The following is a 72089-nucleotide window of genomic DNA, read 5'->3' as shown; positions in this document are numbered from 1 at the left end:
ATTACCAGATTGTGTCTCAGCATCAGAAATAGAGATACCATTTGGGATTACATGAGACTCTATAACATGTTCACTAGCAGCATGCAAAGTCCTATCATCATTATTTTTGTTTTTATTAGAAGGACTAGGTACATCAATATTAACTCTGTGAGAATCTTCCTCAACTCTCTTAGGATGGCACTGAGGATACAAAGGTTCCTCAGTCATTCTACCACCTCTAGTCACAACTCTAACATCATGATCATTGGTTTTACTAGTCATCTCATTGAGCAAATCATTTTGTGCCTTAAGTACCTGTTCTACTTGAGTAGTTACCATGGAAGCATGTTTACTAATAAGCCTAAGGTCATTAATAGTTCTACTCATATATTCACCCAAGCGTTCAAGCATGTAAGCATTATGCTTCAATTGTCTACTAACATAAGCATTGAAATTTTCTTGTTTAACAACAAAGTTATCAAATTCATCCAAGCATTGGCCAGCAGACTTATTATAAGGAATGTCACCTTGATCAAATCTACGAAGAGAACTTACCTCTACTACCTGTGTCGGGTTATCAAGACCATGTATTTCTTCAATAGGTGGTAGATTCTTAACATCTTCAGCTTTAATGCCTTTTTCTTTCATAGATTTCTTTGCGTCTTGCATATCTTCAGGACTGAGGAACAGAATACCTCTTTTCTTCGGAGTTAGTTTTGGAGGTGGTTCAGGAATAGTCTAATCATTATCATTGCTCAATATATTATTCAATAGTAGTTCAGCTTGTTCAACAGTTCGTTCCCTGAAAACAAAACCAGCACAACTATTTAGGTGGTCCCTAGAATCATCACTTAGTCCATTATAAAAGATATCAAGCATTTCATTTTTCTTGAGAGGGTGATCAGGTAAAGCATTAAGTGATTGGAGAAGCCTCCCCCAAGCTTGTGGGAGACTCTCTTCTTCAATTTGCACAAAGTTAAATATTTCCTGCAAGGCAACTTGTTTCTTATGGGAAGCAAAATATTTTTCAGAGAAGTAATAGATCATATCCTGGGGACTACGCACACAACGAGGAGCAATAGAATTAAACCATATCTTAGCATCACCCTTTAATGAGAACGGAAAAAGCTTAAGAATATAATAGTAACGAATCTTTTCCTCATGAGTAAATAGGGTGGATATATCATTCAATTTAGTAAGGCGTGCCACAATAGTTTCAGATTCATAACCATGAAAAGGATCATATTCTACCAAAGTAATTAACTCATGATCGACAGAGAATTCATAATCCTTATCAGTAATACATATAGGTGAAGTAGCAAACTTGGGATCATATTGCATTCTAGCATTCAAAGATTTTTCCTTCCACTTGCATAGCAATTTCTTAAGATCACCTCTATCCTTACAAGCAAGAAAGTCCCTAGCTACTTCTCCTTCCATAACATAACCATCAGGTGTATTAGATAATTCATATCTAGGAGAGCTAGGTCTAGTAGGTGAATCATAGTGTTCAGTTTCATCAGATTCAGCAATATTATCAGTTTCAACATTCACTCTAGCAAATTGTTCGTCAAGAAATTCACCAAGTGGCACAGTAGTATCAAGCAAAGTATCATAAGCATCATGCATAGCAGAAGTAGCATCATCAATTACTTGAGACATATCAGATTCAGTAGTAGGTGGTGGTGTCACAAATTTACTCATAACAGACGGTGAATCAAGTGCAGAGCTAGATGGCAGTTCCTTACCTGCCCTCGTAATTGAGGGGTAGATCTTGGTTTTAGCGTATTTCAGATTCTTCATAGTGATCAACATATTCAAACTTTAGCCAAAAGTGAGTCCGGCACGGATTCAATCCCCTGGCCGATTCGGCTTGTACTATGTAGTCTAGGTACTATATATATGTACTAGCTCCCCTGTAATATTCAGATCAACAATACAATCAAAGGCTCGATACGAGGCTCTGGCAATCAAGTCGCCGTCTTCCAGTTCACGTGTGTTGCCTAAAGAAAATCCATCCAGGTGCTAGCTTGTGTGCTTGGCTTTGCTACGCTTCGTGTCTCCAGCCTAGTCTCTCGTTGGTCGCTTGTCGTTCCGCCGAAAAGTAATCACCGGATCGCTGCATCGTACGAGACGAGTGCCAACAATTGGTATCTAGAGCTTTGTTTATTGGCGTGATCTTTGAAAAGCAATTGAAGGATCATGTCGAACCCGGGCAAGGAGATCGTTGTGGAGGGAGCTAAAGCACTGATGCCGATGGTTGGGGGGTCGCAATTCCCCCGGCTGGATCGAGAGGACTATGCACTATGGGCGATGAACATGGAGGTCGCGATGGAGGGAGCGGAGTTCTGGGAAGCTGTCGATCCCGGCGGCGCCGAGTACGCGAAGGGCGCGACAAAGTATCGGACGGATCGTCACGCGTTAACGGCGATATACTCCGCCATGCCGAAGGATGTGCTGCAACACCTCGTCGGAAAGAAAACGGCGAAGGAGGCATGGGAGACCATCAAGATCCTGCACCAGGGTCATGACCGTGTCAAGGAAGCACACATTCAGTCCCCGATGAGAAGCTACAAGGGCCTGAAGATGGAGGAAAGCGAGACAGTTAATCAGTTTGCCACCCGTCTCAAGACCCTCGTCAACGGCATACACGGCTATGGTTCAACCCTAGAAGAAGTTACAATCGTCCGACGATTTTTGCGCGCCGCGCCGGCACGCTACATCCAAATCGTCACGTCGATCGAGCAATGTCTTGACCTGAACACTCGCACGGTCGAGAATCTCGTCGGAAGGTTCAAGGCCCACGACGAGAGAATTCGTCTCAGCTTCGGCGATTCGAAGGAGAGTGAGCATCTCATGCTTACAATGGCGCAATGGATGGCCCTGTCGAAAGGAAAGCAAGGTGGATCCACAAGCGGCAGTAAAGCAAAGGAGAAGCAAAGCCCGGTGAAAAAGGACCTCGCTGGACAGGAAGAAAAGGCTAGAAAACCAAGGAGAAAATTTGACATAAAAAAATTAAGGTGTCACAATTGTGGAATCCTCGGTCACTTCAAGTCTGATTGCAAGAGTCCACCAAAGGAAAGAGATCTCATGGCCAAGGGAGGCGATGATAGCGATATGATGCTCATGGTTGAAGTATGCGAACTTATGGACGAGGATGGTCCAGCTCCGAAGGCACCGGCTACCGAGGTTGTCACGCTCGACGAAGAGATGGTTTACCTTCATGACAAGAAGAGGGTGAACACGGCGAGGCACGTGTGGTACCTCGACACGGGAGCAAGCAACCACATGACCGGTGACAAGGACCAGTTTTCTGAGCTAAATCTCTCGGTTGGAGGCACGGTTCGATTCGGTGACGGGCGGGTCGTTGACATCACAGGGCGAGGTACTGTCCTGTTTGAGCTGAAGAATGGAGGTCACAAGGTACTCACAGATGTGTACTATATTCCCAAGCTAAAGAGCAACATCATAAGTCTTGGCCAGCTCGAGGAGCGTGGTTGCAAGATTGTGCTCGAAGATGGCTATCTATGGGGGTATGACCGTCAGAGGATGCTCATCATGAAGGCGCAGAGGTCGCCAAACAGACTCTACTGTTGGGTAACGTAGCATAAATTCAAAAAAATTCCTACGCATATTCAGATCTTCCTATGGAGAGACCAGCAACGAGAGAGGGGTGAGAGCATCTTCATACCTTTGAAGATCGCTAAGCGGAAGCGTTGCTAGAACGCAGTTGATGGAGTCGTACTCGCGGCGATTCAGATCACTGTGTGATTCCGATATAGTGTCGAACCACGACACCTCCACGTTCAACACACGTGCAGCCCGGTGACGTCTCCCGCACCTTGATCCAACAAGGAGGAGGCAGAGATTGGGGAAGATCTCCAGCAGCACGACGGCGTGGTGTCGATGGAGAGACGAGGTCTCCCGGCAGGGCTTCGCTAAGAACCGGCACAGAGGAGGAGAAAGAAGAGCAGGGCTGCGCCGAGGGAGAGGGAAAACTGTGTGTCAAACAGCCCCGAAACCCCCACTATATATAGGAGGAGGGGAGGGGGGTGCCACCCCTAGGGTTCCCACCCTAGGTGGTGCGGCAGCCCCCCCCAGATGGGAGGTGCGGCGGCCAAGGCAGGGGGAGGGGGTGGCGCACCCCAAGGTGGGCCTTAGGCCCACCAGCGCCTAGGGTTCCCCCCCCCCTCTCCACCTCCTGCGCCTTGGGCTGAGTGTGGGGGGCGCACCAGCCCACCTAGGGGCTGGTTCCCTCCCGCACTTGGCCCATCTAGCCTCCCGGGGTCATGGCCCTCTTCCGGTGGACCCCCGGGGCCACTTCCGGTGGACCCCCAGGGCCACTTCCGGTGGTCCCGGTACGTTACGGGTGACGCCCGAAACACTTCCGGTGTCCAAAACCATCTGTCATATATATCAATCTTTACCTCCGGACCATTTCGGAGCTCCTCGTGATGTCCGAGATCTCATCCAGGACTCCGAACAACTTTCGGTAACCTCGTATAACAATTCCCTATAACCCTAGCGTCATCGAACCTTAAGTGTGTATACCCTACGGGTTCGGGAGACAGGCAGACATGACCGAGACACCTCTCTGGCCAATAACCATTAGCGGGGTCTGGATACCCATGGTGGCTCCCACTTGCTCCACGATGATCTCATCGGATGAACCACGATGTCAAGGATTCAATCAATCCCGTATACAATTCCCTTTGTCTGTCGGTATAGAACTTGCCCGAGATTCGATCGTCGGTATACCTATACCTTGTTCAATCTCGTTACCGGTAAGTCTCTTTACTCGTTCCGTAGCACGTCATCGTGTGACTAACTCCTTAGTCACATTGAGCTCATGATGATGTTCTACCGAGTGGGCCCAGAGATACCTCTCCGTCACGCGGAGTGACAAATCCCGATCTCGATTCGTAACAACCCAACAGACACTTTCAGAGGTACCCGTAGTGCACCTTTATAGTCACCCAGTTACGTTGTGATGTTTGATACACCCAAAGCACTCCTACGGTATCTGGGAGTTGCACAATCTCACGGTCGAAGGAAAAGACACTTGACATTAGAAAAGCTTTAGCATACGAACAACCCGATCTAGTGCTACGCTTAGGATTGGGTCTTGTCCATCACATCATTCTCCCAATGATGTGATCCCATTATCAATGACATCCAATGCCCATGATCAGGAAACCATGATCATCTATTGATCAACGAGCTAGCCAACTAGAGGCTTGCTAGGGACACATTGTGATCTATTTATTCACACATGTATTACTGTTTCCTATTAATACAATTATAGCATGAACAATAGACGATTATCATGAACAAGGAAATATGATAATAACCATTTTATTATTGCCTCTAGGGCATATTTCCAACAGTCTCCCACTTGCACTAGAGTCAATAATCTAGTTACATTGTGATGTATCGAACACCCATAGCATTGTGATGTTGATCATGTTTTGCTCGTGGAAGAGGTTTAGTCAACGGGTCTGCAACATTCAGATCCGTGTGTACTTTACAAATCTCTATTACTCCACTCTGGACATGGTCCTGGATGGAGTTGTAGCGGCGTTTGATGTGCTTCATCTTCCGGTGAAACCTGGGCTCCTTGGCTATGGCAATGGCCCCAATGTTATCACAGAAGAGTGTCATTGGACCCGGCGCGCTTGGAACCACTCCAAGGTCGGTGATGAGCTCCTTCATCCAAATTCCTTCATGAGCTGCTTCTGAAGCAGCGATGTACTCCGCTTCACATGTAGATGCTGCCACGACTTCTTGCTTGCTGCTGCACCAGCTCACTGCCCCACCATTCGAAACATATACGTATCCGGTCTGTGACTTAGAGTCATCCGGATCTGTGTCGAAGCTAGCGTCGACGTAACCCTTTACGGCGAGCTCTTCGTCACCTCCATAAACGAGAAACATTTCCTTAGTCCTTTTCAGGTACTTAAGGATATTCTTGACCGTTGTCCAGTGTTCCATGCCGGGATCACTTTGGTACCTCCCTACCAAACTTATGGCAAGGTTTATATCAGGTCTGGTACACATCATGGCATACATAAGAGAGCCTACGGCTGAAGCGTAGGGGACAGAACTCATCTTCTCTCTATCTGTAGTCGTGTCGGCGACTGAGTCTTACTCAATCTCATACCTTGCAAAACTGGCAAGAACCCTTTCTTTGAGTTTTCCATGTTGAACTTCTTCAATATCTTGTCAAGGTATGTACTTTGCGAAAGGCCTATGAGGCGTCTCGATCTATCTCTATAGATCTTGATGCCTAATATGTATGCAGCTTCTCCAAGGTCCTTCATTGAAAAACTCTTGTTCAAATAGGCCTTTATGCTTTCCAACATCTCTATATTATTCTCCATCAATAATATGTCATCCACATACAGTATGAGGAAAGCTACAGAGCTCCCACTCACTTTCTTGTACAGACAGGCTTCTCCATAAACCTGTATGAACCCAAACGCTTTAATCACCTCATTAAAGCGAATGTTCCAACTCCGAGATGCTTGCACCAGCCCATAGATGGAGCGCTGGAGCTTGCACACTTTGTTAGCACCCTTAGGGTCGACAAAACCTTCTGGTTGCATCATATACAACTCTTCCTTAAGGTTCCCGTTAAGGAACGTTGTTTTGACGTCCATTTGCCAAATTTCATAATCATAAAAGGCGGCAATTGCTAACATGATTCGGACTGATTTCAGCTTCACTACGGGAGAGAAAGTCTCTTCGTAGTCAATTCCTTGAATTTGTCAAAAACCCTTTGCGACAAGTCGAGGTTTATAAACGGTTACATTACCGTTTGCATCAGTCTTCTTCTTGAAGATCCATTTATTTTCTATGGCTCGCCGATCATCGGGCAAGTCCACCAAAGTCCATACTTTGTTCTCATACATGGATCCTATCTCGGATTTCATAGCTTCAAGCCATTTGTTGGAATCCGGGCCTGCCATCGCTTCTTCATAGCTCGAAGGTTCACCGTTGTCTAAAAACATGATTTCCATTATAGGGTTGCCGTACCACTCTGGTGTGGAGCGTACCCTTGTGGACCTTCGCGGCTCAGTAGTAACTTGATCCGAAGCTTCATGATCATTATCATTAACTTCCTCTTCAGTTGGTGCAGGCGCCACAGGAACAATTTCCCGCGCTGCGCTACTATCCTGTTCGAGAGGGGGTGTGATTACCTCATCAAGTTCTACCTTCCTCCCACTTACTTCTTTCGAGAGAAACTCTTTCTCTAGAAAGGATCCGTTTTTGGCAACAAAGGTTTTACCTTCGGATCTAAGATAGAAGGTATACCCAATAGTTTCCTTAGGGTATCCTATGAATACGCATTTCTCCGCTTTGGGTTCGAGCTTTTCTGGTTGAAGTTTCTTCACATAAGCATCGCAACCCCAAACTTTAAGAAACGACAACTTAGGTTTCTTCCCAAACCACAGTTCATACGGTGTCGTCTCAACGGATTTAGACGGTGCCCTATTTAAAGTGAATGCTGCAGTTTCTAATGCGTATCCCCAAATGATAGCGGTAAGTCGGTAAGAGACATCATAGATCGTACCATATCTAATAAAGTGCGATTATGACGTTCAGACACTCTGTTGCCTTGCGGTGTGCCAGGCGGCGTTACTTGTGAAACGATTCCACACTTCCTTAGGTGTGTGCCAAACTCGTGACTCAAATATTCTCCTCTACGATCAGATCGTAGACACTTAATTTTTCTGTCACGTTGATTCTCGACCTCACTCTGAAATTCCTTGAACTTTCCAAATGTCTTAGATTTGTGCTTCATCAAGTAGATATACCCATACCTACTCAAATCATCGGTGAGAGTGAGAACATAACGATAGCCACCGCGAGCTTCAACGTTCATTGGACCACACACATCAGTATGTATTATTTCCAATAAGTCGGTTGCTCTTCCATTATTCCTGAGAATGGAGTCTTAGTCATCTTGCCCATGAGGCACGGTTCGCATGTGTCAAATGATTCAAAGTCAAGAGACTCTAATAGTCCATCAGTATGGAGCTTCTTCATGCGCTTAACGCCGATATGACCAAGGCGGAAGTGCCACAAGTATGTGGGACTATCATTATCAACTTTACAGCTTTTGGTACTCACACTATGAATATGCGTAACATCACGATCGAGATTCATCAAGAATAAACCATTCACCAGCGGAGCATGACCATAAAACATATCACTCATATAAATAGAACAACCATTATTCTCTGACTTAAATGAGTAGCCGTCTCGCATTAAGCAAGACCCTAATACAATACTGATGCTCAAAGCTGGTACTAAATAACAATTATTAAGGTTTAAAACTAATCCCGACGGTAGATGTAGAGGTAGCGTGCCGACGGCGATCACATCGACCTTGGAGCCATTCCCGACGCGCATCGTCACCTCGTCCTTGGCCAGTCTCCGCTTATTCCGCAGTTCCTGCTTTGAGTTGCAAATGTGAGCAACAACACTGGTATCAAATACCCAGGAGCTACTACGAGCGCTGGTAAGGTACACATCAATAACATGTATATCACATATACCTTTAACGTTGCCGGCCTTCTTGTCCGCTAAGTATTTGGGGCAGTTCCGCTTCCAGTGACCCTTTCCCTTGCAATAAAAGCACTCAGTCTCAGGCTTGGGTCCATTCTTTTTCTTCTTCCCGGCATCTGGCTTACCGGGCGCGGCAACGGATTTGTTGTCTTTCTTGAAGTTCTTCTTACCCTTGCCCTTCTTGAAACTAGTGGTCTTGTTTACCATCAACACTTGATGCTCTTTCTTGATTTCTACTTCTGCAGACTTGAGCATCGAGTACAACTCGGGAATGGTCTTCTCCATCCCTTGCATGTTGTAGTTCAGCACAAAACCTTTGTAGCTTGGTGGGAGAGACCGGAGAATTCTGTCAATTATAGCATCATCCGGAAGTTCGACTCCAAGTGAAGTCAGACGACCATGTAACCCAGACATTTTGAGTATGTGCTCACTGACAGAACTGTTCTCCTCCATCTTACAGCTAAAGAACTTGTCGGAGACATCATATCTCTCGACACGGACATGAGCTTGAAAAACTAGCTTCAGCTCTTGGAACATCTCATATGCACCGTGTTGCTCAAAACGCCTTTGGAGCCCCGTTTCTAAACTGTATAACATGCCACACCTAACCAGAGAGTAGTCATCACTCCGCGTTTGCCAGACGTTCAGAATGTCCTGGGCTGCTGCGGGAGCGGGAGGGTCACCTAGCGGCACATCAAGGACATAAGCCTTTTTAGCTGCTTCAAGGATGAGCTTCAAGTTGCGAACCCAGTCCGCATAGCTGCTACCATCATCTTTCAGCTTGTTTTTCTCTAGGAATGCGTTGAAATTGAGGTTGACGTTGGCCATATACAATATTTATAAAGACAACTTTTTATACTAAGTTCATGACAATTAAGTTCATTTAATCAAATTAAGTATGAACTCCCACTTAAATCGACATCCCTCTAGTCACATAAGTGATACATGATACATGTTGACTAACCCGTGTCCGATCATCACGTGAGACGGACTAGTCCCCATGGTGAGCAACTTCATGCTGATCGTATTCAACCATACGACTCATGTTCGACCTTTCGGTCTCTTGTATTCGAGGTCATGTCTGTACATGCTAAGATCGTCGAGTCAACCTAGGTGTTTTGCGTGTGTAAATCTGGCTTACACCCGTTGTATGCGAACGTTAGAATCTATCACACCCGATCATCACGTGGTGCTTCGATACAACGATCATTCGCAACGGTGCACACTTAGGGGAATACGTTCTCGAAATTTTAAGAGGGATCATCTTATTATGCTACCGTCGTTCTAAGCAATAAGATGAAAAATATGATAAACATCACAATGCAATCATATAGTGACATGATATGGCCATCATCATCTTTGCTCTTTCGATCTCCATCTTCAGGCATCGCATGATCATCATCGTCACCGGCGTGACACCATGATCTCCATCATCGTGTCTCCGTGAAGTCGTCACGCCAACTACTACTATCACTACTACTATAGCTAACCGTTAGCAATGAAGTAAAAGTAGTAAGCACATGGTGTTGCATCTCATACAATAAATTAAGACAACTCCTATGGCTCCTGCCGGTTGTCATACTCATCGACGTGCAAGTCGTGAAACCTATTACAATAACATGATCATCTCATACATCATACATGCAACATCACAACTTTGGCCATATCACATCACATGTCAAACCCTGCAAAAACAAGTTAGACGTCCTCTAATTGTTGTTGCAAGTTTTACGTGGCTGATTTGGGTTTCTAGCAAGAACGCCTTCTTACCTACGTGACAGCCACAACGATGATATGCCAAAGCTATTTACCCTTCAAAGGACCCTTTTCATCAAATCCAATCCGACTAGAGTGGGAGAGATAGACACCCGCTAGCCACCTTTATGCACGGTGTGCATGTCTGTCGGTGGAACCAGTCTCACGTAAGCGTACGTGTAAGGTCGGTTCGGGCCGCTTCATCCCACAATACCGCCGGAAAAGAATAAGACTAGTAGCGGCAAGCAATTGACAAATCATCGCCCACAGCCTTTTGTGTTCAACTCGTGCATAGAATCTACGCATAGAAAACCAGGCTCGGATGCCACTGTTGGGTAACGTAGCATAAATTCAATTTTTTTCCTACGCATATTCAGATCTTCCTATGGAGAGACCAGCAACGAGAGAGGGGTGAGAGCATCTTCATACCTTTGAAGATCGCTAAGCGGAAGCGTTGCTAGAACGCGGTTGATGGAGTCGTACTCGCGGCGATTCAGATCGCGGTGTGATTCCGATCTAGTGCCGAACCACGGCACCTCCGCGTTGAACACACGTGTAGCCCGGTGACGTCTCCCGCACCTTGATCCAGCAAGGAGGAGGGAGAGGTTGGGGAAGATCTCCAGCAGCATGACAGCGTGGTGTCGATGGAGAGACGAGGTCTTCCGGCAGGGCTTCGCCAAGCACCGGCACAAAGGAGGAGAAAGAAGAGCAGGGCTGCGCCGAGGGAGAGGGAAAATGTGTGTCAAACAGCCCCGAAACCCCCACTATATATAGGAGGAGGGGGGTGCCACCCCTAGGGTTCCCACCCTAGGTGGTGCGGCAGCCTCCCCCCCAGATGGGAGGTGCGGCGGCCAGAGCAGGGGGAGGGGGTGGCGCACCCCTAGGTGGGCCTTAGGCCCACCAGCGCCTAGGGTCCCCCCCCTCTCCACCTCCTGCGCCTTGGGCTGAGTGTGGGGGGCGCACCAGCCCACCTAGGGGCTGGTTCCCTCCCGCACTTGGCTCATCTAGCCTCCCGGGGTCGTGGCCCCCTTCCGGTGGACCCCCGGGGCCACTTCCGGTGGTCCCGGTGGTCCCGGTACGTTACCGGTGATGCCCGAAACACTTCCGGTGTCCAAAACCATCCGTCCTATATATCAATCTTTACCTCCGGACCATTCCGGAGCTCCTCGTGACGTCCGGGATCTCATCCGGGACTCCGAACAACTTTCGGTAACCTCGTATAACAATTCCCTATAACCCTAGCATCATCGAACCTTAAGTGTGTAGACCCTACGGGTTTGGGAGACAGGCAGACATGACCGAGACACCTCTTCGGCGAATAACCATCAGCGGGGTCTGGATACCCATGGTGGCTCCCACTTGCTCCACGATGATCTCATCGGATGAACCACGATGTCAAGGATTCAATCAATCCCGTATACAATTCCCTTTGTCTGTCGGTATAGAACTTGCCCGAGATTCGATCGTCGGTATACCTATACCTTGTTCAATCTCGTTACCGGTAAGTCTCTTTACTCGTTCCGTAGCACGTCATCGTGTGACTAACTCCTTAGTCACATTGAGCTCATGATGATGTTCTACCGAGTGGGCCCAGAGATACCTCTCCGTCACGCGGAGTGACAAATCCCGATCTCGATTCGTAACAACCCAACAGACACTTTCAGAGGTACCCGTAGTGCACCTTTATAGTCACCCAGTTACGTTGTGACGTTTGATACACCCAAAGCACTCCTACGGTATCCGGGAGTTGCACAATCTCACGGTCAAAGGAAAAGACACTTGACATTAGAAAAGCTTTAGCATACGAACAACCCGATCTAGTGCTACGCTTAGGATTGGGTCTTGTCCATCACATCATTCTCCCAATGATGTGATCCCGTTATCAATGACATCCAATGCCCATGATCAGGAAACCATGATCATCTATTGATCAACGAGCTAGCCAACTAGAGGCTTGCTAGGGACACATTGTGATCTATTTATTCACACATGTATTACTGTTTCCTGTTAATACAATTATAGCATGAACAATAGACGATTATCATGAACAAGGAAATATGATAATAACCATTTTATTATTGCCTCTAGGGCATATTTCCAACATCTACGTCCTCAACTTGGAACGTGTGGATCCGGTATGTCTCTTGTCAAGCATGGAGGACTCGGCATGGAAGTGGCACGCGCGCTAGGGTCATCTAAATTTCCAGGCTCTTCGGCAACTTGGACAAAAGGAGATGGTACGTGGCCTACCGTGCATTGATCATGTTGAGAAAGTGTGCGATAGTTGCCTTGTTGGGAAACAAAGGCGGGCCTCGTTCCTGAGAGAGGGAAACTTTAGAGCAAGTAAAGCTCTTGAGTTGGTCCATGGAGACTTGTGCGGACCCATTACACCGGCTACCCCAGCTGGGAACAAATACTTCTTACTCATCATCGACGACTTCAGCACATACATGTGGATTGTGTTCTTGAAGACGAAGGACCAAGCTTTGCAAGCCTTCAGGAAAGTAAAGATGGAGGCCGAGGTAGAATCTGAAGCCAAGCTGAAGGCCCTCCGTACCGATCGGGGGGTGAGTTCAACTCTCGTGAATCCACAGAATTTTGCGAAGCACATGGGATCAAGCGGTATCTTACGGCGCCATATTCACCGCAGAAAAACAGTGTTGTGGAACAGAGGAATCAAACCGTGGTGGCGATGGCACGAAGCATGATGAAGAGCAAAGGGATTCCGGGCAAGTTTTGGGGTGAGGCGGTCAATACGGCCGTTTATTTGCTGAACCGGGCCCCAACCAAGAGTGTGGTTGGGATGACACCATATGAAGCATGGTACGGACATAAGCCCGTGGTTGATCATCTTCGTACTTTTGGGTGCGTGGCGCATGTGAAGACGGTGGTCGGGCATACAAGTAAGTTGGCGTATCGGAGTACTCCAATGATATTGGTTGGCTATGAAGCGGGCACGAAGGCGTACCGTGCGTGCAACCCCTCTACCAATAAGGTGGTTGTGACGTGTGACATGGTCTTTGAAGAAGCAAGGTCATGAAATTGAAACTCCACCGAGCCAGTATACCCGATATCCGATGACATTTTTCATGTCGTTTACAAAAAATATGAGCAAGCAGATAATCAACCAGAGCCTCAAGCGACACCGAGGGATACTCCGGACAACGGCGCTAGAGGAGACATGTCAGGGAGTTCACCTGCACCGGGTGGCGTCCCATCAACAAGCGTTAGAACTGGCGCTACAGGCTACATCAGTGATGCGCGTGGCACGAGCACTACGTCCGGCAGCCCAGCCAAGTGTGCTGGAGGCAGCGGCGGCCCAGCACCAGGCTCTCCAGCTGAGATTTTTTCCAACGGGACGAGAATTGAGCCATGCGTAACACGAGGAGCTGGTGGCTCAACTCCAGAAGTGCATGCACATGAAGGATTCCATCCGTTGGCTAATTCACCTACTGAACATGCAGTTGTACATAGTAGAGGAGAATCTGGATCGCCAAAAAACAGGAGTTTGGCAACTCCGCAAGATGAAAATTCCTCGTCTTCGATAGAACATGAGACAAGGGAACATCCGCCGACACCAGTCCATCTTCGACCAGTGGTGGATTTATATCCGGAGAAAGCACTTCGTACTATTAATCCTGTCAAAGTTATAAGAAGAGGACGACAATGTTTGCTTAGTGTCGAGGAACCGACGAAATTTGAAGAAGCAAATACTGAGGAGTGTTGGCGTCGTGCTATGGATGAAGAATTGGGATCAATACGAGACAACAAAGTATGGGAGCTCGCTGATCTTCCCAACGGTCACAAATCCATAGGGCTCAAGTGGGTGTACAAAGTCAATAATGATGCCAAGGAAACTTGGTCAAGCATAAAGCTCGTCTCGTAGCTAAAGGATTCGTGCAAGAGCAAGGTGTGGACTTCGAGGAAGTGTTTGCTCCAGTCACAAGAATGGAATCGGTGAGGCTAGTTATAGCTCTCGCGGCTCAAGAATCTTGGAGGCTACGTCACATGGATGTAAAATCCACGTTTCTGAGCGGGGAGTTGGAAGAAGAAGTATACGTGAAGCAACCACTGGGGTACATCAAAGAAGGAGAAGAACACAAGGTGTTGAAGCTACACAAGGCATTGTACGGGCTACATCAAGCTCCTCGGGCATGGAACATCAAGCTTGACCGTACATTGATTTCTCTTGGTTTTGAGAAAAGTCCACTCAAACATTCTATGTACAAGCGAGGTAAAGGCAAGGATCGTCTCTTAGTGGGCATCTATGTTGATGATCTCTTGATAACTGGCACAAACGAAGAGGAGATTGCAAGATTCAAGCTACAAATGAAGGAGCTATTCAAGATGAATGATCTAGGGCTCTTGACATACTACCTTGGGATTGAGGTACAACAAAAGCCGAATGGGATCACACTATGTCAAGAGGCATATGCAAAGAAGATACTTGAAAGTTGTAGCATGGAGGATTGCAAACCAACTTATGTTCCAATGGAGCCTCGGCTTAAACTTAGCAAAAGGAGTGAAGCCCCTGCGGTTGATGCAACGGATTATAGAAGTGTGGTCGGAAGCCTAAGGTATCTTGTGAATACACGACCAGACTTGGCCTATTCCGTTGGCACAGTGAGTCGCTTCATGGAAGTGCCCACGAGTGAACATTGGGCAGCTGTCAAACATATACTCAGGTACATCAAAGGGACAACAAACTTTGGTTGTGTCTATTTGAGAGAGAAAAGGAAGGAGATGGTGGAGCTACTTGGCTACAGTGATAGCGACCTGGCAGGAGATGTGGATGACCGTAAAAGTACCTCGGGTCTGGCATATTTCTTGGGCAGGAGCATAGTAACTTGGCTATCACAAAAGCAGAAGGTGGTCGCATTATCATCCTGCGAAGCAGAGTATATAGCAGCTGCAACCGCGGCGGGTCAAGGTGTGTGGCTAGAAAGGCTACTCGGTGACCTCACAGATAAAGAACCAGAAAGAGTGGTGCTCAATGTTGACAACAAGTCTGTGATTGCCCTGTGTAAGAATCCAGTGCATCATGATAGGACCAAGCACATCGATATAAGGTATCACTACATACGACAATGCGTGGAAGGAGGCAAGATTGAAGTCAACTATGTTTGCACCGACGACCAGCTTGCAGATATCCTGACCAAGTCTTTGGAACGACAGAAATTCACGGAGATGCGAAGAACGATAGGTGTCCAAGCTGTAAAGTGAGTACATCGCGCTTAGAGGGTGATTATTGGAACTAATCACGATTAGCCAAAAGTGAGTCCGGCACGGATTCAATCCCCTGGCCGAGTCGGCTTGTACTATGTAGTCTAGGAACTATATATATGTATTAGCTCCCCCTGTAATATTCAGATCAAAGCAATACAATCAAAGGCTCGATACGAGCCTCTGGCAATCAAGTCGACGTCTTCCAGTTCACGTGTGCTGCCTAAAGAAAATCCATCCAGCTGCTAGCTTGTGTGCTTGGCTTTGCTACCCTTCGTGTCTCCAGCCTAGTCTGTCGTTCGTCGCTTGTTGTTCCGCCGAAAAGTAATAAGCGGATCGCTGCGTCGTACGAGACCAGTGCCAACACAACAGATATAAATTCCAAGTGACTCAGAGAATAAAGCTATGCTCCTCGGCAGCGGCGCCAGAAAAATGTCTTGATAACCCACAAGTATAGGGGATAGCAACAGTTTTCGAGGGTAGAGTATTCAACCCAAATTTATTGATTCGACACAAGGGAGCCAAAGAATATTCTCGAGTATTAGCAGCTGAGTTGTCAATTCAACCACACATGAAAGACTTAATATCTGCAGCAAAGTATTTAGTAGCAAAGTAGTATGGAAGTAACAGTAACGGTGGCAAAAGTATTAGTAGCAGTTTTGTAGTGATCGTAACAATAGGAGCGGAAAAGTAACTTAGCAAAGACCAATATGTGGAAAGCTCGTAGGCAATGGATCAGTGATAGATAATTATGTTGGATGGCATTCATCATGCAACAGTCATAACATAGGGTGATACAGAACTAGCTCCAATTCATCAATGTAATGTAGGCATGAATTCCATATATAGTCATACGTTCTTATGGAGAAGAACTTGCATGACATCTTTTGTCCTACCATCCCGTGGCAGCGGGGTCCTAAGGGAAACTAAGGGATATTAAGGCCTCCTTTTAATAGAGAACCGGACCAAAGCATTAGCACTCAGTGAATACATGAACTCCTCAAACTACGGTAATCACCGGAAAGAATCCCAGTTATTGTCACCCTGGGTGATGCGGATCATAACTCGTAACAGGTGTCTATAACTTGCAAGATAGGATCAAGAACACATATACATTCATGAAAACATAATAGGTTCAGACCTGAAATCATGGCACTCAGGCCCTAGTGACAAGCATTAAGCATAGCAAAGTCATAGCAACATCAATCTCAAAACATAGTGGATACTAGGGATCAAACCCTAACAAAACTAACTCAATTACATGATATATCTCATCCAGCCCATCACCTGTCCAGCAAGCCTATGATGGAATTACTCACGAACGATGGAGAGCATCATGAAATTGGTGATGAAGGATAGTTGGTGATGACGACGACGCCGATTTCCCCTCTCCGGAGCCCAAATCAGACTCCAGATCTGCCCTCCCGAGGAAGAACAGGAGGTGGCAGCGGCTCCGTATCGTAAAATGCAATGATTTTCTCTCTCTGATTTTTTACTCTGCAGATGGGAATATATAGGAGTGGAAAATAGGTCGGTGGAGCTTCATGGGCCCCACAAACCCATGGGGCGCGGTCTAGGGGTGGCCCCTCTCCGGTAGATTATTTCGCCGGTATTTTTTATTAGGTTCAAAATTATACTCCGTAAATTTTCAGGTCAATCCGAAAACTTTTATTTCTGCACAAAAATAACACCAAGGCAATTCTGCTGAAAACAACGTCAGTCCGGGTTAGTTCCATTCAAATAATGAAAATTAGAGTCCAAAACAAGGGCAGAAGAGTTTGGAGAATTAGATACGTTAGAGACGTATCAACGGGCGAGCGGATCGAGTAGGGCGTCCTCGTCCTCCCGAATGAATGAATTAGAGGCGGGCATGGGGATTCCCATGCGAGGCGGTGCTTGTGCACGGGCGGACGACGCAGCTTCGGCGCCGGCGCTACGCCGGAGACGATAGTGTAGCACGGGCACGACTACGATCTGGTGGAGGTCGCCGACGGCGGTATCGCCGAAAGGCACGGGACGAGAGGTCTAGTGAGGTCGAGCAGGAGGTGCACGGGCTAGGGTCGCGCTGCTGCTGTTGCTGACTCCTACGATCGCGAATGAAGGCGGCTACGGGCAAGGACGCTCTAGCACTAGCTCCTATGGGAGCTGGACACGTCCAACATGAGAGGAGGCGATGCGCTCCAGCACGGGCATAGGAGGAGCCGTCCACGGATGTAAATCTGAGAATGGTTTCATACTTGAACAATACCTATACATTTATCTATCAAAATCATACTTAAACCATACCCATTTGATGTCATTTTTAACCCAACCAAAACTAAACCCATAAATGTTTCCACCCAAACCAACTTAAACCCAATACATAACCGTGAGTTTAAAACCAATACATAACTATGTGTTTGCTTTAACGTACATATAATTGCATAAATTGATAAGTTAAGAAGCAAATGAGATAGAAAAGGCATGAGTGCATCTACAACAGTTTGAAAATAAAGTTATCCTTGAGATACAATCAACACGCAGCAAAAGGCAAAAAATGCTCACGTCTGAATAGCTCACTAACAAGTATATTAAAACAAAATTACTTAGCTAAAGCACAAGCAAACACTTTCAATTTTCATGTGGTATTTCTCCATAATACATAATTACACAGTGCATTACAACATGCATGGGGATCGAAGATATTCGTTCTCGGTCATCGTTGGTTATTGCACATAACCAATGACTAGAAACCGGTTTGGACCCATAGTTTATAACCGTTTATAACCAAATTGTTTAAACCCATAACCAACTATACCCAAACTGGTTTCTTCACATACCCAAACCAAAACCGAACTAAAAAAAGCTCATCCCAATAAAACCTAAACCAATCAAACCCAAAGTAATAACCGAACCGTTACACCCGGTTTTCTAATAACCATTTCCAGTTTTACACGGGTGGATCTGGTGGCTTGGCACGAAATGCAAGGAGGAGGTAGAGACGACGGGTGGCAGCACATATGGATTTCAAGGGACACGGCTAGGGTTAGGGTAGGTTTAGACAGACGACAGGGTGGCGACGCAGATGGATTTCAAGGGACAGGGCTAGGGTTAGGGTAGGTTTAGACAAATTTCATATATAAATAGGAGGGATTTCTAAATGCGGTCTAATTGGAATCCTTCTATTTAGTTTGAACGATAAAAATTAACATGCTAGTGGAGTCCAATGAATAAGCCGACGATGTTTGGGGTATTTTGGAGTTGATGCGGATCCACGGATCACAAACGGGCGTTTCGGGTTCAAGAAGTTATCGAGTCCATGCAAGGGGTGTGTGCATTGTGCAGAGGGACTAGAAATTTAGCTGAGAGGGGAAATCGCGGGCAGCCTGCCACAAGTTTTATTTGCGAAAAACGCCGATAATTTAACCGACTATAATGTCGTTGTAGACTTAATAGCTCGGGTATCAAATGAACTCCGAATGCTACGAAATCAGGTAGACGGTATACCTACAATATATCAAGACTACACACCAACTTTCAACCAATTCAAAAAACATTTTATTCCCATTTAGAAAACAATTATTTAACAATATCGCGGGCACATGCTTGTGTGTTTGGTCTTGCAATGGTCAACGAGGACAACGAGAGAAGCGACAACTATGGGCGGATGCAAGTTTTGAAAAAATGATGGCAATGAAGTGTCGAGTCAATGCGAATGATGAATGATCAATGCGATAAATAATTAAATCACACGGTGATAAGGAAAATAAATTGAAGGCCTCTCGAGTATTGGTCTCGGGCTGTTACAAGATGTAGTTATTGGTCGCGTTGGACAAACAATTTTAGTTTTTGAATAATCTCAATCCGAGTTCTTATGCAGCCATGGAGTCAAAGTAAAGTTAGAGACAATAGTTTAAATAGTCAAGTGGAAAATTCTTACTTATCCGAGTAATATTAAGTATCATTAAAAAATCAGTGTTCTTATGCAGCCACTAGAAATCACGTTTTAAAGAAATAAACATAAGTGGCATTTTGGGTAAGTGTTTATGCAGTGTAAGAAAAATGTTACTACAATCCATTAAAAGTTAAGTATCATTCAAAAAATATGCATTAAAATTTCAAAATGTTCACACATTTTAAATATATGCTTGTAACATTTACACAAATATTGCAATGTACAAAAATGTTCTAGTAGTTTAAAATGTTTGTGTCATACCATTCAGAAAAATGTTTTACTGTGTATTTTTTTTCATTGTATGCTTGAAAAATGTTTAACAAGTAGTCTAGATAGTGTTCGAAAACATGAATTTTAAGAAACATTAATCATATACTTGAAAATATCCAGACATGTATATAAATAATGTTTTAGTTGTATACAAAATGTACAATGTGTATTTAAAAAGTAGATATCAAAATACATACTTCCACAGCCGGCTACTTTCATGAAGGAACACCATAACGTTGTCGAGTCGAGATAGAGAGTACACTCTTTTGATTATCCCCCCTTCTACTCGCACATGCATGCAGAAATTAATTCATCTAGATGCAGTAGACGGTCTATACGATGAAACTAACAATTGATGATCGTACACACCATACCATGTTTCCTGACACAACGAATCGACGATCGAGGTGTGCTAATGCGCTATTTAACAGCCACAACGACCGATGATCATGACCGTCGAGCGCAAAGTGAATATGACACCGCTCTACGGGTCAATCAACACATGCGATTGTTGGCTCGCAAAAGAAAGGATCGGGTGTGTTTCGATGCTTAAAAGTGACACGATCTCAAAGAATGACTTGAAAATATAGAAAAAACTACGGTTAGATGACCCTTCTCAAAACAGTCAAATTAGATACGAAGATGATCCAAAACAAAACTAAGATACGAAAGTTACGACAAATTCAACTGAGTCTATGTTTGACATCAAGTAATGGATTCAACTTTAAGATGTCTTCAAATGAGAAAGTGCTCAACATAATAGTTGTTGGTCTCGTTGAGGCGAAGAATTTTAGTTTCTGAATCACCTCAATCCGAGTTCTTATGCAGCCATGGAATCAAAGTAAAGTTAGAAGTAATTCCCGCAAAAAAAAGGTTAGAAGTAGAAGTTTGAATAGTCAAGTGGAAAATTCTGGTTAAAATATCTGATAATAACTAGGTATCATCCATAAATCCGAGTTCTTATGCAGCCATGAGAAATCACGTTTTAAAGAAAAAAGAATGTAAGTGACATTTTCAAAAATCGTTTATGCGACGTAAGAAAAATGCTATTACAATACAATAAGAATTAAATATCATCCAAAAAATGTACGTTAAATTTCAAAAATGTTCACACATTTAAAAATATGCTTTAAACATTTTTTAATTTTATTATGCACCAAATAAAAATGTTCAATTAGTTTTAAAAAATGTGTAATACCATTCAGAAAAATGTTTTTATGTGTATTGAAAATTATTTCAATGCATGCTTGAAAAATGTTTAACAAGTATTCCACAAAATGTTCAAAAACACAATTTTGAAAACATATTAATCATGTACCTGAAAATTTCAAACACGTATATAAACAATTTTTAAGATGTATACGAAATGTACAATGTGTATTAAAAAGTAGATATCAAAACATATATTTTAAAGATGTAACACGTATAAAAATTATTCTGAATGCACATGGAAGATGCAAAATGTGTATGAGAAAAATATATTAAAAAACTAAAAGTAAAAAAGGTAAAACCCAAAAGAAAACCGATGAAAACTAGAGACAGAAACATATAAAACAGCAAGAAAAAAAAAGAATAAAAATGGGAAATAAGAAAGAAAACACATGCAAACAGTGAAACCGATAAAGGAAACCCATGCCGCAGCTATAGTACACAGTACTAAGTTAGCCCAGTAGCACCGCGCCAGAGACGAGACTGAGGTAAGCGTCGCAACGGCGAGAAATAGACCTGGTGCCAAGGATTAGTCTCGCAAAGGGCGTTCAGAAAAAGAAATAAGTAGCTTTGACGAAGCCCACCAGAGGCCTAATTGGTACCAGGGCCTGAAGGGCTCTGTATCGTTGGTCCGCTCCGGGGAGTGTTGTGGCCAGGCGCTCCACTGCGCATCGCCCCCACCTTTTCCTTCCCCATCCTACGAGACCCGCAGGCAGCCTCGTCTCTTCCTCCTCCCCGACCCGATCTCCTCCTCCTAGGTTTCGCTCTCCACCACCGCGGAACGAACCGGAAATGGCGGCGCGGCACCTCAGATCCGGCCTCCCGCTCCTCCAAGCCCGCCTCGCGGCCACCGAATCCGCGGCCGTCGCTCAGGTCCCGATCCCCTTCCTCGCCCCCCGCTTTGTTTGGCTTATTAAGCAGAAGATGCCATTTCCCTCAGATTTCGGTACCCCCGCCGGTCCCCTTAGCCGATCTAGGTTCTCCTCGTGGTTCCTGACATCCTTGGATGGTCTCGCCCGTAGACTTTAATCTTTCGTCCCGTCGAATCGATTTCCATGTGTTTTTCTTATAGTCCGCGGGGTTTGACGTGCTAGTTCTGATGCAGGTATCAAGGGGGCTTGCGACGCAGGTGGATAAGCCTGCGGAGAACAAGATCAAGGTAACTCGAGATCAAGCATTTGGTTTGATTATTGCCCTTGTCGTTGTGTTGTGGTCTGCGGATGTACTGTACTAGTTTAGGATCGCGAGATATCTATATGTGTTTGTTGTGAGTGACGCAGACTACTCTGACGATCTGGTCAACTTATCAAGGACCATATGAATCATGCAGCTGTTTATGTCATTATGGCCAAAATGCCCTGATTTTGAGAAACCTAGCCTTTACTGATTTCAAACTATTTCATATTCTATTGGAGTGTGACCTTGCTTGTTGCTATCACATACTGCAATGATCACTCAAGTTAGCAATTTGCAAGTTAGTTTACTCAGCAAAGACAGATTGTTCATGTTGCATTTGTTTAGTGGATCAGTCGCAGCACAAAAAGGTTCATGCCATTGATGGATGTATTGTCTTGTCTTATGTCTCACATAATCTGTTTGCTTTATCTGTTGTTTTGTACTTAGTTTTGTTCTTATGCCATAATAGGTTCCAAAAGCTCTGTATGGTGGCACCGGCAACTACGCTAGTGCATTGTTCCTTGCAGCAGCCAACGCAAATTCGTTGGAAAAAGTTGAATCCGAGATTGGCGATGTTGTAGGGGCAGTCAAGAAGAGCCCTATGTTTTCTCAATTCATAAAGGACTCATCAGTGCCAAAAGCAACCAGGGTGAAGGCTGTAACAGAAATATTCGCTGAAGCCAAGTTTTCTGACATCACACAGAATTTCTTGTGTATGCTTCCAACCAACTCAACCTCGTGTATCTAATGAAGTTCATCGTAGGGGCTCATAATAAGAGACACTAAGTTATACTAGTTCTTTGCAGCATGTGCATTACTGACGTACCAATCCAAATGCATCGGACTATTTCTAGTTCTTTTGGTTCCAACGTTGCTTGCTTTGTTCCCGCAAAAAAATAGTTGCTTGCTTTGTCAACAGTTTGCTTTCTTTTGCAGTAATATTTTCAATACAAAGCAACACCATTTGCATTTTTCTTATCTGTATGATATGTTGTTTTCAGTTGTGTTAGTTAACAACCTACTTTAAGTATCGATCGCAGGAGTTTCTTTCGAATTAAGGACACTGTATCACTGATAAGTGATGATATGCCTAGAGTCTAGAACTTAGAGAACTTAGTTCTAAGGAATTTTACTAGTGTCTAATTTATTCTTTTATGTGAAGCTGTACTGGCGTCCAATGGAAGACTGAAATTTGTTGAACGCATTGCGGAGAGATTTGTTGATTTGACCATGGCACACAGGGGGGAGGTGAAAGTTGTTGTCAGGACTGTTGTTGTAAGTTGATAACCTGACATCCCACTGTTTATTGTCTCTTGCTAGTAGGAGCATTATGTGTTTGATGCTGTTTGAATTTCTCATTGTTCACTAAAGGGAAGTTTGATACACGCGCATATGATTAACGTTACCTTGATTCTTGATAACAGCTGTCTGTTGTCAGGGCTGTTGTTGTAAGTTGATAACCTGATATCCCACTATTTATTGTCTCTTGCTAGTAGGAGCACTGTGTGTTTGATGCCGATCGAATTTCTCACTGTTCACTTTAACGTATAAAAGGGAGGTTTGATGCATGTGGCATGTTGCATATGATTAGCCTTACCTTGATTATTGTTAACATGAAATGACCAGTTGACGTTTTCTTTCGTATATTAATTTATTATAAAGTCCTTGGTGCATTCCTGGTTTACTACTGTTGTCTTGTTGATATGTCCCTGTAGTTAGCCATAGTCTATTCTTTCAAGCTGAAAGTAAGTGTTGCCTTCTGCTCTGCACCAACAGAAACCAACTGCAACTAAAATGCTTGTTAGGTCTTTTTGCTCTCCTTTCATGTGCCTAATAATATAGCATGATCCAGTGAACTAACAAATTGCTGCCTTTGGGGGTTTAGTAATCATAGAGATAAAACTAAGATTTTTTGTTGCAAACATGTTTAAATGCAGTTAATATTCTAGAAATTACCTGCATGAACTAAAATTCATTCCTTGAAACTTTAAAGTTGAGCTGAATTGTTCTGAAATTATTTGTTATGGCAGTAGCATGTCTTTTAGTTCATTGAGTTGGAACATTTGTACTTGCTTTCACTTGAAGTTCTCTTAGCAGGCTTATCTTAGAATTCCTGCCATATGCTGATTGAGTTGGAACGTTTTCATTTGACAAGCTCTGTCGGAGAAAACTCTTAACATCTTAGAATTCATGCCATATGCTAGCGAGGATCTATTACCTTGACAAGTTGTGGAAAACTTGTCACACATTTTTTTAGTTGGTTTCTCAATGCGTGGATGCATTCTGTCTGCAACTTCTGTTGTAGATCCTGTCTGAATTGAAAATAGTTCGATTTTGGTTGCTGACTTCTCTGTTTTGTGCTGTTAGGCACTTCCTGAGAAGGAGGAGAAAGAACTTAAGGAGACCTTGCGAGATATCCTTGGGAAAAACAAAACCATCTTGGTTGAACAAAAGGTACGCCCTTGATCCACAAGTTATCTCTAGCATGTGAGGCGTCAAGTAGTATTGAACAATTTTCAAATTGTGCTTAATTTGCAGATTGACCAGAGTATCATGGGAGGACTGGTGATTGAATTTGGGCAGAGGGTGTTTGACATGTCGATCAGGACTAGGGCGAAGCAAATGGAGTCGTTCTTGAGGCAACCCCTTGACATGTAACTGCCTTTCGGATCAAAAGCAACACCAGAGTGCAGTGGCAGCGCTGTTGAAGGTTCCCTCATGTCTGCTTCTTCGATGTGGTCTTGAAATAAAAGCTTTCCTTTACAAGAGAACGGCACTCTGTTTTATTTTGTCTTGTGGGTTAGGAAGAAGCCCGCCGAACAATCTTTAATTTCATTTCTACCGAAAAACATGGATAAAAACATGAGGAGAGGTCATGGAAAGTTTTTAATTCAAGTGTCTGTAATTTTCCTTTGAAGTGCTATTTTCCCCTCGTATTCAGTGTCGGTATGAAATAATACGATGACAGTACATTTCACTGCATTTTCCCATGAGCTTTGGCCGAGCCTATCAGATATGTTAAATACGGGATCATATCTAACACCCCGTACACTTGAAATGAACCTATCTAGTTTTTCCTTGCACAACCATAGCGATCAGGGCTCCTGGAATGGTGTCGACTTCATCATCTAAAAAGGGGAAAGTTTGCCTGCTGCTAGTTGAGGACTGAAACCGTCACATTTCTCATGTTGTATGTCGGTTCTTTGCAACTGGCAACTACTGTACTCGACTAGTCCAAGTGTCCAAGAATGGCCCTGAAACCGCACCCTTTCTGTTCCACGACACACACAAATCCGTTAACTAATCGACACGAACACAAACACACAAGACAGCACGTGATGCACTCACATAATACGCGTGGTTGCCCCCGACGCGTGCCGCTGGCTTCCTTGATGCGTAGACCAAACTTGCTAGCTAGCTTGGCCTAATAAGCGGGGTGGCATGAGTTGGCTTGGAAGAATCAACGAGGTCGACCCCTCAAGTCACTGGAGCGGCCCAAGCAACCCAAAGCCTCTGCCTCACTCTTCCGAGCAAGCCATGCAGTTAGGCTAGCAAAGTAGCCAAGCTCTCTAGCAGCTCACCCGTTCCTCCATTCATGCCCTCTCCCTGTCCTCCTCATCCTCTCCGTCGATCGTCTCTGGCCCGCCACCGCCACCGATGTCGTGTGCGGCGGCGGAGGCCGGCCTGGTGGCCATGGACTGCGTGGTGGTGTGCTGCTGCTGCCCGTGCCTGGTGCTGCAGATCACCGTGTTCCTCTTCGTCCGGCTGCCCCGGAACGTGGTGGTCAAGTCGAAGAGGGTCATCCTCAGGCGATGGCACAGGAGGAGGAGGAGGAGGAGGAGATCGCCATCCGCCGCCGCCGCCAAGAGGCTCTCCAGAAGCAGCAGCATGGCCTCGTCGTCGTCCGGCATGAGGCGCCTCGAGGAGCTGCTGGACGGCGATTTCGGGGCCACGTTCAGGAACATCAACGGAGGGCAGTGCAGCGGCAGCGACGCCGGCGATAGCTGGAAAGAGAAATGCTTCGCCATGGACGACGACGATGGCGGCTGGAAGGAGCAGAGGTGCTTCGCCGTCAACGACGACGACGACGGCGTGTGGGAGGCGCTGGTGGAGCAGGAGGGGCTCTTCTGGTTCGGGAGCTTCTGGGGCCGGACGGAGCAGGGGGGCCCGGTGTCGGCGGAGGATCGGATGTACGCAGGCTTGAGCTTGCCGGTAGTCCTAGAGAGAGTGCGCGATTAGGGGCAACGGCGATGCAGTTTGATGCAAACGGCTTGCATTGCAGTTTCTAAATGAGGTTTCTACTTTTCCGTCCGGCCAAGGACTTTATTTTTATCCGGAGTAGCTACTTCATTTGGTCCGTGCACTCATGATTCCTTACTGTACATATGTTATCAAATCATGGTACACCTATCAATCAAAGGAGCAATGTTGAATAACAAGCAGTGGGTTTTAGTTTACGCACTGCAGAGGCACGGGGAGGCTGAAAGAGCAATCAACAAATGCTGTGGCTAGGTCTCAGTCAACTTAGATTAATCAGGTTTTAGTTTATTTATTTATTTTCTTTCTAAAACGGAGTCTCAGTCAAGTTATATTACACGTAAGAAAGGAAAATAAAAAAACTGAAAAAAATCATGAATCTTAATAATTTCATGGATATAGTATCGACCAGTATTTAGGCCCTGTTTGAAATCATAATAGATTATAATAATCTGGATTATGAAGATAGATTATATTATGAAGATAGATTATATAATCTGGTTTATAAAAATAATCTAGGTGGGCATGTTTGGAGGCCAGATTATATAAACCGTAATCCAGGTTTTATATTGTACAATGACATGTATGTCCTCTGTTTTTTAACTGCAAAGGTAATAATCTAGATGGGCATGTTTGGAGGACGATGACGGTGGCAGTAGGTAATTATCTCCAAGTTTCCAAGGATGATGGGTCATTAGTAATCCATAATCTGATTTTAGCTGGGGTAGAGTAGATTATGAATTTTTAATAATCTGGTCATCTAGTTTTTATAAACTGCAATATAATCTGTCATGTTTGGAGACATAATAGATTATAAAAACCGGATTATATAATCTGAATGTATCCAAACAGGGCCTTAACTAAGTCTTTCTCCAGTAAGACTAGCAGGTATGATTAAGAAATAGATAGTGATATGCATCGGTTACACCCTCCTTGCTAGATCTGACCATCCTTAGCCGTCAGATCCCCCTCTCTCGTCCCCAACCACTCACCAACGCATGCGAGTCAACGCGCGCAGTGGCACCCGCCACCCTCGCTCCCCGTCGAACGGTCCTTCGTCAGTCGCCGCCTCTCGCCAGCCGTTCTCGCCGCTGGTCGCCGTCCTCGCCAGATGTCCTAGTCGCCGGGTGCAGCCCCCGTCGACCATTTTCGTCGTTGGCTTCACCCCATGCTCTCGAGCATCCCCCACGTATGGGCACACGAGCCGCAAAAATCACCGCCGGTCCCAGCAAAAATCACCGCCGGTCCTAGCAAAAACAAACTTGCCGATCGTATCTCTTTCTCCGCCGTCGGTGGTGCATAGTAGCAAATGGCAATGCTGGTTGTAGCAAAAAACCCGATGTCGGTGATGCGTGGTAGCAAAATAAAATGCGGGTTGTAGCAAAAAGCGGGCGTGGTTGTAGCAAAAAAATCGACGCCGACGATGCGCTGTAGGAAAAATCCCACGTGGTTGTAGCAAAATGAGATGCATGTTGTAGCATCACAAATGGTGCTTGCAACAGGGAGGTGTCCGTCGAGGAAGCGCTGACGTCCTCGAACTGCCGACACCGATGATGCGTTGTAGCAAAATTAAGTGCTGGTTGTAGCCAAAGATAACATGGTTGTAGAAAAAAAATCGATGTCGGCTATGTCTTATAGCAGAACGAGACACCTATGCATGGTGCTTGTAGCAAAAGGAGTCCTGGTCGGGGCGAAAACTCGATGGGTGCCGGTTGCAGCACTGCCGTCGTGCGCCACGGTGGCCGTGAGCTGGAACCGCCCGACGGGTGAGTTGCAGTCTTAGGACAAACGCATGGGGTAGCCGAGGGATGAGCGTGGTCTGGACCGGTGGCCGGCGAGCAGTAGCGGGAAAATGGCAGCAATGATGGCGGTCGTCGGCGAGGAGAACTTGCAGTGGTTCGTGAACAGCGGAAAGGAGAGAAAAATCATAGATGTGGAGTCCCGACTGAAAGTAGAAGAAAAAGAACGATAAGAATAGAACAAAGATCGATTATGCAAGACCCACGACATACACACGTGTTGCTCAAAGGGTGATTTTCATGAACATTTGGGCGAGCGTGTCGCGCGAACCGGCCGAACCCCGGCCCTAAACATTTACCTTGAGAAATACTCTCTTCGTTCCTAAATATAAGTCTTTGAAGAGGTTTCACTTTAAGTCTACATACGAATGTATATAGACATATTTTAAAATGTATATTTATTTATTTTTACTTCATATGTAGTTACTTAGTGAGATCTCTAAAAAAAACTTATATTTAAAAACGGAGGGAGTAGTCTGGATTCGTTCAAGGAACCTGAGCCTTGGCGGAGGAAACCGTCGTGTAACTACCTCGTGTTGTTACTTGGTTTGGGTGCATGCTTTGCCTACCTGGTAGTACGCCTGCCCGTACGTACGTGTCGTCGTGCACCTACACCGCACGTCGTTCCCGCGGTCGGCATCGGTCAATTGGCCGGGAGGTTCATGACACCATACGTGACACCGACTTCCATTCTATAGATGCTCAGTTTTTTTTTAACACAATATAGATGCACATTCTATCCCTACGAATAACTTTAAGAGACTGTACCGATATATCATTTTAAGATTTACAAAGTCATCATAGACGTCTCGTTATCGACGAAAATGTCTCCTCTTATTAAAAACATATCGCTAAAAATCCTGAAATAAAATTCGAAATAATGCAAGCATCAAGTCTTAAGGCCTGATGAGCTGAGAATATCACTGTCCTTTTAGCTATCCAACTATAAGGCCCCCTTTGTTTGAGCTATAGATTCTTGAGAATCAACTATGGCTTGGATTCCTAAAATCAGCTACAGCTGCAGATTCTCAGAATCAGAAGCAGACCGTTTGTTTACCCCGATTTAGGAGAACCCGGTGTGTTGTGAAATGCCCGCAACACCCCGAATGCACAAATGGTCAATCACAAAACTCAGAAACCTATTGATGTAATCACATACGTTGAATAATTCAGAAAACTAAGAGCAGGGCAGATCATGGAAGTGGGGAGCACATGGCGCTGGAGAGGGGTGGGCGCAGGTGGAGTCGGGGGCCAAGATGGACCTCCGATGCAGTCCAGTGAGAGCTCGGGTGGGCGGCGCATTGGGACATCAGAGGCGGCGACGCAATGGGCTCAGGTCCGGAGTATGGGAGGAGCGATGAATCTAGTTCTGAGCTAGTCTCCAAGGGTGATGGTACAAATGAAGCTCGGGCATCGGACGGAGGATGCTTGCTGGAGGTAGGGGAGGGGCCGAGGCACACGGATCCGTCCTCTGGGCAGCAACAGGAGCAGCGTAGGTGGATCTGCCGGATTCCCTGCTCTGTTCGCTCGGGATGGAAAGAGGTCAGGTGGAGAAGAACGAGAGGGACATGGGCAACGAATTTTAGCGGTGGCAGTTCTATTGTAATTTTGACTGGAAATGGGGGCAAATGCTCAAAACGAATCATTTTCTTTTGTGGGAAGCTGTAGAATCTATGAAATCACCAAAATCACTGCTTCTGAATTTGCTTGCGTGCTAGTGCAGTTTTAGAATCAGATTCTAGAAAGCTAGATAGGAATCTGGTGTTTGTTTGCGATTCTGATTTTAGAAGACCTAGAATCTGAGAATCAGAAGCTGCAGCCCAAACAAAGGTCACCTAAGTTGGTTTGCGGGTAGCTGTGCAGCTGATGATTGGTTGCTCGTTGCCTGCCAGCTCCACGGGCCGGGACGAGGGGTACGTACAGATCAAGTCACGCAAAACCGACACGCCTGAATCCTCTGACGACCGCCGCGCTCTGCTTCTACTCTAAAGCAGCCGCGATATGAGATATCAGGCGTACGCGTGTGGCGACTTTGGCACGGAAGATGGATGAGCAACTGGACCTGCGTTCAGGGCCACCTGCACTGCACTGCACTGCACTGCACTGCACGTGCGGCTCCGCTGCACGGGCACGGCTTCGGTCCCGCTGCGACTGCGCCGTAGGCCGAATAGTGCGTCGCCTCGGCCTAGGAGATGCCCGCGGTCGCATGCAGAAAGAATCCCTCGTCAAGTGCGCCGCGGGTCGCCTTGGCCGAGGAGATCCTCGCGGTCGCGGCAGCCAGAATCCTTCGTAAACCGCGCGCCCGGACGCTCGCACCTCATCGGTGCCGACGCCGGCAAGTCGACGACGCACGCGCCCCATCCCGGCATTCCTTATTTCACGCGTCGGGCGTCTGTTAACGTGCATTTTGTTAACCGATGCCTGTAGCGTTATTCAATGGGCCGATCCTTTTAGACACCGGATGGCGAACTTTTCTTTTTGATATTTTTGAATATTGATGATTTTATGAATTTCAACAAATATTTTTAATATTTTTTAAAAATGATGAGCTTTTCTTTAAAATCGATGAACCTTTAAATTCGATTAACTTTTTTGAATACTTATGATTTTTTAAGAAATTGATGAACATCTTTTTAAAAATGTCAAAATTGAAGAACTTTTATAAGATTTATGAACTTTTTAAAAAAATACATGAACTTTTTTGAACTTCTATGAACTTTTTAAAAATTTAATGATCTTTGTCCAAATTGGATGCTTTTTTTCAATTTGAATGAACTTCTCTCAAAATTGATGAACATTTTTTAAAGATATGATGTTTTTTCAAATGAATGAACCTTTTTCTTTAAATTGTAAACCTTTTTGATTCTATATTTTTATTTCCGTAACAAATAGAAAACCTAGGCGGTTTTTTTCCTACTGCATCGACAGAAAAAAACAAAAAAAACGGAACATCTCGCAAGCTTGCTACTCGGTCGGCCCAGGCCAACGACGCTGTAGGTGCTGGGCTGTTAATGGGCGCGTGCAACCCTGACTAGGAGCTCCCCTCCACCCCGGCGTCGAAACGATCGGACCAATGAAGGAACCGGTCCCTATTACGAGATCCGTTAGAAATGGCCCAACCCGTCTAAAATATATATGTGACTCGTATACCCCCCCCTCCTCCGCTATGTTTATTAGACAACGAGCGTCTTAGGGTTTTCATCCTTCATATTCCCTGCCCTCTCCGCCACAATTGTCGGCCATTCCATTTCTACAACGATCGTTTCCGCGTGGCAACTTTCATCTCTCGCAAATCCATGGTCGATGGAGCTCGTGGGCATGGAGCCGTGGCTATCTGTGCGGTGCCGACACGACGCAAAGGCCGACAGCTTCATCCGGCTCGTCGTCGAGCCGTGGTGCTCGAAGCAGACATGCAAACGCAACTCGCAACGATGGCCGGGGGCATGTGGGCTCGCTTCTTCAAGGTCGACGATGCTCTTGGACCAAACAACAAGAGGTGTCGCGAGGCGGAGGAGGAGCTCCATGCCGCGCAGTACAGAGTGGTGGCCGGAGAAAATGGCGTCGAATGGCTCGCGGCGACGAAGAAAGGGTACGAGTTCGCCAACGTTTACCGGAGGTCAGCGCAGGAGTTCTACCTCGACGTGCCGACCATCCCTAGGTCTACATCAGTTTGATCTATGTTTTTATATTTTGAATGTATGATGAACTCCGGTGGTGAACTATCTCGGCTCAAACTTTGTTTTATATTTACAATATCATTTTAGTACATCTATTATGTCGTGTCGTACACGATATCACAAGGATGTGTCTATGACACATCTAGATGTAACATAGTTATTGCGTATCTATAAGATCAATAATATATGATTTAGGTATGCAATACTTAGGCCCTGTTTGGTTTCAATAAGTTAGGTGACTTATAAGTCAGGTGACTTAAAACCAAGGACTTATAAGTCACGTTTGTTTGGTTGTCATCTGACTTATAAGTCACCTATCATGCAAAAGTAGGTGACTTATAAGTTTTAAGTTGGGGTGGAGCAACTTATAACTTATAAGTTGGGGTGACTTATAAGTTGGGTGTGTTTGGCAAAATAAGTCACTTTTGGCATTTTTCAACTTATAAGTTGGTGACTTATTTGGAACAAAACAAGGTCTTATTTCATATGTAGATGTGTTGCAGGAAAACCGATATCACAAATTTATTTTAGATTAGAGGATCCTCAAACGAATTTTGCGGCCCAGATTTTTAGAGATTTTGCTCTACTTATATACTCCCTTCGTTTCGAAATATAAGTCTTTTAAGAGATTTTACTATGAGACTACATACAAAGCAAAATGAGTTAATTTATACTTTAAAATATATTTATATACATTAGTTTTCTAATGAAATTTTTAGAAAAACTTATATTTAGAAAGATTAATATTTAGAAACAGAGGGAGTACTAGGCAGGCAAGAGGCAATGCGCCCGTCTCAGCACGAATATCAAAGCGCGACACAGACGTGTCGGGTCTCCGCCACTTGTCCCCTCACGTGGCCGAAACGCCGCCTATCGTTTTCACTTGTCCGTCGTCCTCTGTTGAACTCGGCCGGCCGTCCGTGGCACCAACCAACCGCGCCGTCGATGGACTGTGCCGTCCGAGCCCGCATCAGGAGCCCGTCGCCGGCCGTTTCCCACTTCTCCGGAGAGGGGCGGCGCCGCCAGGCGTCCAGGGTGTCCTTCCGCACCATGGCGTCCGCTACTCCAGTAGAGGAGCCCGCGGCGGCGGCGGCGGCGGTGGCTGAGGCGGAGCCGCGGCCGAGCGGCGCCTCCTTCATCCGCCGCCACCTCAGGAGCCTCTCCGCGTACCAGCCCATCCTGCCCTTCGAGGTATCCTTATCCGTCCAAAGCTTAGACACTCCTGTACCTTTCAGTGAAAGATGCTCCGCGTTTCGCTGCGCTTGCGAGGTGCTTGTGGAAATGTCGCGCGGCGACGTGCTTGCGCTTCTGGAAGGAAATGCTCGAAACCAAGCTCCCGTGGCGTCTCAGCTGTCTGGATATAGTTTCGAAGCTGTAATCTGCAATTCCTTGACGTTGTTTGACCAAATTGGAAAATTGGAACTCTTGCTAGGTGCTATCTGCTCGGCTGGGCCGTAAACCAGAGGATATAATCAAGCTGGACGCCAATGAAAATCCATATGGTCCACCGCCGGAGGTGTGTACTTCTAATTCCCGTATTCGGATTACTCTAATGAGTGATAACCTCTATCGTGTAGTAAAAATCTCAGCGTCAACATTGCTACTTTGGTTTAGAAGCAGTCTTAAAATCCAATTAAAACACAGTAGCATACTAGTATCATGTATGCTTTTCAGCCTGTAACAGAAAATGACATATCTCTATAGAGTAACAAAAAGGTACCAAGACAATCCATATCTTCTCTTTTCTGTCTCTAATGGATACCTGTTTCTGTACAGGTAGCTGCAGCATTAGGAAATTTGAAATTCCCTTATGTGTACCCTGATCCTGAAAGCCGCCACTTGCGTGCTGCTCTCGCTGAAGATTCTGGACTTGAAACTGAGCACATACTTGTTGGATGCGGCGCTGATGAGCTAATTGATTTAATTATGAGGTTAGTTTGTAGCTCATCTGGCACCTGTTTTTTGTTGAAATCTTCATCTCAAAGTTGAGTAACCATCAATAATGGAAATGCAGATGTGTACTTGAACCAGGTGATAAAATTGTAGATTGCCCTCCAACTTTTACCATGTACGAATTTGATGCTTCAGTCAATGCTGCACTTGTCATCAAAGGTAGCTAATGATCTCTTGGTCTTTTATTTATTAAACCTTCTGTGATTTTTATATGTTAAATTTATGTGATTTCTGAATCTGATTTTATATGCCATTCATCATTCCTTGCTCTAGTCCCAAGACTTCCTGATTTCTCCCTAGACATTGCAAACATTGTCAAAATGGTTGAACAGGAGAAGCCAAAATGCATATTTTTGACATCTCCGAACAACCCAGATGGCAGGTATGTCATTGCCACTCAACAGTCGTGTTAATTTATTTGCTTATCGTGTTTATTGCAGTATTTTACAGAATCATTTCAAATTTTTTGGTTAGTGTAATCAACGATGAGGATCTTTTAAAGATCCTTGACCTTCCGGTACTTGTAGTGCTGGACGAAGCATATGTTGAGTTTTCGAGCCTTCAATCAAGGATGACATGGGTTAAGAAGCATGATAATCTGATTGTTCTCCGAACATTTAGCAAACGAGCAGGTGTGTGATTTGTGTTCTATCGTTTTAGTGTGTATAGAAAGTTTATGTGTTATGAAGAAGCAAAAGGAAGTAAATTTATTTATGAGTTACCCGTGATGCAGGTTTAGCTGGGCTTCGTGTGGGTTATGGAGCATTTCCTCTAAGCATTATTGAGTACTTATGGCGGGCCAAGCAGCCTTATAATGTTTCTGTGGCAGCAGAAGTCTCTGCATGTGCTGCCTTGGAGAACCCAGTCTATTTGGAGGTACATCTTTCACAAAGATAATTCAAATGTAACATCATTTTGAAAATTCGAACTTGGCTAATACGTCTGTTGGACCTTTCATCCTTGAAGAGTGTGAAAAACCTGCTACTACAAGAGAGGGAGAGGCTGTATAATCTTCTCAAAGGAATACCTTACCTGAAACCATTTCCCAGTCATGCTAACTTCATTCTGTGTGAAGTCACGTCAGGAAAAGATGCAAAGAAAATAAAGGTCTGGCTTGCTTATTATTGCACTGTCCAAGTTTCAGCCTTATTTCCTTGAGATAATATAGCCCCTTTAATTGTGATTTTGAGGTGACAAAATGATGATATTTGGCGATCATTGCTATTCACACTTCTAAACATATATGCGATTTAAATCCCGTTGAACAATACAGGACATGCAGTTTTATTCACTTGAATTGGTGGAAAATATTTGCAGGAGGATCTTGCAAAGATGGGGGTGATGATCCGCCACTATGACAAGAAGGAACTTAAGGGTTATATCCGTATTTCAGTTGGAAAGCCTGAGCACACTGATGCACTAATGGAAGGCTTCAAAGCACTCAAGCTTTGAGTATTTGCCTTGATTTACTTTGATGGAAGCAGTGAAGAGCTTAGTGAGTATGCGTGTCCCCATTACTAGGCTTGTAGCACACTGGATGCAGTCTATCAAGTAGACATCGCTTCCCTCCCAACATTAGTAAAGTGCATTCTTCAGATTCCAAAGCAACCAGGGTGAACCAACTTTCAATAAAATATATATGTTTAACCAGTGTTGTAGGTCCAACCATTTAGCCATAAACTCTGTTTCCGCAAATTTATTGTGCAGAGCAAGACTTGGTTGAGTTCCTGATTGGTGTTGCTTCTTTCTGACGTTGGCATAAATATGTACTCCTACTTACTTTTTGCAACGTTTTCATGTCAGTACAATACCATGAAGAGCTGCACTCTTTGAGGTTCAACACAACCTTTGCACAACAATTTGACTTTATTATAATTCAAACCAAATACAGTGAAGGAAGCTGGTTGCAAATCAAAGCAACCAGCTTTTGTTCCATTTTATTTTGGTGTGTACATTTATAGCTGATGGCCACTGCAACGACCAAGCATCCTTTATTTAGTTTCCTGAACTGGCACAAGACGATCCGTGCAGGCGTGCAGCTTCGGCTCCATGGATGGATGGATGCTCACTGGTACTGGCTGGCGAGCTTGCCTTCCTTGACAATGTAGTTGGGCTCCGGGAAGTCCTGCCCCTTGAAGTACCTCTCCAGCATGTCCTTCACACCGGCGGCGTACCTCAGCTGCACATCATAATTTGTTTACCAGTTAGCCATGGAGCATAGCGACTAGCTAGGCATGGAGCATGCTGTGTGGTGCTACTGACCTGGCCGTCAATGGTGGTGCCGGAGATGTGAGGGGTCATGGCATTGTTGGGCATGTACCTCCATGGGTGCTCCTTGGGCGCCGGCTGCGGGTACCACACGTCGCCGCCGTACCCTGATCACAACAGAAAGATTTTTAGAAACTGGTTAGTGTTATTTGAAGATGAGCATGGCGGGTGTACGTATATCTTTACAGAAGGAATGTGTGTGTGAGAGAGAGGGCGGCCCGGAGTTCATCTGTTCTTACCAGCGATGTGCCCACTTTTGCAAGCGTCTGCCACTGCCTGCGTGTCCATGATCGCTCCACGAGCATTGTTCACGATGATGACGCCTTTCTTCATCTTGGCGATCTTCTCCTTGTTGAACATGCCCCTGGAAGAAGAAGAGCAAAGAAAGAGAAGCAATCACAACGTGGACCGAAGATACGCTGGCAGAGAGTTGGCTGTCGTCGTGGTGATTTGTTATTTACTTTGTCTTCTCGGTGAGCGGCATGTTGAGCACGACGACATCGCACTTGGGCAGCATGGCGTCGAGGTCCTCCTCGAAGGCGGCGCCGAGGTCCTCCTCGAGCGCGGCGTCGACGCGGAGCCTGTCGTGGTAGAGCAGGTTGCAGCCGAAGGGCTTGAGGCGCCGGAGCAGCAGCTTTCCGATGCGGCCGGCGCCTACGGTGCCCACCGTCTTGCCCTCCAGGTCGTAGGCCCGGTGCGCGATCCCGGCGAGGTCCCACTCCCCGCTGATGGCCTGGTGGTGGCCCGGCAGGAAGTTGCGCATGAGGACGAGGATGCGCATCGGCTGGTCCTCCGCCACCGACACCGTGTTGCTGCCCGTGACCTCGGCGACGGAGCCCCGCGGCCGCCGCCGCCGGCAGCTCGATGTGGTCGGAGCCGATCCCCGCCGTGAGGAGCAGCTCCAGGTTCTTGCCGCGCCTGATCCGGTCCGCGCTCACGTACGCCGGGTGGAACGGCGTGGTGATGAGCACGTGCGCGTCCGCCATGTGCTTCTCCAGCTCTGTGGTGAGTAGGGTGCATGATTTGGTTAATACTCCTAGTTTGGTGTACTTACGAACGTAGTAATGCTCTCGCCTCGCCGCTAGTGGTAATCTAATTTGGAGTTGGAGGTGATATCGTATGTGGCGACTGACCGCAGTTGGGGCCGTCCTTGTCGTCGGTGACGATGTACTGGTGGCCCTGCGACTCGAGCCAGCTGCGGATGCCCAGCGCGTTCTCCACGCAACCAACGAAGTTGGGGTTCTGCCCCGCGTGCTCGCCGCCCTTGTAGAACACGCCCACGATCTTCTTGCTGCCCGGGGATGCCTGGAGAAGGTAGACAAACACAGAGCGACGCAATCAGGAAAACCGGCCATCATCATGCAGCAACAGACGGTCACCCCGACGCCGCAGACCCATCGTAACATGATTGACAATGCACGTGTGCGTGCATTTGCCAAAAGTGTCAGGACGCATCTACTCACTAGACAGGTTGGTTAGTTAGTGAGTAGGGTAAACGATGATGTTACATGGAGGCTCCTGGTGAGGGACGGCTCCAAGGCCCGGATCACCTGATGCGTCGCCTTCCTCATGGCCATGGATGACAGTCACGAAAGAAGCTGGTCGAGCTCGAAGTCGGCTGGACTGGCGCACTGGTAGTAGTGGTGCAGTGCTGCTGCTGCGAGTGGACTGTGTGGGAAGCGAACACTGAGGCGGGTGCACATATATACGGCGCAGGAGCCGTGCATCACCAATCGACTCGTCACTGTAGGTTCCCCGTTCCCGCCGGTCGCCGAGCGGGTGCACCTGGGCCGGGCGGAATCAGAAATAGCAGCCGGGGGAGCAGGGGGCCCGCGTGCCGCGCGACGGCGAAAGAGGCAGCCTGCTTTGCTTGCTCGACCGAACGCGTCGTGATGGGAAAGGACGCGCAAGTGGCGCGTCGCCGGCCAGGCGGCTAAGGCTGAACAGAGAGATGTGGGAGGAAGGCCGTCCCGTCGCGTCGGCGCGTCACATCGGCGTCTCCCACTCGTGTCGCAGATTTCATCTGGACTGACTGGTGACGGCGGCGCGTCTCTCCGATTCCCAGCGTCCCAGGGCTCTGCCTGTTTGTTTGGGCTAGGCCGTTTCTCCAACGCCCCTGGTAAAACGAACACACTCTGAACGCGTTGCTCGCATTTGGACAATTGGACTAACCAGGACTGCACGAAACGAAAATGACTCGTTTCACTGTGTGGGCTGCATCCACGTCTCGATTCACATGAAACTTAAAGCAATGGCCTACGAGCTACCGTCGAATCATCAGTTTTTCGGCCTACGAGCTACTGCCGAATCATCAATTTTTCAACAGCCATCCTCAACGCGGCCACACGTGGCTCTGCGCTGCACGTCTCTCGGAGCACGGGAGACGGATAGGATGTCTCATAACACACCCTCTTTCTCTTGCGTCACCGTCCATTTTCTTTCACACCACGCTTCCTCACTCTTCTTACCTCCTGTTGTTCTCCTCTCCTCTTCTCTCCTCCGATAACTCGCCTGCCGCCGTGCCGTTCGCTCACCCCCATTTGCGTCGGCAGCAACCGCATCCAAGAACGGTGGGTTGCCGGCCTCGCGAACTCCAGGGTCGATCCGATGAGGGCTCTCCACGCGCCGTCGCCTTTCTGCATTAGGCCGTCGTTCGTCCAATGCAGTGGCGCCATCGAAGGGGGCCGTAACCGCACCGCTGCTCGGAACCCCTTTGGGCTTTTTTACCTCCATTCTAGGGCCTTCTTCGAGCAGCGCGACCGACACATGGACGACGACGCCCTCCTCCTCGACCGCGCACGTGGCCACGAGCACGAGACAATGCCGTCGACCATCAGCATTGCTGGCTCCTCCTTGCTGTCGCTTGCTATCTCCTTCCCCCGGGGTTTTCTCCCCGGCCAACGTACGCGCTAACTCCATGGCTGGTAAGTTACAAATATCCCCTCTCCTCGTAGATGTGGATTAGGGTTTTAAGCATTAGGCATGACAAGGAATCGATTGGATTGGATTCGAATTCAATCGATTCCAATTGAATCGGTTACTTCTTACGCTTTAGTGTTGTTGTTCATAGGCAGGGTAGTGTTCATGCTTAGATTCGATGAATGCGTGTTCTAGGTTAGTGTTCATGATGTTCATACGTGTTGTAGTTCTTGCATGATATGTAGGTACAATGTGTTCATGCTTAGTGATAAGGGTATTCATAGACAAGGTTGTGTTCGATGTTGAAGTTAGATTGGTGTTGACATTGGCATGGGCATGCTATGTTGGATGATCAGGGTGTTCATAGGCAGGTTTTTGTTACGTGTATTGTGTTCATGGTAGGTACGACCATTGTGTTTGCTCCTTTAGGTACTAGTACCAGCATAGAATGGTGCCAAATGTGGTCACCACTTGCATTGATCAGTGGTTGTTGCCCAAGAGCAAGTGTCACTCATTAGTGTCACTTGCTCTTTGGCAAGTGCCACTGATCAGTGTATGATCCCAATGCCCTATTATTAATCCATGTAATCTTACCTGACAAGGTGATGAAGACGAAGTGGAACATGGCTGGAGGAGGAGCCCATGTCGTGGTTGGCGTCGAGACAGCCGTGGACTTCATCCCCACGAACCTCTGGCTCAAGAGGGTGAACCTGCCCGGTAGGGCCGCCTTCATGAGCCTGCCTCGTTGTAGGGGACGAGCTCCTAAGACCGGGCACGAGGTGGGGTCCCGAGAGCTGCTTCACTTTTACGTGCAAATCAAGGACGAGGAGGATCTCGCCATGCTCGTCATCCCTCCCAAGTTCGAGGAGGTGATGAGGGAGTGGCTGGCGGTGAAGCTCCCGCGTGTCATCAGGCTCACGACGAACAAGTGGTGCGAGTTCTAGGTCCATGTCGAGAAGTTTGAGGGGCACATGGTGCTTGGTCGGGGCTAATAGTACTTCTACTACCGCCATAGAGTCGTCCCAGCGACCTCGTCATGTAGCGCATCTCCAGAATAGGCCTCAAGGTCCACATCTACAACCACGATAGCTCCATCGGGTGCATGGTGCACTACATCAGACACAACTGCATTGATGATCGTGCTTTCACACTCTGAACTTAGTTAGTATGAACTTCCAATTAGTTTGCGGTGATGGAGAGAACTTGTTGTTAAACTGTTCATATTTTGTGCAGGGTTCAGCACCCTGTGGTGAAGCAGGGGGCATGGGATGCTCCTGCTGTTTAAAAACTTATGCTTGTTAGTAGTATGTATTTTTAGTTGTTGTTTCCATGCTTGTTTATCTCGTGTTAGCTGTTGTTTACCTGCTTGTTTATGTGTTGTTTGTTTCTTAGTTAAGTGATCTGCCTGCTATTGTGCCCAATGTTATGGTAATGCCACCACATTTGAATGGGGTGAACAAAACACAAACGTTAGCCAAACAACTATGGTTTGCATCTGCTCACCCCTTAAACACAAATGCACGCAACAAAACAGTCAACCCTAAAGTGGCCATTGATGCAATGCAGACAACCAAACAACATGCATATGTTGGTTTGTTGCCTATTTTTGCTCAACCAGACTGGCTCGAGATGTGGCTAAAATGCAGGCACTGTTCACTCAGGGCAACCAAACACGCCTTATATGATTGAGGCAAGCCATCTAACGTCGTGTATAAATTTTTTTGTCCAGGTTCGATTCTATCTAGATACATTTTTTAACACAATATAAACACAAACACACATACACTCATCCCTATAGACTATTCAGATACATTTGAAGTGTAAATTTTGTCATTTGGAATTTTATGAGGTGCATACATATGTACTCTTCACAACTAAAAAATATGGATACTAATAAATTTTTACATGTGTCCGATCACAAAAATTCCAGTCCGAAAGTCATGCAAATTTTGCCCTCCCTACTCTGTCGGCGGCTCCTCCGCAACGTCCATCTCTTCTATCTCTGCCTCCAAGCGCTTCAACATCTTTGCAAGGATGGCTTGCAGGATCTTTGCCACATCGGGACCATGGTTGTGACATCCCCGGATTAAGCTACAGTAATAAATGTAGTTAGACTATAGTAATCACCCGCTAATAGTGCCACGTCATGAAGTTTAACTAAGTTAAACTTTCACTTGATAAAAATCAAAGCCATTTTTAAATTAAAGATAAAGTAAAATAAATTATTTCTCCAAACAGAAAAAAACTAAAATCTTGGTTGGGTCACAAGTATTCACAAAGTAATTGTTATCTAGAAAACAACATCATTTGATATATTTAAGTTCCATAAAGTAATTATAATAGAGGCCAAAACATTATTTAAATTGCCTATTCTAAATTATGAGAATTCAAACTAATCCAAATAATTAACAAACTTTTTGGAGAAGTGTCTATTAATGCATCGTAAATAATTGTGCAAATTATATATTTTCTTAAATCAAAATACTCTAGTTCTAAAACAAATGAAAGAATATATAAAAACAAAAAAAACAAAACAAAAAACAAAACAGTAAAGCCCCTGGCCCAACTAGGCCAAGTTGGCCCAGCTGGCCAGGCCCCACCCAACCGGCGCTCTCTCCTCCCAAACCCTAAGCGTCCCGCGCCGTCCCACTTCCCACTCCCGAGCGCCACTAGGGGCACCCCAACCCCCGCGCACGAGAGCCCCAGATCGCCAACCACCCCCCAACAACCATCCCCACGAACCCCTCTGGCGACCGACACTCCTTCCCCCCTCGCCACCAACCCAGTCCCACCGACAGCCTCCCCACGACAGAACCACCCCGCTCGCCCCTCGTCTCCCTCCTCTCGCGAGGAACCCCCCCTCGTCGGTCTCCCCCAGGAGACCGAGCCAGATCCCGCTCGACACCTCCATGCGCCCCTCTCTCCCAGATCCGGCGGTCTCCCGTCGCCCCGTCGCCCTGCTCCCCTTCCTGGAGCGCTCCCCCCGTAGCGAGCCGATTCCCATCGCCCCTCCTCCCCGACTTCCTCTCCTCCCGGATGGCGCCCCGCCCCGCCAGGCCCGGTTGCCTCGCGCGCCGCTACACGCGGCCGCCATCACCGCGCAGCGCCTCTCTCCCTCAACTGAAGCCCCCTGCACCGCCTCCTCCTCGCCGGACCGCCCCGGCGCCCCCGGCACCACCGCCACCATCTCGCCGCCCCCTGCCCTCCAACGGTGGTGAGCACCACCGGGGCTCCCCCCTCTCTTCCTCTAGAGCTCCTGTAGGCCACCGTAGCTAGCTCCTGTAGGCCACCGTAGCTAGCTCCCACCGTAACCGATCTCTGCTCACCGCCATGGTCGATGTAGATGGTCTCCGCACGCCAAATGATGGACGAAACTACGTTTCCGAGCCGCGCCGTTGTTTCTGGCTCTCGTCTGGCGACTCCGGTGCGCCACTGCGGGGGAAAACGCCGGCCACCGCATGCTGGGTCGCTAACACATGGGTCCGCCTCTTCAGTAATTAACTTAGTGATAATCTGCGATTAATTAAAATGCTATTAGTCACCGATGACCGGGTCCCACCTTGTTAAATAATCAGTAAATTAAGAATAATCCTAATTAAACTACAGTCACTCACGCGTGGGGGCTGTCCACTATTCCAGTGGATAAGCCCGGCCGAGTGAGCGTGCTGACTCAACAGGCTGGCCCACCTGTCAGCCTGTGTTGACTGGTCCGCTGACCAGTCAATTGGGGCCCCCAAGTCACCTTCTGCCGCCCCTTTGGGTGCACGGGACCGGGTGCACCCAACAAATTCCTTTTTTAATTAATGTTAAATCTCATAATTAATTTAGAATAAATAGACGCTGACATGCAGGTTCCCCCTCTAATTAAATTAAATTAAGCTGATTTAGCCGCGTGTTAATGACATGTGGGTCCCATCGCACTTATTAATCTGTTTAATTACTAATTATATTAAATAATAAATGTGCGGATGACGCATGGGACCCACTGGTCATATTTGACCAGTCAACCTCTGTTGACTGTTGATGTCATACTCACATCACCATGATGTCATATTTAATATTCTAATATAATTAAATCTATTAATTCCTAAATATTAATAAAACTTTGAAAATTAATAATAAATTAACCGTAAATCAGTTCAAAATATTTTCAACATGAAAGTTGATCAGCAGAACCAGACGAACCCGGGTACACGGTCCATTCGTCCGTCACGCGTCCCTAGCATAGCAAACATGGAACTTTTCCATCATTTCTCGTACGACCGGTAGTAGCCCGATACCCGGAAAATATCGTCAGATATTCTTCCGACCCGTCTATGACGGATGTTTGCTGCGTTAGCTCATGTCTAGCCTGCATCTTGCCATGCCATGCATTGTGTTGCGCCGTTGCTGTTATTTATTGTTTCTTCCCCCTCTTCTTACAGGTAGACCCGAGACCAATGATGATCCGGTGATCGACTACTTCCCGGTCGAGGATCCATTTTGTCTGCAGAGCAACTAGGCAAGCAAACCCGCCTTGATCATTCCTATATCGCCTATGTCTTTCTTCCTACTGCTTGCATTAGTATTTTGCTACTGTTGTAGTTAGCTCCTATATCTCATGCATAGCCTATTTTTGATGAACTGTTACTTTCATCGCTGTACCCTTTAATCTGCTTAGTATAGGTGGAGCACTCATCCCTTTTGACCTCGTAGTCCAGTTGCCCCGCTTGTTTTCAAATCTAGATCCCTGATCGATGAGCCAGACCCGACACAACACATACACCCCCCTTAGTTGTACGACGCTACAGAGATACTATCGGGTACCGAGGGTGACACCTCGCTAAGTACTCCTGATGATATCTCTGTAGTATAGCTAGTCGGTCATGGTTATCGAGGGTGATTCCTCTTTCACCATTCCCGACGATGCCTCTGTCGTGCAACCCCTCAAGTGTGGGACCCCCGAGGGCAATTCCTCTAAGCCCACCTTGACGGATACATCATTCGGAATCCAACGAGGGTGATACCTCGGATTCCCCCCGATGTTACAACCACACAGTTACTCGACCATGTTACTGGGATCTTTGGTGATTAGATGTTAGTCGGGTGGATTCCCGCGAGATTGTGTTGATGGCCTAATTAAAATGATATTGGATTCGGGTATTTGATCTGGGTTGGTCGGAGACCTTTTTGCACTAACCGTCTACGTGGGAAGAATTATGGGTACTCGACGTCGCGGTATCAGCCGAAGCTCTTCAGACATCAGCGATGTAGTGGCGCGCGCCCGAGTGGTCCCGAGATGTATCGCGCTTGTGATTGAGGGATGCTAGGACTGACGTCGGCCGCCCTCGCATCATGCAGGAGCGCGGAGGGGAACTGGGCCCATGAACCCTTTGCGCTTTAGGATTTAGAACGGCGGTGTGTCCTCTCTGCTGAGCTTAGGTGGGGCTGCGACGTGTCGATATTCTGAGGCCGGGCAGGACCCAGAAAAGAGTGTCCGACCAGAGTGTTATCGAGCGCATCGAGACATGTGGTGCACCCCTGCAGGGATGAAAATTAACTATTCGAATAGCCGTGTCCACGGTTACAGGACGACTTGGAGTTGTGCATACAACTACAATTGTTACTTAACTGGATCTTTAGTTGCCTCGTGATTGCTTCCTCGCAGGGAGTCGAGGGAGGATCTCTGGGCGTGACCTCACTTTAATATTGCTGCAACAATATGGCTATTAATGGTGTTACCTGTTCTACTCTCATCTATTGCTGCAATACCCTGAAGATGCTAGTCTTCGATAGGACTAGGCATTCTCTCTCTATTCTCGCATTGCTATAGTCAGTCCACATATAAACCCCCCTTCTTTGATACTGGTGCATACTTAGCATAGTTCTGATGTAAGTCTTGCGAGTACATTGGATGAGTACTCACCGCTGCTTTGCTCCCCCTTTGTCCCCTTGATTCATTGTTGCGACAAGATGATGGAGCCCAGGAGTGCAGTTTCCTGCCGACGTCTGCCACCCTGTTGGTGTCTTCTTCTTGGAGGCCGCTGAAGAATAGGAGTAGTTTAGGAGGTTCCCAGGAAGGAGGCCTCGCCTCGTTTGATCGTGTTTCTTTTGTGCTAGCCTTCTCTAAGGCACCCCTTGTTTAATGTTTGTACTCAGATATTGTTGCTTCCGCTGACTCGTGTTTTTATCGAGCTTCTGTATTTCTAGCCCTCGAGGCCCCTGGCTTGTAATATGAAGCTTGTATTATTTTATATTTGTCTAGAGTTGTGTTGTGTATCTTCCCCTGAGTCCTTGGGTTTGATCGTACGCATTTGCATGTATGATTAGCGTACGCTTAAACCGAGGGCGTCACAAGTTGGTATCAGAGCCGACTGCCTATAGGTAGAACCCTTTCCAACTCCTTGGCCAAAGTTAAGTCTAGTGTTTGAAAAACTTATTAACACTGATGCTGTGGCTTACGGGTCCACATCTCAATTGGGTGGTATTAGTATCTTTTACTCCTTTCCTATACTCTCGGCTCTACTCTCTTTTCTCTTTCGGGATAAAGGTTTTGCTAACTCTAACATTAGGTTCTCGTAAATACTTCCTCCCGGAGAGCCCCGTATTTCAGACGATGGCTTGATCCATCAGAAGACTCCGATGATACTCTCCGATGTTTCTCTCGAGAATTTGTGCCCATCGCTCTTGCGATTTCCCTTCCTCCGTCAACCCTTGTGGATGACTGCACACAAATGTCATTCATATTTTCTTTCCAAATGCTCTTGTTTTTACGAGATGCAATGAATTATTTTATCGAGGATTGGTCCATCGTCAGTTGTGATGGGTTTCAAAAGTTCTTTGAATTACTATTCGATCTTTCGGAATCCCTAGTAACCTATGGCTTTTGACCTTTTTCACCTGCTTGTGTTATGGTTAAATCCACATGTGTAGCCGCATTCATTAAATTCCTTTGTGAATTTCCTCTGATCTTATCGATTCTACCTTTGTGTGAATACGCACAATCATCTGTTGATATTCATAAATTATCTTTCGGCTCAGACGTCCTTCCAGACAGAGCTGTTTATCGACAAATCAACTGTGGTGGTTGTCCATCTAAATCCATTTAGCTTACTTATATTTGATCGGAGCATCTGATTATGATACACCAACCTGTAAACCCTAATTCCTTTGGTAATGAAGTATCGATATTTTCAGATGTTCTATAATCCTATGCCTTGCGTTTACCCCCTCTGGTTGAGTACCGATATTCACATCAGATCCTTTGAGGATTGCCAGACCCATTGTTGGGTTATTATCCTACGGCATCCTTTACATTCAAAAAAATCCTTGTGATATTGTGTTGGAATTATGCCCTAGAGGCAATAATAAATATAGTTATTATTATAATTCCTGTATCAAGATAATTGTTTATTATCCATGCTATAATTGTATTGAATGAAGACTCATTTACATGTGTGGATACATAGACAAAACACTGTCCCTAGCAAGCCTCTAGTTGGCTAGCCAGTTGATCAAAGATAGTCAGTGTCTTCTGATTATGAACAAGGTGTTGTTGCTTGATAACTGGATCACGTCATTAGGAGAATCACGTGATGGACTAGACCCAAACTAATAGACGTAGCATGTTGATCGTGTCATTTTGTTGCTACTGTTTTCTGCGTGTCAAGTATTTGTTCCTATGACCATGAGATCATATAACTCACTAACACCAGAGGAATACTTTGTGTGTATCAAACGTCGCAACGTAACTGGGTGACTATAAAGATGCTCTACAGGTATCTCCGAAGGTGTTCGTTGAGTTAGTATGGATCAAGACTGGGATTTGTCACTCCGTGTGACGGAGAGGTATCTCGGGGCCCACTCGGTAATACAACATCACACACAAGCCTTGCAAGCAATGTAACTTAGTGTAAGTTGCGGGATCTTGTATTATGGAACGAGTAAAGAGACTTGCCGGTAAACGAGATTGAAATAGGTATGCGGATACTGACGATCGAATCTCGGGCAAGTAACATACCGAAGGACAAAGGGAATAACATACGGGATTATATGAATCCTTGGCACTGAGGTTCAAACGATAAGATCTTCGTAGAATATGTAGGATCCAATATGGGCATCCAGGTCCCGCTATTGGATATTGACCGAGGAGTCTCTCGGGTCATGTCTACATAGTTCTCGAACCAGCAGGGTCTGCACACTTAAGGTTCGACGTTGTTTTATGCGTATTTGAGTTATATGGTTGGTTACCGAATGTTGTTCGGAGTCCCGTATGAGATCACGGACGTCACGAGGGTTTCCGGAATGGTCCGGAAACGAACATTGGTATATAGGATGACCTCATTTGATTACCGGAAGGTTTTCGGAGTTACCGGGAATGTATCAGGAATGACGAATGGGTTTCGGGAGTTCACCGGGGGGGGGGGGGGCAACCCACCCCGGAGAAGCCCATAGGCCTTGAGGGTGGCGCACTAGCCCTTAGTGGGCTGGTGGGACAGCCCAAAAGGGCCCTATGCGCATTGGAAGAAAAATCAAAGAGAAAAGAAAAAAAAGGAGGAGGTGGGAAAGGAAAGAAGGACTCCACCCACCAAACCAAGTAGGACTCGGTTTGGGGGGGAGTCCTTCCCCCTTTGGCTCGGCCGACCCCAAGGCAAGGTCCCCCCTCTCCCACCTATATATATGGAGGTTTTAGGGCTGATTTGAGACGACTTTTCCACGGCAGCCCGACCACATACCTCCACGGTTTTTCCTCTAGATCGCGTTTCTGCGGAGCTCGGGCGGGGCCGTGCTGAGACGAGATCATCACCAACCTCCGGAGCGCCGTCACGCTGCCAGAGAACTCTTCTACCTCTCCGTCTCTCTTGCTGGATCAAGAAGGCCGAGATCATCGTCGAGCTGTACGTGTGCTGAACGCGGAGGTGCCGTCCGTTCGGTACTAGATCGTGGGACTGATCGCGGGATTGTTCGCAGGGCGGATCGAGGGACGTGAGGACGTTCCACTACATCAACCGCGTTCACTAACGCTTCTGCTGTACGGTCTACAAGGGTACGTAGATCACTCATCCCCTCTCGTAGATGGACATCACCATGATAGGTCTTCGTGCGCGTAGGAAATTTTTTGTTTCCCATGCGACGTTCGCCAACATATTGTTCCCTTGATACATAATATCATTGGTAAACCGTGTCTTCTCCTTCTGATGAGTTATATCCTATACCCTTGTCATCCATGCACTTGAGGCATGTGTTAATTGCTCTTGGAGTGTATGGTATATGTTCCTAAGATACCCCGATGGGTTGAACCTATGCCTTCCTAAATCATTATGACTCGAAAAGTTTTCATGAGTCTTACTCTTTTGGTGCTTTGCCGAATATCCTTTCAAAGCTACAACCTGATCAAAGTCGAGGAGTAAATGGTAAGTGATGTATTGATGAAGTGGGAGTCGACCTTGAACTTTGTGTTCATGCCCATGGAAACGACATTGATCCTATCATAGAAACTTCTCGTATCAATAATCATTCATTCTATGCTTATTCTGGTATCTGTGATCTTGTCCTTTGCAATCGTGGTTCTGACCATGTTGTCCTACCTTGATTTCATTCTCAGACGAGTTAAAGTACTTGTCTTCTTCAGATCAATACATTGGTCCAAGCCTTAATGTTGATCTACCTTCGAGTATTATCCCTCGTATCCCGAGGATATCTCGGAGCTATATAACATCTTGTGAGCTCCTCATCAACTATGATATTTTGATTTATTCTAGTTTCCTCATGTTTGAGTTGTTGGACACGCGAGTACATCGATAACTGAATCAAGTATGCATTGCGATTCAACAATTTTTAGTAATCTTCCTTGTTTACGAGTTTGTACTCGATCATGTCATTCCAAGTTGTTAAGTTACATCTTCGTCGTCATGTTGGAGCTCGACCATGCTATCTATACCCTTCATCCCTGGAACACTATTCCAACTAGGTGTTAAGCTTGCATCAAGTTTTCCACATCCTGTTGGTTGTTCTGAAAGGCAATCTCAATTCTAAGCTAGCAGCCATATCTGTGATTCCGACAACCTCTTGCTTCATCATTACCTTGATTGATGTCGTCGCTAGACGATTACATCTTCGTGAAGTTTCTCGACAAAAGTGTCGTGATCATCATCAACATTCTGAGCTCTTGCAGGGTATCAATTGAATGCATGATGAGAAAATACCATCCTTGCCCCTCGATGGTTTGTGTCCTCATCGGCAACCTTTTTGCCTTCCCTCCAACACAAACGTGTTCATGTTTTGTGTTGTCCTTTGAGTTCCTTGCTAATTCAGCTTATGATATCTTCTACCTTGTAGTATTTACTATCTGGTATGTCAAGAATGTCGTGAAAATTGCACACATCTTAAAAATTCTTGATATAGTGATACCTCTTGCCATCACCATTGATTTCTTGGTCCCGAGTTGTTTCTAACAGGTATACCGACAAGTGAACTCTGATGTGTGATTCCAATACTTCTGTCAACCCTATCGCCTTGAGGTTAATAACTTATTGTTTCCTCCTTGGTGTGTTGGGTGTTGACTCATCATTTTAGCATTGGTTGTGCTACCCAATCCGTACTTCCGAGTGCACCCTTCGACCAATGTTTTATTGTTGTTGTTCCCTCGAGCATACGACATTATACCATTTGTTTTGACGAATGCTATCTCCTCGATATTATAAATTTTGGGAACTCAACCCTGTCAAAACCTTGAGGGATTGTTGTTGAGCCCATCAGACACAACCTCAGCTTCTCCATGTTCCAAGGTGAAGCTCTTGAAAGCATTAGCCTAAAGGTTTTCCCAAAGATCACGTGCACTCTTTCCGCCGTGAATATGTGAAAGTTTTGTTTCACTTCTTCTCGGGAAATACCAAATCATTCATGCATGTGCGAAGTGTTATATGTTTTGAAGATTTGTTATCTTCACTTCATATAATTTCTCTTAGCACGCCAAGCCACTGACTGATTTGATCAAGGAAAAGAAGTTACTTCATAAGAGCTAATCGAGGCTTACACAAGGGCCTTGATATCCTCGATGATGGTTCTCAAATCACAACTCACTTGCATTTCGTTGTAAGAATTCCACGTGGGCACAAATGTCTTGACATTGTGTTCATGTGTCTTACAATCCAAGTCATGATCCAATACTTGCTTCTGTAGTTCATATCCTGAGAATCCGACATCATCATCTTTTCGTCTCAGGTATCTTGAGTCTGAGGAATGCTAACACCAACCAGAGCTGAATCTCGGGCAGATATGATGGCTGGAACATTTTTCCAATAATTATAACTTTGGTCTTATGTAAACCGGTATGGTGATGTTTTGTTTGGCACACCGGGCCACATGACCTATTGTTATAAATCCTTCCATATGTAAGGTTCGCCATTCTACCATGAGGAAATTGTATGACTTAGCTTTGTAAGTTGTTCCTCCTGGTTCCTCTTTGTATACCCATAGGTCCGACCTTTATCGAATGACCATGTCGATGCTACCTCGAAGCACGGATGTGGTACTTCAAATTTCAACCGAAACATTGGAAGCGCAATGCTAAATTGTTCCTGATCAATTATCCAAACCGTATGGTATGGGTAAACATCATCATGCTTCTTGTCTCTTTATCAAGATGGTTATGTACTGGATGACCTATCATGCATACCATACCCTATGTTTTCCTCGGGAATGGTATACTTTAATAACTATGTGTGTGTGAACGCATTTTCCTTCCCATTGGTCTGTTTGACCTTTCTTGTGGCATAACTTATCTAAGCAGTGTTAATTCCCTGCTTAGTTAAAATTCTTGGTATACGACTCTGTCAGTAAGACCCCGTTACTATTGTGGATAACATTCCGGTAGCCGCCGGTGGACGAGAACTTTGCCTACTGGTCCGCCTCGTTTCAACGAGCATGAAAATGGTTCTATTCGTCCCCCGCACTTGGTACTGACGTTGTTGCCAACATAACTGACAGGTTATCCTCTGACATGTCTTGCTATCAAGACCGTATAATATGTCACCCCTCTACCTACTCCCGACCCACATGGTGGACCCATAACCCAAAGTTCCACAGGATTGAAACCTGACTCTCCTGTACATCCTTAATTTCAAAGTACCATTTACACTTGGCTTCGTATGGAATTCCAGAGCCACCATTCAATGGACCAATCACTCTTTGGTTCGGATATTATCCAACCTACTGAAGATCAAGTTCGCATTATTCATGCGAATCTGAAGGCTGCTCAGTCTCGTCAGAAGAGTTAGTATGACCTTCATAATCAAGATATGGTCTATCAACCTGGCAAAAAGGCTTATCTTCGTGTCACACCAATGAGAGGTGCACATCGTTTTGGGATCAAGGGAAAGTTAGCTCCTCGCTATATTGGTCCTTTCACTGTTCTCGAAAGGCGTGGAAGAGTGGCTTATCAATTGGAACTGCCGGCGAACCTTTCTCAGGTTCAAGATGTCTTCCATGTTTCTCAGCTCCGCCGCTGCTTCAAGGATCATATTCGAGCAGTGGATCATGATATGCTTAAGCTGCAACAAGACCTCTCTTATAAAAAGCATCCGGTCCGCATTCTCAACCAAGCTGAGCGCAAAACTCGTTGCAAAGTCACAAAGTTCCTTAAAGTGCAGTGGTCAAATCATTCTGAAGATGAAGCCACTTGGGAACGTGAGGATCATCTTCGTGATGAATACCCCGTGCTCTTTCCTCCTACCTCTTAATTCTCGGGACGATAATTCTTGTTAGTAGGGGAGAATTGTGACATCCCCGGATTAAGCTACAGTAATAAATGTAGCTAGACTATAGTAATCACTCGCTAATAGTGCCACGTCATCAAGTTTAACTAAGTTAAACTTTCACTTGATAAATATCGAAGACATTTTTAAATTAAAGATAAAGTAAAATAAATTATTTCTCCAAACAGAAAAAAAACTAAAATCTTGGTTGGGTCACAAGTATTCACAAAGTAATTGTTATCTAGCAAACAACATCATTTGATATATTTAAGTGCCATAAAGTAATTATAATAGAGGCCAAAACATTATTTAAATTGCCTATTCTAAATTATGAGAATTCAAACTAATCCAAATAATTAACAAACTTTTTGGAGCAGTGTCTATTAATGCATCGTAAATAATTGTGCAAATTATATATTTTCTTAAATCAAACACACTAGTTTTAAAACAAATGAAAGAATATATTAAAAAACAATAAAGCCCCTGGCCCAACTGGGCCAAGTTGGCCCAGCCGGCCAGGCCCCACCGAACCGGCGCTCTCTCGTCCCAAACCCTAAGCGTCCCGCGCCGTCCCACTTCCCACTCCCGCGCGCCGCCAGGGGCACCCCAACCCCCGCACATGAGAGCCCCAAATCGCCAATGACTCCCCCACCAACCACCCCCACTATTGTGATTAATTACAATATGTAATTAGGGAGGAATCTCCTCTTGCCTAAACCGCCGTGCGGTTACACCCGCACGGGCGCCTCTTCCCCTGTAACAGTCGCGTCCTCCCGAACCGACGCCTCTCCAGAGAGTCGGGACTCTCCAGGAGATATATATACTTCCTGTAATCATCAATGATAGCAACAAGATCAGTTTGATTCGAAACACGTTATCAGCACGTAGAACAACCAGCAAGAGCGACAAAAGAATACAGAAGAAGAAAAGGAGAGGGGCACCTTGCCGCCGGTAGGATGTCGCCCCTCACTTCCTTCTTCCTCCGCCTCATTAGGGAGGACAACCGTCGGGAGTGCCTCCTTGCTCTTCGTCGTCGTACTGTTGCTGGACGCGGCCTGGGCGTCGCCGCACGCGTGCGTCCCGTGGGATAGCGCGTGCAATCCAGACCCCGGAGACTCCTCTCCCGGCTGGAGCCACGCCGCTGACAGAACAACAGAATTATGCTGCCTTATTCATCATAAGGCACCATATTCATCCAGATCTCAAGTCTGAGTATTTACAGGAGGAATCTCCTAGTACTCTGTTTCTGGCCCTCAAAACGAGGTATGAACAGCAGAAGGCAGTAGTCCTGCCAGAAGCACTCCATGATTGGACTCATCTCCGCCTTTAGGATTTCAAGTCCATTGGTGAGTACAATCATGGTGTTCATAAGATATGTTCCCAACTGCGCTTCTGTGAGAAGGAACCTACCGAGGGGGAGAATATAGAAAAAACTTTGTCTACCATGCTCCCTTCAGACATGATACTCGAACAACAATACCGTGCTCGCAACTACACTGTCTATTCCGAGCTTATTCACATGTTACTTCAGGCTGAAAAGCATGATGAGCTACTCGCTAAGAATGGCTCTCAGCGCCCAGTTGGGGCACAACCTTTACCTAAAGTTCATTTGAATGTCGTGAATAGACAGAAGTTTAATGGTACCTTTCGAGGTAAACATTCCAACTCTGAGCACAAGCACAAGCGCAATGGGAACAGAAAATTCAGAAACATGGGCAAAGGAAAAGGCACTACAAAGCCAAAGTTTGATAAATCTAAACTTTGCAATAAGTGTGGATGCTACTCGCATTCTACTGAAAAGTGCTCAATGCCCAAGCATCTGGTCATGTTGTACCAACAATCTCTGAGACGCAAAGCACCTCAAGGCAAAAGGTTTGAAGCCAACTTCAGCCTTCATCCACATGGCAAAAATGAAGCTGTTGCTTCACACGATGTTCCTCCTGGACCAAGCAATGCCACGATTCCTTATCCACTTGAGGACCCTGCTGAAACGGAGGCCATGTTACTTGAGTACACCTCAAACGATGTGTTTGGCGACTTTGACTAGTCCCTCGACCTCCTTAGTGATCTACTTCATTGTGTCCATTTGTGATGATTGTAATAAGAACATAAGTTTGTTGTTGTCTTTGTATTATATTGTATCAGCACATTTGATATAATAAGATTGTATTCTATGTATTAATATAAGGTTTTCTTATTGAAAATTCTTTCGTTTTATACAGTTTTTCTACGGGGACAATCCGATGGAAGAGGAATTATGCCTTGTGGACAGTGGTACCACAAACTCCATACTGAGGGAGATAAAATATTTCCAAACTCTGAAAAAGATGAATGGAGATATTCTAACTATTGATGCATGCGATACAGTGATTGTTGGTACTGGACGTGCCATATTCACCCTCCCAAGTGGTACACAAGTGACTATAGAGGATGCTTTATTGTATCCCGACTCATCACTTACCCTGATCAGTTATCGAGATATCCGTAAGAATGGTTTTCATATTGAAACCCATGAAGACAACAAAGAGGAGTATCTACTCTTTACCAAAAATCACGGATATGGCAAAGAGGTACATGAGAAAATTCCTTCTCTATCGTCTGGTTTGTAATATACGTACATCAAACCCGTGGAACATGTTGCATACAAAGTAATTTTTCAGAATGTTGACGCATTCCAAACCTGGCACGATCGCCTGGGCCATCCCGGAATCGGGATGATGAGAAAAATTACTAGCAATTCCATTGGTCATAATTTGCTTGAGTCAAAATTTCCTCAATCTTCTAATTTTGTGTGCACATCTTGTGCCACAGGAAAGCTAATTTTGAGACCCTCGCATCTCAAAATACAAGTTGAACCACTTCAGTTCCTTGAACGTATTCAGGGAGACATTTGTGGTCCCATTCAGCCATTATCTGGACCTTTCCGTTATTTCATGGTTCTGATTGACGCATCTACACGATGGTCACATGTGTGTCTTCTATCCACATGAAACCATGCATTTGCCAAGATAATGAGGCAAGTCATTAAGTTGCAAGCCCATTATCCTGAAAGTCGAATTAAATCAATTCGAATGGACAATGCTGTAGAATTCTCCTCACGAGCTTTCAATGATTATTGCATGGCTTTGGGGATTGAAGTTCAGCACTCTGTTCCATATGTCCATACACAAAATGGTTTGGCTGAAGCATTAATTAAGAGGATTAAACTCATTGCAAGACCTTTGTTGACGAATTGCAACTTGCCAGCCTCTTGTTGGGGTCATGCAGTTTTACACGCTGCCGACTTGATCCAATTGAGGCCAACTGCATATCATAGTTCTTCCCCTCTGGAATTGGTACGTGGAAATCCTCCTAGCATTTCTCATCTGTGTAAGTTCGGATGTGCTGCATACATCCCGATCTCACCACCATAGCGGACATCCATGGGCCCACACAGAAAGTTGGGGATCTATGTGGGGTACAAATCGCCGTCGATTATCAAGTACCTAGAACCCCTAACTGGGGATCTGTTCACAGCCCGTCATGCTGATTGCATATTTAATGAGGAACATTTTCCGGCATTAGGGGGAGATTTCAAGTACCAGAAAGAATGCCCGGAAATCGATTGGAATGCTCATGCCATTTCATCCTCTGAGCCACGTACCCATGAGACCGAACTTCAAGTTCGGAAGATCATTAATTTGCAACATCTTGCAAATAATCTGCCAGATTCATTTACTGATATGAAAGGTGTTACAAAATCCTTAAATCGGGCCAGAAATGCGCCACAAAGAGTGGAGGTACCAATAAAAACCACTCAACTCCCTGTTCCTAAAAAGAGGGGGAGTAGTATGGCATCTGACCTGGAGCTAGCTTCTAGCAAGCAGCAAAGGAAATCGAGGAGAAAATCCTTGGAGTCAGTAAATGCAGGTCAACTCAACGTTGACAAACACCTAATGGGTAGTTCACACCAAGTGGAAGGGCAACCTCCACAACCCAGCTCCAGTGTGCACAAACTGGCTGGAACATCGGAACACCCAAACTCAACCGTATTGGGAAATCACGCAGAGTCTCTAGGGGTGCAGGAAATTTCCATCAACTATGTTGATTCTGGAGAATCGTTTGACCATAAGACTACGACTCTCGACATATATTTTGCTGAAAAGATTGAAGATACTCTTATCAGTGATCAAGATCCAAGGTCTATCGTCGAGTGCCAAAGGCGCTCTGACTGGCCTAAATGGAAGGATGCTATCCAAGCAGAAATTGCCTCGCTTAACAAAAGGAAGGTATTCACTGAAGCAATACCTACACCTCTCAATGTTTTCCCTGTGGGATTCAAATGGGTTTTCCTTCGGAAACGGAATGAGAACAATGAGGTGGTAAGATATAAAGCAAGGCTCATAGCACAAGGTTTTACGCAGAAACCCGACATTGATTTCAATGAGACATACTCTCCAGTAATGAGTGGAACCACTTTCCGATATCTTATATCTATGGCAGTGAAAAATCGTCTATCCATGCAGTTGATGGACGTCGTGACCGCATATCTTTACGGGTCAATAGATTCGGACATATATATGAAGGTTCCTGACGGAATCTCTGTCCCGAATAATAGTGCAAAACGCAACATGTATTGTGTAAAGCTGAATAAGTCATTCTATGGCTTAAAATAGTCGGGATAGATGTGGTACAACCGACTAAGTGAGTTCCTTCTTCGGAAAGGTTACTCCAATAGTGATGATTGCCCATGTGTCTTCATCAAGAAGTCCTCTACAGGATTTTGCATCATCTCTGTGTATGTTGATGATCTCAACATCATCGGCAGTGCACCAGACATTGATGAAGCACACAATCACCTAAAGATGGAATTTGAGATGAAGGATTTGGGTAAAACCAAAATTTTCTTAGGTATTCAACTTGAGCACCTCCCCTTAGGAATCATGGTACACCAAGCTGCCTATATCCAGAAAATATTGGAGAAATTCAATATGGACAAATCCTATCCATCTAAAACTCCTATGGTGGTTCGATCTCTAGACGTAGAGAAAGATCCGTTCAAACCGAGGGACGATGGAGAAGAGGTGTTGGGACCTGAAGTTCCATATCTCAGTGTTGTTGGAGCGCTTATGTATCTTGCAAATTGCACAAGACCTGATATTGCATTTGCAGTGAATCTACTTGCTAGACACAGCGCAGCTCCCACCAAACGTCATTGGTCTGGAGTGAAGAATATCTTTCGATATCTCCAAGGCACAAAGGTTCTAGGCCTATTTTTCTAGTTTCACAGCAATCTGGACTCTAATATGATTGGATATACCGATGCCGGTTATTTGTCTGATCCCCATAATGCCACATCTCAGACCGGTTTTGTGTTCCTACATGGTGGTACAACTATATCATGGAAGTCTTCAAAACAGACTCTAGTGGCTACATCTACCAATCATTCTGAAATAATTTCATTATTTGAAGCATCATGTGAATGTGTATGGCTTCGCAGAATGATAAACCACATACAACAGTCATGTGGAATTGGTTCAATTGAATCACCCACCATTATCTATGAGGATAATGCAGCCTGTGTTGCACAGATGCAAACATGATACATCAAGAGTAATATCACTAAGCATATTTCTCCTAAATGGTTTTTCCCTCACAATCTTCAGAAAAGCGGGGAAATAAGCATTCTGCAAGTTAAATCATGTGACAACCTTGCTGATTTATTTACTAAGTCTCTACCAAACTCAACATTCCAGAAATATGTTCATGGAATTGGTATGCGACGACTTAGAGACTTGCAGGCAACAGGGGGAGTCTCTTCTTGAGATATCCTTATTCAATAACATCACATTATGCTATTTTTGTGAAGTTTATGTTTCAGGTTCTCATCAAGTTTTCATGAAGAACTTTTTGAAGGAAAATCTTTACAAGATGATAGCTGGAGAATCTTTTCAAGATAATAGCCCTACGTGGATGATCGTGAGACGACTCTACATGGTCAAGCATAGATTAGGGGGAGTATTGTGATTAATTACAATATGTAATTAGGGAGGAATCTCCTCTTGCCTAAACCGTCGTGCGGTTACACCCGCACGGGCGCCTCTTCCCCTGTAACAGTCGAGTCCTCCCGGAACCGACGCCTCTCCAGAGAGTCGGGACTCTCCAGGAGATATATATACTTCCTGTAATCATGAATGATAACAACGAAATCAGTTTGATTCGAAACACCCACGAACCCCTCTAGCGACCGACACTCGTGCCCTCCCCCTCGCCACAAACCCACTCCCACCGACAGCCTCCACACGACAAAACCACCCCGCTCGCCCCTCATCTCCCTCCCCTCGTGAGGAACCCCCCCTCGCCGGTCTCTCCCAGGAGACCGAGCCGGATCCCGCTCGACCCCTCCCTGCGCCCCTCTCTCCTAGAGCCGACGGTCTCCCGTCGCCCCATCGCCCTGCTCCCCTTCCTGGAGCGCTCCCCCCGTAGCGAGCCGATTCCCATCGCCCCTCCTCCCCGACTTCCTCTCCTCCCGGACGGCGCCTCGCCCCGCCAGGCCCGGTGTAACGACCAAGATGCGGTCCTTTCCGATCTGGGGGTCGAGGCCCCCGAATAGGAAAGAAGCGCATCTAAGCGTTTCGCAAGCGAGTAAACATAGCACAGCATAATAATTACAAGTAGACAATTTGGGATTCAACTGCCTTCTTATTATTAATAAAGAGTACAACGCAGATACAAACAAGGTAGTTCCGGTACGGACTACAAAACAAGGAAAATGCTATGCTACCCGCTGCAGGCCCACGATCACGACCACGGCTCAGTCCTCTGGATAGTTCACGTAAAGGCGATCTGTCTCCTCGTCGTACTGCCACGCCAGCTGGGTGCCGTCGGGATCATCTGCCTCTGGGGTACCTGTACCTGCTGGGAGTTTCGGAGGAATCCGTGAGCCACGGGGACTCAGCAATCTAAGAGCTTGGTGCCAGAACTAGTCATGTTATTCGGTAAGGAAGGGATGAAGTGTTTCAGGCTGCTGCAACCTATGATTGAATAAGTGGCTAACTTACGCAAAAGAGAAGTGAAGGTGGTCTACGCTAACGGTCGAGATTATTTGATCAGAAAGTGATCCTGAACACCTACCTACGGCATACATAACCCCACCGTGTTCCCGATCGAAGAGAGATCTTCGAAGGGACAGTCACGGTTACGCACACAGTTGGCATCTTTTACTAGTTTATGTTTAAGTTCTCTAATACCGGATGTTAACAAAATATTCCAAGTTGCCACATAACTGCGGGCACGGCTTTCCGAAAGATTAAACCCTGCACGGGTGCTCCAACTAGTCCATCACAAACGAACACAGGCCGCAAAGGCATCCTCTATCACGAATCTCGTGATCTCGTCGGATTCCTTAGAGGAAAACCTCAACTCTGGGGGAAACCAAAGCTTCACTGGGATTCCTATACGCAAGATATATCGCTAAGGTAAGGCAAGGCTAGCAGGACCTCCCGACGTGTCGACGACCCTGATAAGAGCCGCGTATCTCAGTCTCAGGACACGGTAGATGAGCGATGGTTACCACGCCAAAACACCGAGTTGCCCCGGGGAGCGTAATAAGCTGCTCTGGATTGGACCAACACTCATGAGGAGCACTGGCCCGGGTTGTTGATTAAGGATCCTCGGGGTAGCTATTCCCTATGCAGTTTATTAGCAGGTGATAAGCAAGTAGTACCAATGTTGGGTCCTGCCGGACAAGCCTTAGCACTACGCGATTTATCGAGGGGGTCCCCATAACAACCCCGAACGTATTAGGAGCGATCATTATGGAATCAAACACCGGTAACCGGTAACTAAGGAAGCAATAACGGAACAAAGAACCCGGCAAAAGGCTAGGCCTCCCGTCATTTACCAAGTATATAGGTGCATTAATTAAATAACAGAATTTAAAATAATGATATCAAGCTCATGTTATCACATGAGTCAAACACCTGCAACTATCAAAGCTAACATTAGAAACTGAGCAAGCCTACTTACCCATACAAGTTTGCTAGGAAGGAGTACGGTGTTTGGGCTCATGGCATATGAAGAGGCAATTTAATTTCAGTGGTAGGCAGCGAGCAATATGACATTGAAATGAAACTAACATAACAAGTGTAGAGATGGAATCAAGGTCATATCATCTTGCCTGTGATATCGTCAGCTTGGAATGGTTCTGGATCGTCCTGCACGTACTCTCCTGACTCCACGTATTCGTTCTCCGCTCCCGGTGCTACCCAACATAGGAATAACAGCCAATGAACAGCAGCACCTCAAAATGCAACAATCACATGATGCATGAGATGAAAGTTGAGCATGCACCACTATTTCTATCACTAGCACAAGCAAAATAAACTACAGCAAGTTTCTGGACAGAACTGTGCACTAAGCTATTTTGACATGCATGAGAATGACATGAACAGATGAAGCTCGTAAAAACGGTGCAAAACCATATAAAGTACATTGCAAACGGAGCTACGGATCAACGGGAATCAACGAAACAAGATATGAAGCTCTACGTGAAAGATTCAACACCACACACACAATTAGCACAAATATGGTATACCCAGGTTGCCAAGACATGTAATAACCCAACATGAATTAAATGGAGCAAGGTAGAACACCACAACATCAATTAAGCACAAACTTTGAACAAAATGGCAAAACTACATAATATGCCAGTTTCTGCATCTTAGCTGTTTGGGAGCAACATGAAACATAGCTACAGGTCTTCAAACATGACAAATAATATATGTGGCTTTTGCCAACCAAGAACACTACAAGCCCCAGCAAGAATCACAGTTAAAGGAATTAAACTCTAGAAGATACAAGGCCACAAACTTTCCCAAAACCATCAGATCTCAGGGACTTAGTGAAAATTCCTGCACCTGAGTTTCTGTTTCTGTTCTGAAGCTTTTTGACAGCAATCAAAACACAAGCTACTGGACTCCAAATGATTTTAAAATTGACAGGAAGCTTCAAAAACATATCAGGTTCAAAATACTAGCATTGAACTAAGGCCAGTTCTCAACAGAATGACCAGCACCTCCTCATCTACAGCGGAAGAAAATGTTTCCAGAATCCCAGACTTTGTGAAATTTTCAGAGTTCAATAATCTGGAATTTTCCAGCCACATGCCCACTTTGTCTAGGCATAGTTTGCACACACACAACACCAAGAGGTCATTTACACCACTATGGTGTTGAGCACAAACCCCTACTTCTATCACACAAATACTCATGCCCTTGGGCTCCACCTATTCCATGGAATCAAAGACCAAACTTGCAACAAAACTGAATATGCAACTCCATAAAGAATCATTCTAAGACAACAACTAAAGGGTGAGTTCATGTGCACAATGACAAAGTGACATGGGGGTTTGAACCCCATGTTTGTGTCATGCACATCAACAACACCAACACATCTACCAAACTATCCCCACACACAAACACCATGCCCTCTCACATATAGACATGTGAAGGTGCATAGTTTTTTGCAAAGGTGGAGAAGTTCCACACACAAACATATACTCCACGTCATCCACAAGCACATCTTGCTCTAGATCAAGCACCTACCTACACATGTTATGATGCCAATAAACACTAGAATAAGCTCACACACACATATATATGTGGTGAGGGAGGGCACCCCTACATTCACACAAACTTGCACAAGGCCACCATCATAAGGACAACTAGCACCCACATGCACTAGCCTAGCAAGGCACACAAGTAAAATCACAAATATACACACACTTGCACACACATCACACCTCAAGCACCAACTCACAGGCACCTAGATCCACACCACCACTACCATCACAAACCTACTCTTACTCCAACAAATAATAGGGAAGGAAAGAAATACATAGGCAAAAGTATCCCACTGAACTAGGCATGGAGTAGCACACATAGCAAGGGAAAACAACTGCAAAAACAGAAAGAAAATAAAAGAAAAAGAATTTGGGGCTCTCTGGGATTCGAACCCCAGAGCCCCTAGTGCAACAACACCACACCCACCACTGCGCTGCTGCAATTGCTGTGGAGAAAGAAGGTGGTACCTGCAGGACAAGGTCTCTCTGCAGTGCACTGAACCGCAAGCAATACAACCGAAAAAAGAAAGTGCCGAGGGGGACTCGAACCCACGCCCTCCTACAGGCACAGGCACCGACAGCACTACCACTACCAACCTGCTACAGATCGTCGACTGGCTCTATCGTGCTGTGGAAACAGAAGGAGTCTCTCTGCTGCTAGGAGGAGTCCCGTCGGCGGCCGAACCAGAGAGAGCTGGCGGTGCCTCTCTCGACCACCTACGCCAGGGAGGACCCTCGGCGGGGGACGCGGGGGCCTCAGGGGTTCCATTCCCGAACTGAGCACGGGAAAAGGAGCTCACTTGGCTTCCCGGACTGCACCGGAGGTGCTACTCCTGCTGCACCGCTCGACATGGTAGCACGGTGATAGAGAGGTCACCGGCTACCCGTCGTGCTGCTGCTGCTACTGCGCCACTAGGGTCTACCCCGACGCTACCCTGCTGCTGCTGCGTGGTGCTAGCCACGCCCTTCTACTGCTACTGCGAACTCGCCTCTCCACCCAACAACGCACGCACATCACGAACTCGGGCACGGAAGTGCAGCAACTACGGCTAGCCGGAGCCGACGAGGGAGAAGGGAGGACGAAGGAAGGGGAAGGCACCTCACCTTGGGGAAGGAAGGAGGGAACCCCACGGCGACGAGACGACGAAGAGGGAGGGGCGAACTGCTGCTGCTACTGAAGAAGAGGAAGAAGAACCCGTGGACCGAGGCGATGACAAGGTCCTGGCCGTCGTTGAGGTCGCTCCTCGACCTCAGCGATGGCAGGAATGGAGCGCGAGGAACCACCCCGAGCCCCTGGACATGGCCACTGGTGCCGGAGACGAAGGGAAGACGGCGGCGTGGCTGCACTCTCTCTCTCTGCTAACTCCTACAGAGGCTTACCAGGGGGAAGAAAGAGAGAAGGTGGAAGGTGGCTGCGCCGGGGAGAAGGAGAGGGAACCCTAGGGAGGAGGAGGAGGACCTGGGCTCCTTATATCGACTCGGGAGGCGAGCTTGGAACCACCAGATCAACGGGAAGGAAGATCGGCGGTGGAGCGCTGTTCGTACAGCGTGACGTCGAGGGAGGAAGATGACGTGGACGAGCGGGCTGCTGGCGAGGGACTTGGGCCCAGGAGGATTTGGGCCTCAATGCCAGGGAGAAGGAACAAGAAAAAAATAGAAAGAACCAGGCCCTCTCATATATATAACTACCACCACAGCAAATAATACACCAAGAAATACTAAGGCCTAGAAAGAAATAAAAACAAATGCCCCTGGGCACAAGGGATTTATGCCCAAATTTATAAAATACCCAAATGATATTTTTGCAACTAAAATTAATTGACAAACAGATTAAATTAAACTGAAAACAAAGGAAAAACTCCAACCCAAATAAGTCTAAAAACCCCTCTGTTACATCCCCACATACCAACTAAAATGCTCCAAAGGTGCAACATTTTTAAAACAGCCTAGGAGCAAATAGATTTTTGAACTTGCGAAAAATAAAGAGAGATAGGTTGGACACTAACAAGGGGTTGAAAATAAAACAAAGCCAAACACCACACTCCACTAAATCACCCCACTACTTCACTTATGCAACCACTCATGAAATCACAAGATCACACAATCACACCTAGCAAGATATGTGCACACAAGACATGACATGGAGCATCATGGTTTGCATGCATGCAAGGGAAACTGAAAATAAGAGTCACATGAAATCACAAGATCAAGGAGATGACATGTTATGTTATGCTAAGCATGCATGCAAGGAAGATATGCAAGGGATACAAGGTGGCACAGGAAATCATAGACACAAGTGACATCATCATATCTCTGATAGGGTGGACCCACATGCAACAAGTTCCAAATAGGGAAGGTTCCACACTTGGGGCATTACAAACTCTCCCACACTACAAAGAAGATCTCGACCTCGAGATCTAAGACTGAAAGAAATCGGGAAATTCGGAACGGAGGTGATCCTCGCGTTCCCACGTAGCCTCTTTATCGGAATGGTGTGACCACTGCACCTTGAGAAACTTGACAGTCTTGTTACGGGTCTTGCGCTCAGTCGCCTCGAGAACCGCAACTGGATGCTCACGATAAGAAAGGTCAGGCTGAAGATCGATATCTTGAAGATGCACAGTGCGCTCGGGGTTCTTGAAACACCTCCGAAGCTGAGAAACATGGAACACATCATGGACATTTGCAAAGGTTGACGGAAGCTCGAGCTGGTACGCGAGGTCGCCCCTCTTGCCAACCACTCTGAACGGACCAACGAAACAAGGTGCAAGCTTGCCTTTGATGCCAAAACGCTGCATACCCTTCATAGGCGACACCTTGAGATAGACAAAATCATCAAGCTCATACGACATGTCACGGTGCTTGCTATCGTAATAGCTCTTCTGACGGGACTGAGCTGCTCTGAGGTTGTCGCGAATGACCCGACATAACTTCTCAGCTTCTTCTATCATATCATTGCCAAGGATCTGACGCTCGCCTGTCTGGGACCAGTTGAGCGGAGTACGACACTTCCTGCCATAGAGAATTTCAAACGGAGCCTTGCCAGAACTAGCTTGATAACTGTTGTTATACGAGAACTCCGCGAAATGTAGACAATCCTCCCACTTCATGCCAAACGAGATAACACAGGCTCTCAGCATGTCCTCAAGAACTTGATTCACTCTCTCCACTTGACCACTAGTCTGAGGATGGAACGCTGTGCTGAAGCGGATCTTCGTGCCCATAGCATACTGAAAAGAGTCCCAGAACTTGGAAGTGAAGATACTCCCGCGATCTGATGAGATCGTCATAGGTACACCGTGCAACGAGACAATCCTCGAGGTGTACAACTCTGCCACCTAAGCTGCTGAAATGGACTCCTTGACTGGAAGGAAATGCACCACTTTACTCAATTTGTCGATGACGACGAAGATAGCGTCATTGCCCTTCTTGGACTTTGGAAAACCTGTGACGAAGTCCATCTCAATGTGATCGAACTTCTACTCGGGAATCGGCAAAGGCTGCAAGAGGCCCGCTGGTCTTTGATGTTCTGCTTTCACCCTTCGACATACATCACACTCATTAACAAATTGTGCAATTTCACGTTTCATACGGGTCCACCAGAAAGTCTGCTTCAAGTCATGGTACATCTTGGAACTTCCAGGATGAATAGAGAGCAGAGAGTTATGAGCTTCTTCCATGATCACCGTCCTGAGATCACCTTTCGGGACGACAAGGCGGTCCTCGAAAAACAAAGTGTCCCTGGCATCCATAGTGAAACACTTATACTTGGGAAGACTCTTTCCCACGCCAATCTTGACCTTCTTCACCATAGCGTCAAGTAGCTGAGCTGCTCTGACCTGATCTTCCAAGGTAGGAGAGATCTGAAGGTTCGCAAGAAAACCCTGAGGAACCAGCTGAAGATTGAGCTTCCTGAAAGACTCAGAAAGACCCGGCTGGAGAGGTTGCAGAATCGGACTGTTGCAATATGCTTTCCTGCTCAATGCATCTGCCACAACATTTGCCTTGCCTGGCGTGTACTCAACACTCGGATTAAAATCCTGGAGCATTTCCACCCAACGTGTTTGCCGAAGATTCAAGTTAGGCTGAGTGAAGATATACTTGAGGCTCTTGTGATCGGTGAAAACTTCAACCTTACGTTCCAACAAGAGATGTCTCCAAGTCATCAAGGCGTGCACAACAGCTGCTAGCTCGAGATCGTGCACAGGATAGTTCTTCTCCGCAGGCTTCAGCTGCCTGGAGGTATAAGCAACCACCTTCCTATCTTGCATCAAGACTGCACCGAAACCTTGGAGAGAAGCATCGCAAAAGACCTGGTACGGCTTGGAATCATCCGGAGGAGCCAATACCAGAGTGGAGGTAAGCTTCTCTTTGAGTGTATCGAAAGCCAGTTGACACTCTGGAGACCACACATACTTGACACCCTTCTGAAGAAGACTAGAGAGCGGCTTGGCCATTTTGGAGAAGTTCTGAACAAATCTTCTGTAATATCCGGCAAGACCGAGAAAGCTTCGAAGCTGCTTCACATTCTGCGGAGGTTCCCATTCAACAACGGCTTGAACCTTGGACGGGTCAACCTTAATGCCCTCGGCAGAGATAATATGCCCAAGATAAACCACTTCTTTCAGCCAGAACTCGCACTTGGAAAACTTGGCATACAGCTTGTATTCTCTCAGTTTATCAAGCACCAACCTGAGATGTTTCTCATGTTCTTCCTCATCCTCAGAGAAGACCAGAATGTCATCGAGATAGAGCAAGACAAACTCATTCTTGAATGGCGAGAAAATATAGTTCATCAATCGGCAAAAAGTCGGAGGAGCATTAGCCAGACCAAAAGACATGACCGTATACTCATACGAGCCAAAACTGGTCCTGAATGCCGTCTTCGGTATGTCTTCCTCGCGAATGCGAATCTGATGATAGCCCATTCTGAGATCAAGCTTGGAGAATACTTTAGCACCTTTCAGCTGCTCGAACAACTCATTTATGTTCGGAAGTGGGTATTTGTTCTTGATTGTCTTCTTGTTCAATGGACGTTAATCGACACACAACCGGTCCGTACCATCCTTCTTCTTGACAAACAGAACACCACATCCCCACGGAGACGAGCTTGGTCTGATCAAACCCAAACGCTCCTGCTCATCGAGTTGCTTCTTGAGTTCCTTCAACTCTTCTGGACCCAGCTTGTACGGCCGCTTGCACACTGGCTCTGTGCCTGGCTCAAGCTCAATGACGAACTCCACTTCACGGTGCCGAGGCATCCCTGGCAGCTCTTCAGGAAACACGTCTTGATATTCACAGACTACTGGAACTTGCTGAATGGGATTGATCTCACCCTTTTCATTCAAAGAGAACAAGCGGATTGTGTCATCGCGTGCCGCGAATATAATCACATCCTCCGAAGAGTGGGTAAGTTTCACTTCTTTAGCTTCACAATCAATTGATGCCTTATTCATGGCCAACCAGTCCATACCAAGGATCAAATCAATGTCGGACTTGCCCAAGACAATAGGAGACGCCAGAAAAGCATAATTGTCCATTTTGACAGAAACGTCCGGGACCCTCATGTACGAACTCATGCGCATGCCCGGAGAAACCACACGGAAGGGACTATCCAAATGAATTGCAGGAATATCATGCTTAGCTAAGAAAGGCTTGGAGATGAAGCAATGCGAAGCACCAGAATCAAACAAGACTTTAGCAGGAAAATCATTGACTAGGAGATTACCCATGATCACATCCGATGAATTTTCTGCCTCAGCTGCATTCACCATATTGACTCGAGCTGATCTGGGGTTGAACTTCACAAGAGCGTTGCTAGGAGGTTTGCCTGGGGGAGGAGGCGGCAGACGGAGCTGAGAAGTGCATTTGTTGGCATAGTGACCCTTTTGCCCACATTTGTGACAAGTGACATCTGCTGGCTGCCGGAACTGAATTTGAGGAGGCCCTTGCCTCTGATGCTGATATCTCTGCTGGAAGCCAGGGTTGGGTGGGTGGGAAGAACTACGTCCACCTGAGTGCTTCGGCTGCTGAGAGTGCCGAGGAGGAGGAGGAGAAACCCAAAACCTCTGTTGCTTCTGAACCACCTGAGTCGAGGAAGAGCTGGAATCTCTGAAACGTTTCTTGGAGTTCTCCACCCTGAGCAAGGCTGCCTTTGCTCTGAGAGCTAAGTTATAGAATTTGTCAAACTCCTCAGGATCGTGCAAAGCGAGTGCTAACTGCAAATCCTCCTTCAAGCCACCCCTGAACTGGTATATCTTGCTCTTCTGATCCGGAACATCCTGCAACGCGTAGCGGGCCAGCTCGTGGAACTCAACATTGTACTTGTACACAGAATTGCTGCCCTGTTTCAAGCGCCTAAACTTCTCATGCATCTCCTCAACAAAACTGGAAGGGATGTAGTGGGACCTGAAGTCACGACAAAACTCGTCCCAAGTCATCACCCTGCCACCTCTGGAGTCCTTAAGCTGCTGCCACCAAATAGAAGCCTGCCCTTTCAACTGAAACGTTGCAAACTTGACATAATCCTCTGGACGCACATTGCTACACTCAAAATGCTTGTTCATATCACGGATCCAATCTTCCGCATCAAACGGTTGGTCGCAAGAAGTGAACGTCTTAGGCTGGTTTGACAGGAACTGACTCAGACTGGCGAAGTGATTGCCACCCTGCTGGAAATTGCCCTGCCGATGATTGGCTCTCTCCTGGATCAACTGCAACAGCATCTGAGTGTTTGCATTGGTAGCTGCCATCATCGCCTGCCAGGCCTCTGCACGAGGAGGCGGCGGCGGTGGCGGAGGAGGAGGAGGTGGAGGCGGCATATCCTCACGCGCCGGGGTCTGACGAGTTGGTGGAGCCATCCTGAAGACGGACATCATATTAGACCACAGAATAATTGAAGATATGCTGAATCAAAAGACAGAATTTCTGAATAGAATTTAGCATTGCACTCGAACAACATAGCAAGAGTGCATCCTCAAAGTAACAGACGACAAAATTCCGATAAGGGCCACTGCAAACAAGTGTGAGCTAGAACTGCTCGGAACAAACATATGATCAAGATTTCCCCAAACCTCAATCAAGCGTCTGTAGGAAGATAGTCCTATAAGATACTACTAGATATCCCACCTATGAATTCCCGAAATAACTGGTCATGCAATCAGGCACACGGATACAAGGAGTATTTCACACAACTCCTACACTAACCCGTCACCTGTATCACATCCTTCAACACACAACCAGCATCTCGGACCTTCGTCTACAACAGATCCTCGTGATCACAATGATACAAAGTGTGGTAGTACCCCCGAACAATCTACACCAGTACTGGGGACATCGGGGTTATCTCACCACTACCCGTATTGAAGCAATAACGAACACCCTCCGTTTTTAGATACTCAGAAATCTGAATGATGGCGATGTGCACGATAATCCCTGGAGCTCAACTCCCCTGATACTTAGAGCAGATAGGAGGCACCAGGACATGATTCCGTCACATCGAAATCATATAGATTTCACAAATACCCGCGTGATCCTAAAATTTTTTTTGAGCGAGAAAAGGAGTAGATTTAAAGATTTCCTAAGACGGAAGCCTCACTAGAGCAAAGAAGAGGAGAAAAAGGAAACCTACTCTCCGATATAACTAAGACTCAAAACGTTTTCTAGACTCGACTCGGCCAAATACGATCACCCAAAGGCTCCTATGGTCGTAAGGCTCTGATTACCAACTTGTAACGACCAAGATGCGGTCCTTTCCGATCTGGGGGTCGAGGCCCCCGAATAGGAAAGAAGCGCATCTAAGCGTTTCGCAAGCGAGTAAACATAGCACAACATAATAATTACAAGTAGACAATTTGGGATTCAACTGCCTTCTTATTATTAATAAAGAGTACAACGCAGATACAAACAAGGTAGTTCCGGTACGGACTACAAAACAAGGAAAATGCTATGCTACCCGCTGCAGGCCCACGATCACGACCACGGCTCAGTCCTCTGGATAGTTCACGTAAAGGCGATCTGTCTCCTCGTCGTACTGCCACGCCAGCTGGGTGCCGTCGGGATCATCTGCCTCTGGGGTACCTGTACCTGCTGGGAGTTTTGGAGGAATCCGTGAGCCACGGGGACTCAGCAATCTAAGAGCTTGGTGCCAGAACTAGTCATGTTATTGGGTAAGGAAGGGATGAAGTGTTTCAGGCTGCTGCAACCTATGATTGAATAAGTGGCTAACTTACGCAAAAGAGAAGTGAAGGTGGCCTACGCTAACGGTCGAGATTATTTGATCAGAAAGTGATCCTGAACACCTACCTACGGCATACATAACCCCACCGTGTTCCCGATCGAAGAGAGATCTTCGAAGGGACAGTCAGGGTTACGCACACAGTTGGCATCTTTTAGTAGTTTATGTTTAAGTTCTCTAATACCGGATGTTAACAAAATATTCCAAGTTGCCACATAACCGCGGGCACGGCTTTCCGAAAGATTAAACCCTGCAGGGGTGCTCCAACTAGTCCATCACAAACGAACACAGGCTGCAAAGGCATCCTCTATCACGAATCTCGTGATCTCGTCGGATTCCTTAGAGGAAAACCTCAACTCTGGGGGAAACCAAAGCTTCACTGGGATTCCTATACGCAAGATGTATCGCTAAGGTAAGGCAAGGCTAGCAGGACCTCCCGACGTGTCGACGACCCTGATAAGAGCCGCGTATCTCAGTCTCAGGACATGACGGATGAGCGATGGTTACCACACCAAAACACCGAGTTGCCCCGGGGAGCGTAATAAGCTGCTCTGGATTGGACCAACACTCATGTGGAGCACTGGCCCGGGTTGTTGATTAAGGATCCTCGGGGTAGCTATTCCCTATGCAGTTTATTATTAGGTGATAAGCAAGTAGTACCAATGTTGGGTCCTGCCGGACAAGCCTTAGCACTACGCGATTTATCGAGGGGGTCCCCATAACAACCCCGAACGTGTTAGGAGCGATCATTATGGAATCAAACACCGGTAACCGGTAACTAAGGCGGCAATGACGGAACAAAGCACCCGACAAAAGGCTAGGCCTCCCGTCATTTACCAAGTATATAGGTGCATTAATTAAATAACAGAATTTAAAATAATGATATCAAGCTCATGTTATCACATGAGTCAAACACCTGCAACTATCAAAGCTAACATTAGAAACTGAGCAAGCCTACTTAGCCATACAAGTTTGCTAAGAAGGAGTACGGTGTTTGGGCTCATGGCATATGAAGAGGCAATTTAATTTCAGTGGTAGGCAGCGAGCAATATGACATGGAAACGAAACTAACATAACAAGTCTAGAGATGGAATCAAGGTCATATCATCTTGCGTGTGATATCCTCAGCTTGGAATGGTTCTGGATCGTCCTGCACGTACTCTCCTAACTCCACGTATTCGTTCTCCGCTCCCGGTGCTACCCAACATAAGAATAACAGCCAATGAACAGAAGCACCTCAAAATGCAACAATCACATGATGCATGAGATGAAAGTTGAGCATGCACCACTATTTCTATCACTAGCACAAGCAAAATAAACTACAACAAGTTTCTGGACAGAACTGTGCACTAAGCTATTTTGACATGCATGAGAATGACATGAACGGATGCAGCTCGTAAAAATGGTGCAGAACCATATAAAGTACATTGCAAACGGAGCTACAGATCAACGGGAATCAACGAAACAAGATATGAAGCTCTACGTGAAAGATTCAACACCACACACACAATTAGCACAAATCTGGTATACCCAGGTTGCCAAGACATGTAATAACCCAACATGAATGAAATGGAGCAAGTTAGAACACCACAACATCAATTAAGCACAAACTTTGAACAAAATGGCAAAACTACATAATCTGCCAGTTTCTGCATCTTAGCTGTTTGGGAGCAACATGCAACATAGCTACAGGTCTTCAAACATGACAAATAATATATGTGCCTGTTTCCAACCAAGAACACTACAAGCCCCAGCAAGAATCACAGCTAAAGGAATTAAACTCTAGAAGATACAAGGCCACAAACTTTCCCAAAACCATCAGATCTCAGGGACTTTGTGAAAATTCCTGCACCTGAGTTTCTGTTTCTGTTCTGAAGCTTTTTGACAGAAATCAAAACACATGCTACTGGACTCCAAATGATTTGAAAATTGACAGGAAGCTTCACAAACATATCAGGTGCCAAATACTAGCACTGAACTAAGGCCTGTTCTCACCAGAATGACCAGCACATCCTCATCTACAGGGGAAGAAAATGTTTCCAGAATCCCAGACTTAATGAAATTTTCAGAGTTCAATAATCTGGAATTTTCCAGCCACATGCCCACTTTGTCTAGGCATAGTTTGCACACACACAACACCAAGAGGTCATTGACACCACTATGGTGTTGAGCACAAACCCCTACTTCTATCACACAAATACTCATGCCCTTGGGCTCCACCTATTCCATGAAATCAAAGACCAAACTTGCAACAAAACTGAATATGCAACTCCATAAAGAATCATTCTAAGATAACAACTAAAGGGTGAGTTCATGTGCACAATGACAAAGTTACATGGGGGTTTGAACCCCATGTTTGTGTCATGCACATCAACAACACCAACACATCTACCAAACTATCCCCACACACAAACACCATGCCCTCTCACATATAGACATGTGAAGGTGCATAGTTTTTTGCAAAGGTGGAGAAGTTCCACACACAAACATATACTCCACATCATCCGCACATCTTGCTCTAGATCAAG

The 72089-nt window shown here is 46.0% G+C and overlaps 3 protein-coding genes and 1 pseudogene across 4 annotated transcripts; 3 read left to right on the top strand and 1 right to left on the bottom strand.

The window, feature by feature from the left end:
• The first annotated feature begins 21574 nt into the window (after positions 1–21574).
• LOC123402581 (ATP synthase subunit O, mitochondrial) lies at positions 21575–25099 on the top strand. The gene is made up of 6 exons (XM_045096507.1): positions 21575–21814; positions 22047–22100; positions 22587–22830; positions 23280–23392; positions 24485–24571; positions 24656–25099. Exons 1-6 carry the CDS (start codon positions 21734–21736, stop codon positions 24773–24775), a joined length of 699 nt encoding a protein of 232 aa, XP_044952442.1. The 5' UTR covers positions 21575–21733; the 3' UTR covers positions 24776–25099.
• An 87-nt stretch (positions 25100–25186) lies between these two features.
• Positions 25187–26553, top strand: LOC123402582. The gene has a single exon (XM_045096508.1). It carries the CDS (start codon positions 25775–25777, stop codon positions 26354–26356), a length of 582 nt encoding a protein of 193 aa, XP_044952443.1. The 5' UTR covers positions 25187–25774; the 3' UTR covers positions 26357–26553.
• Positions 26554–32712: 6159 nt separating this feature from the next.
• Positions 32713–35531, top strand: LOC123402579 (histidinol-phosphate aminotransferase, chloroplastic-like). Its single transcript, XM_045096505.1, has 9 exons — positions 32713–33041; positions 33283–33366; positions 33627–33781; positions 33865–33962; positions 34077–34185; positions 34278–34435; positions 34537–34679; positions 34770–34910; positions 35121–35531. Exons 1-9 carry the CDS (start codon positions 32796–32798, stop codon positions 35253–35255), a joined length of 1269 nt encoding a protein of 422 aa, XP_044952440.1. The 5' UTR covers positions 32713–32795; the 3' UTR covers positions 35256–35531.
• Positions 35532–35650: 119 nt separating this feature from the next.
• Positions 35651–37754, bottom strand: LOC123402580 (annotated as a pseudogene). The gene is made up of 6 exons (XR_006611310.1): positions 37580–37754; positions 37205–37376; positions 36533–37071; positions 36311–36435; positions 36066–36178; positions 35651–35982 (listed from the first exon to the last, which is right to left on the bottom strand). The product of XR_006611310.1 is annotated as a formate dehydrogenase 2, mitochondrial-like (transcript).
• Between the last annotated feature and the right edge of the window lie 34335 nt (positions 37755–72089).

This window comes from Hordeum vulgare, chromosome 6H (assembly GCF_904849725.1).
Source record: "Hordeum vulgare subsp. vulgare chromosome 6H, MorexV3_pseudomolecules_assembly, whole genome shotgun sequence".
Lineage (NCBI taxonomy): Eukaryota > Viridiplantae > Streptophyta > Magnoliopsida > Poales > Poaceae > Hordeum > Hordeum vulgare.
The sequence above is the reverse complement of the archived record's forward strand: the minus strand, read 5'-3'. Positions and strand labels throughout refer to the sequence as shown.

Bases quoted from the DNA above. Each gene is read 5' to 3' on its own strand.
- LOC123402581 (XM_045096507.1), top strand. From the start codon at position 21,734: ATGGCGGCGCGGCACCTCAGATCCGGCCTCCCGCTCCTCCAAGCCCGC. The intron at 21,815-22,046 runs GTCCCGATCCCC...GTTCTGATGCAG, and splicing joins AATCCGCGGCCGTCGCTCAG to GTATCAAGGGGGCTTGCGAC. The intron at 24,572-24,655 runs GTACGCCCTTGA...CTTAATTTGCAG, and splicing joins CCATCTTGGTTGAACAAAAG to ATTGACCAGAGTATCATGGG.
- LOC123402582 (XM_045096508.1), top strand. From the start codon at position 25,775: ATGTCGTGTGCGGCGGCGGAGGCCGGCCTGGTGGCCATGGACTGCGTG.
- LOC123402579 (XM_045096505.1), top strand. From the start codon at position 32,796: ATGGACTGTGCCGTCCGAGCCCGCATCAGGAGCCCGTCGCCGGCCGTT. The intron at 33,782-33,864 runs GTTAGTTTGTAG...ATGGAAATGCAG, and splicing joins CTAATTGATTTAATTATGAG to ATGTGTACTTGAACCAGGTG. The intron at 33,963-34,076 runs GTAGCTAATGAT...TCCTTGCTCTAG, and splicing joins TGCTGCACTTGTCATCAAAG to TCCCAAGACTTCCTGATTTC.